Genomic DNA, 62672 nt, shown 5'->3' with positions numbered 1-62672 from the left:
GTTTGTCTCATTGTTGCTGCTCTAGTGCCCCTGTTGTTCATTTCCATCCTTTGCCTGTCCATATTTGTATAGATTTCTAACTTTTTTTTCACATTGAAATATGATGTGTTCCCTTAATTTTTTGAGCAGTATAATATCATCAACTCTCAGTGGAGTCTCTCAGAGATCTCAATTATTATTATTAATATATTATTAGTATTGAAGAAAACTGAGGTACCCAATAGCAGTCACATGCTGTCGGGCCCAGCAGTTTTTTTGTTTATTGTTTTTTTTTTTTTTTTTTTTTTTTTTTTTTTAAACCAAAATAACAATAGATCACGTCTGAATCTTATGTGTTTCACAAATTAAGAAAATAAGGCTGGAGAAGGACATGTGTCACAGTGGACCTGGACCCGTGGAAGTGAAAACAGGATAGACTGGAGCAATGAGTCAGGAGAATAAAGACGACTCACACATCACTCTACATATATCGGAGGGTAAGGCTCTAAAATGTTGATTTTGCAGAATAGGCCTGACCTCATCTCTGCTGTAAGAATGTTTATTTATGTTTTGTCCAATTAAAGGTGCACTGTGTAACTTTCTGATTGGGAGTCTGTCACCTTCTTGTTTCTATGGATATGTCATTGTTCTGCCAGGTATGTTCCACAATGTGACATTAAACATTATTGGAGCGACAGTGGCTCAGTGGTTAAAGCAACGATCCCCTGACCCGAAGGTCACAGGATTCCTGCTCAGACCAAGTTCTGTTGTTGTGTGCTTAGGCAAGACACTTCCCCTGCATTATTATTATTATTATTATTATTATTATGGCAGCCAAGACAGCCCCACAACACCCAGATACTCAGGACAGATCTTATCCACCTCTGGAGCCTCAGAGGAGCTTTAACCACCTGAGAGACTTCAGCCAGAGTGACGGACGAGTCTTTCTCTGAGCCCCCATCCTCTGAACCCCCATCCTCTAAGCCCTCAGTCTCTGAACCCCCAGTCTCTGCTACTACAGTCCCTGACAAAAGTCTTGTCACTTATCCATTTTGTAGAAACAAAAGCTTATAACCTGACTTTAAATGAATTGATTGGTTTTAGAAATGTCTCATATGAAAGCTAAAACCCTCCCAAATTATGCTCAATATACTAAAATAAATTTGCTTCACTGAAGAAAGATTGATCATTTAATGAAGACAGAAAGGTCAGATTTTGGCAAGACAAAAGTTTTGTTGCCTACAGAAAATTGAACAAATAATTTACTTCAAATACAAAAATATGTTGCATAACGTCAGTGAATGAAGTAGTGGTGCTGTGAGATCCATATTTAATATCTTGTATGACTTCCAGGAGCTTGAAGGACGCATCCATGCGGTTCAACAATGATTCATACAATTTGTTGATGAAGTCATCAGGAATAGCAAAGAAAGCGTCTTACATGCCTCCCAGAGTTCATCAAGATTCTTTGGTTTTGCCTTCCATGCTTCCTCTTTCATTCTACCCCAGACATGCTCAATGATGTTCATGTCTGGTGACTGGGCTGGCCAGTCCTGGAGCACCTTCATCTTCTTCGCCTTGAGAAACTTTGATGTAGAGATAGAAGTATGCGATGGAGCACCATCCTGCTGCAAAATTTGACCCCTTTTATGGTTGGGAATGTAAGAGGAGCTAATACTTCTTGATATTTTAGGCTATTGATATTTGCCTTCCACCCTGCAAATGTCTCGCACACTCCCATACTGGATGGAACCCCAGACCAGGATTTTTCCACCACCAAACTTAACTGTTTTCTGGGTGAATCTTGGATCCATGCGGGCTCCAGTAGGTCTCCTGCAATATTTGCGGCGGCTGTGATGTAATTCAACCGAGGATTCATCTGAGAAATCCACCTTCTGCCACTTTTCCAGTGTCCATCCTTTTAGCAGGCTGTGGGCCTTGGCAAATGCCACACAGTTTTTTTTATTGCCTTTTGTTTAGTGCTGGTTTCTGTGCACTGATTCGACCATGGAGGCCATTTTGAGACAGAATTCTACAAACTGTTGTGGTTGACACAGGGACTTGAGGTGACCAGGTCTGGTGGAGTCTGCTGCAGTGGAAAAGGGGCTGGCCTTGGATTTTCGAATCAACAAACGGTCCTCCCGAGCAGTTGTCTTGCGGGGTCTGCCAGACCTGGGCTTGTCAAAAACATCTCATTTCAGATCTTTTTCTTATTCTTTGTACTTGACGCTGAGACACATTGAAGGTGTCACCACCTCAGCAGTGGATCTGGTCTTCAGCCTCTTGATAATTAACGCTTTGGTCTCAGGGTGGATCTTAGGCATGTTGTCAGAGGTCAAGTTGCAGTTGATGTGAAGGTCTGGTGTGCTGGGGTTCTTTTTATACACACCCACTAATTGATTGATCAGTAACTGATCACAGGTGAGGCTGTAATCTAGGATTGGGTGCATCATATGACAAGGCGACAAGACTTTTGTCTTGCCAAAATCTGACCTTTCTGTGTTCATTAAATGATCAATCTTTCTTCAGTGAAGCAAATTTCTTTTAGTATATTGAGCATAATTTGGGAGGGTTTTAGCTTTCATATGAGACATTTCTAAAACCAATCGATTAATTTAAAGTCAGGTTATAAGCTTTTGTTTCTACAAAATGGATAAGCGACAAGACCTTTGTCAGGGACTGTACATTCTAGAGTTTACACTGTAACAGTTTTGGTGAATCTCTGCTCCTCCCTCCTGAGGCGTTGGACAGTTTACCAGAGCTGGAAAACAAGCGGTCCAGTTTGTGTATGGGTGCTTTTAGACATGAGGCAGAGTAAGCTCTGCGCTTCGGAAGAACTGAAGTTTGTGTTCTGTCTGGATGTAAATTTTTTGTAAGACTCCCACAAACAGTGTCATAGATGAAGTTACAGAGCTCAGACTGAACTCTGAAATTATAGTTGTTTGACGAGGACACTGAACCTGCCCCATCCTGTCTGTGTCACTGTGTATCGAAAACTATGTGAGTAATGCTGAGCGTCAGGCTGTGCAGGAGCATCCACATTTACACCTGTGTCAGATCAGACCACACCCAGCAGAGGGAGGAGCCACACTGTAGCACTGTGACTCAAGGAGCAGGCCTAAAGGAGCCATCTATACAGAGCCACCTCCAGCCTAACAGGTGATAGCACTTTACCTGGCCCGTTTCACTGTATGGCTATGTGGCATTTATTCGATTACAAAACATGTGTGCGTAGTCACCTTTCCACAGACCTGATCTATAACTTGGAGACACTTGCTGTCACCATGGAGACACATTGCCAAAGTTAGAGATGGTGAACAGATGGTAGACCAGAAAAGTGACAGGGCCTATAACAGCCTACAATTTAAGATATAGTTGTAAGTATATAAGTGTGGAAGTATAATTATGTAGCTCTTCTTTTCCACACTACACACGCTCTATTTCCCTTCAGTAGGTTAACAGTAGGCTATACAGTCGTATATTTGGTAGAAGTGATGTGGAGGTGTACACAGCTCTAGTCTCTATAAGGGGGATTTATTATGTATGCCTAAGGTGTGACCAGACACTCACACTCACAGAGCACAAGTCCCTCCAGCCCAACACCCCAGCCCCCCTCCAGCCCACACTCCGCTCCTCCAGCCCACCCTGTGTCTGCTGCTATCTGCTGGAGGAAGAGGGAGCGACACGGGAGGAAGAGGAGCGGTATAGAGTAAGTCAAAAGTTTTGACACTGACGCGCGGGGAACTATGAACCTACATGCCCCTGCTTCTGTAGTACTTGTACTAATAGTAGTAGACTTGTACTAATAGTAGTAGTGTAGCCTACTACTACCGGACGGGACTCCTACTGTACGTCTTCTGTAACGTCAGGTCGGGCACTAGGACCTGATCCGTGCGCTCCGCCCCGTGTACAGTATGGAGTGTACAGCTGTGGGCCGTGGGCAGGGCGCGGGGCAGGCGCGGGGCAGGGCGGGGCAGGAGAGCTGAGGTGTAGGGAGCCGTGGCCCAACTCAGTGCGCAGTCCGGGCACTCTTCACTTGTCCCTCCGCTCTGTCTGTCCTCCGTGTCCCCGCTGCTGCAGGTAAGTCCCGCTGCTCTGTGGAAATGTGAGCTCTGGTTTTGTTGACACGGATTCGTGTGCGCAGCGTCACCAGCCACGCTCTGGACACTTTCCGTGAGGCCTCGGTGTTTAGTTTGTCTGGTTTCTGGCTGTGTAGCCCGTATTGAACTAACTATGTGTGAAATGATTGTGTCATAAACTTCTTTTGTAGAAAATCCACCAAAATGTATCTTGGCAGACAGCTCCTGGGAGGCATCATATCCGCCATCAGGTGAGTGCCTCTCCTGTTCCTGACCGAGAAAAAGTGCGAGAGGTAAACAAACACAGATCCATGACAAACAAGCATTTACCGGAGAATTTCCTGTTTCTGCAACCAAAGCTGAACATGGGCTCTCCACAGGGCGCAGCAGTGAGGATGAGGATCTAGGTTATTAGAAAATAGAAACCAGCACAAAGTTTGAACAAGGCTTATATAAAACAGCACGTCAGAGGAGAAGTGTACTGCGCTGTGGCTGCTGTTTCTTTGTCTGCATTGACCGGCTCATAATATGACATTTGATTGATCTGTTTGTTTAATGACCAGGTCAAGTACAAACTTTTTTATTGTAACGATTCTAAATATGTTTTTATTATGAAGAATTGATAATAAACTTTTTGAACTTGAACTTGAACCTACTGTGAGCAGAGTCACCCCTCCACAGATCTGATCTATAACTTGACTTGGTGGCCAAACCTGCTCTCCATGGAGATAGATATGTATAATGCCATACTGTGGAACATCTCCATGGAGACTTGCAAGTGCCGTTCACAAAGTCTGCTTAAATAAAGCTGCAAATGCATCTGCCCCTGGGAGTAACGCAGAGTACAGGACTTCTGTTGTTGCCATGGTGACAATAATCAAGAATCATGTAAAACTGGTGCTTCTTCTCACTGCACTGGACCCTAGACATGACACACTGTAGATGTGGTCTACTGTGAAACTGCAGTACCATCACACACCTACATGGACATTACTAATGTGAATACAGCCTTCTGTAGTAGTATGGTAGTACTGTGAGTGCAGTAGTACTGTGTAGTGACTCACTGTTGTTTCTTTGTAGTAACTTCGACCCTGCAGACTTCAGACCCTCAGACCCTGTGAGTATCACACAGGACACTTCACTGGATTCTGTGTACACATGTCTCTGGTCCCCTCTGTCCTCTGGGCCCCTGGTTCCCATGTCTCTGGTCCCCTGTCCCCTTTCCTCTGGTCCCCATGTCTCTGGTCCCCTGTCCCTTGTCCTCTGGTCCCCATGTCTCTGGTCCCCTGTCCCCTGTCTCCTGTCCTCTGGTCCCCATGTCTCTGATCCACTGTGTCCTCTGGGCCCATGGTCCCCATGTCTCTGGTCCCCTGTCCCCTGTCTCCTGTCCTCTGGTCCCCATGTCTCTGGTCCCCTGTCCCCTGTCTCCTGTCCTCTGGTCCCCATGTCTCTGGTCCACTGTGTCATCTGTGCCCCTGGTCCCCATGTCTCTGGTCCCCTGTCCTCTGTCCTCATGTCCCCTCTCTGTAGACATCCTCATGTGTGACACATGTCCCTGTTGGGTGCAGCCTCCTCCACGCAGACCCCTCAACTTTGCTGAGACCCATGAGAGCGATGAGGAGAAGAAGTTCAGACTGACCTTCCAGCAGCTCGCTGGAGATGTGAGTACAACACAGTACACACTGTAGTACACACTGTAGTACACACTGTAGTATACACTGTAGTACACACTGTAGTATACACTGTAGTACACACTGTAGTACACACTGTAGTATACACTGTAGTACACACTGTAGTACACACTGTAGTATACACTGTAGTACACACTGTAGTATACACTGTAGTACACACTGTAGTACACACTGTAGTACATATTGTAGTACATACTGTAGTATACACTGTAGTACATACTGTAGTACATACTGTAGTACATACTGTAGTACACACTGTAGTATACACTGTAGTACATACTGTACTACACACTGTAGTACATACTGTAGTACATACTGTAGTATACACTGTAGTATACACTGTAGTACATACTGTAGTACACACTGTAGTACATACTGTAGTATACACTGTAGTACACACTGTAGTATACACTGTAGTACACACTGTAGTACACACTGTAGTATACACTGTAGTACACACTGTAGTACACACTGTAGTACACACTGTAGTACACACTGTAGTATACACTGTAGTACACACTGTAGTACACACTGTAGTACACACTGTAGTACACACTGTAGTACATACTGTAGTACATATTGTAGTACATACTGTAGTATACACTGTAGTACACACTGTAGTACATACTGTAGTACATACTGTAGTACACACTGTAGTATACACTGTAGTACACACTGTAGTACATACTGTACTACACACTGTAGTACATACTGTAGTACATACTGTAGTATACACTGTAGTATACACTGTAGTACATACTGTAGTACACACTGTAGTACATACTGTAGTACACACTGTAGTACACACTGTAGTACACACTGTAGTATACACTGTAGTACACACTGTAGTACACACTGTAGTACACACTGTAGTACACACTGTAGTACACACTGTAGTATACACTGTAGTACACACTGTAGTACACACTGTAGTATACACTGTAGTACACACTGTAGTACACACTGTAGTACACACTGTAGTACATATTGTAGTACATACTGTAGTATACACTGTAGTACACACTGTAGTACATACTGTAGTACATACTGTAGTACATACTGTAGTACACACTGTAGTACACACTGTAGTATACACTGTAGTACATACTGTACTACACACTGTAGTACATACTGTAGTACATACTGTAGTATACACTGTAGTATACACTGTAGTACATACTGTAGTACACACTGTAGTACACACTGTAGTATACACTGTAGTACACACTGTAGTGCACACTGTAGTACATATTGTAGTACACACTGTAGTATACACTGTAGTACACACTGTAGTATACACTGTAGTACACACTGTAGTACACACTGTAGTATACACTGTAGTACACACTGTAGTACACACTGTAGTACACACTGTAGTATACACTGTAGTACACACTGTAGTACACACTGTAGTACACACTGTAGTATACACTGTAGTACACACTGTAGTACACACTGTAGTATACACTGTAGTACACACTGTAGTACACACTGTAGTACATATTGTAGTACATACTGTAGTATACACTGTAGTACACACTGTAGTACATACTGTAGTACATACTGTAGTACACACTGTAGTATACACTGTAGTACACACTGTAGTACATACTGTACTACACACTGTAGTACATACTGTAGTACATACTGTAGTATACACTGTAGTATACACTGTAGTACATACTGTAGTACACACTGTAGTACATACTGTAGTATACACTGTAGTACACACTGTAGTACACACTGTAGTACATACTGTAGTACATACTGTAGTATACACTGTAGTACATACTGTAGTACATACTGTAGTACATACTGTAGTATACACTGTAGTACATACTGTAGTACATACTGTAGTACACTAGGGCTAGGTATCATTAAGGAGTTGCCGATACGATACATACCTCGATACACAGGCCACGATACGATACATACCTCGATACAGTGCAGTTTCTATTCGATGATATATTTCAAATCGATTCAATACGGTTCAATAAAAAATAAAGACTAAATCATGGCTGTGATACTAAAAGTCTTTGTTAAACCACTTCTTGTGCAAAGTTCATATGAAACACAAACATTTTAATCCTCAAAACAGTAAAAATGTCAAATTTGTTGCATAAATGAGTTTCCTTTCACTCCACAAGCAACAAAACTGTACCTGAAACAAAATAATTTAGTAAAACACACCTAAAAATACTCTTGGTGATATATCGATACAATAGCCCACGATATCAATACTGTATCATCACATTAAATGATACGATATATCGATATTCTGATATTTTTGCACACCCCAATAGTACACACTGTAGTACACACTGTAGTACATACTGTAGTACACACTCTAGTACACACTCTAGTACACACTATAGTACACACTGTAGTGCATACTGTAGTACATACTGTAGTACATACTGTAGTACATACTGTAGTACACAATGTAGTACACATCTTTGGAATATTGGGACAGTGAAAGTAATTATTATTAGGCCTTGAACAGTATTGCTGTTTCTTACATTTTGAATCTGCTCTTTCTGTAACATTTAAATTATTATAATTACTATGACCAGTATTCCAACAGTCTCTCATTATAATTGATTTGTGTAGTAGTAGTAGTAGTAGTAATAGTATTAGTAGTAAATCATTATGCAGATAATCATTATACACACACCGACACCACTAAAGCCCCTGCTTAGTGAGCTAGAGCCAGTACTTCAGGATCTGTTGGGGCTGGGCTTAGTACACGCACTCACACATGTACACACACACATGCACACACACACCCACACACACACACACACCCACACCCACACACACACACACACACACACACACACACACACACACACACACACACACACACACACACACACACACACACACACACACACACACACACACACACACACACACACACACACACATTCCTGTCATTGCCAGGCGGGGCGGCTCTGACTCATCCTGGGCGATGGTTGTTGGACTGGCCCGGCCTGTCTGAACCCTGGTCCACACACCGCTCAGGCACTCTCCACGGGACACACCCACTTTCTTCACTATTGGCATTTGAATAGATACTATTGTTACACAATGTGGACAAACATTTTACCCACAATGCATACTTCTCAGTAGTGTTCATGACACAGTTTCAGCAATTCAAGTGGAACTGTGTTTGACAGTCACACCAGATTAACCCAGACCTTTACGCTCTCCTCTAGTAAAACCTATGAAGAAAAAAATAACCTCTACATTAAAGCCATAGCATTTAATTTTTTTTTTGCCAAAAAAATAGACAAAATTATAAGCATGTTTTTCACTATGGATGTAGCACTGAAAAACATCAAAAAACATGCCTCCTTACTGCATGTGCTTGCATCTCCACAAACCTGACTCCTAATTGGCCAGGAGGAGTCAACTACTATCACTTTTACATTTTAATAGTGACATTCTTAAGGTTACAGTAAGCAGAGGACAGACTGTTTCAAACAGTGACTGTACAGTGTACTGCTCTAATAATAAAAAGAGTAGATTTGAGATCATGCATTTTGTAAAGTGTTTTGTTTGGTTTGCTCAAGATAAACACTGACCTATGCTGGAATGCTGAGGATCATTAGCTGATGCCCTAAAAGTGCAAATATCGACCAAATATATCATATATATAATATATATATCCCACATCTCAGTCTGACTTTATGGGAGAGTCACTATTTATGAAAAAAATAACTTTATTTAAAATCCTTAAACTAAACTGTTATTTGTCTTTAGTGATTTTGTCCAGAAATGATCCATAATGTACTGTGCGTCTGCAGTAGATCTGCGCGTCTGCAGTAGATCTGCGCGTCTGCAGTAGATCTGCGCGTCTGCAGTAGATCTGCGCGTCTGCAGTAGATCTGCGCGTCTGCAGTAGAGCTGCGCGTCTGCAGTATTGCAATAGGCCTGTTGTCATAAAATGGATTAATCAGTGGATTTGGAGTCGCAAACTCTGTATTAGTCAACTAAACATTTTATGTACATGATCAGGATTCAAATGGGACAAGAACAGAAAGGACTGAGTTAAACATTTTACATATAAATACACTTTTTTCTGCATGAGCTCTGCCTGCAGGTGTAGTGTTGTGAGTGCAGTTTGGCTCAGATACACAGAGATATGTGAGTGTTGAGAGCTTTTTAGTGGACTAATGGATGGGCAGCACATGTCTTTAGTCAACCACAGGCCTAATGTGTAACCAGAGAAGACACTGATGCACCAGTTTTAGTTTCATGTGGATAGGCCCAGTAAGTCCAGAGTTGTTAAACTAGGAACAAACAGCTCCATTACTCTGCTGTCTCCTAAAGCTGCAGGTGATTGAGCATGTGGTACTGAGACCTGTATGTTCACAGGACATGGAGATCAGCCCTGAGGAGCTCAAGAAGATCCTGGACAACATCTGCAGAAAGCGTGAGTCACCAAAACATAACATTGTTACTTCAAAAATAACTCCCAAGTACAACATATTTGAATAAACTACTACACATGTAACTGTCTGATTTATAATTTGAATTTAAAGGCCCATAGTACACTATTTTCTGATCTATGTTATTATGTAGTTTCCTCATCACAAACATATGTGGAGTTATGTTTTGTGATGATACAGGAAGTGCTCCACTGTGTTTTTAAACTCCATACACCTTCACTAGAATTGTTTTGATCAAATCAGCCCTGGAATTTCCTCTCTGCAGAACTAAAGGTAAGAGGAGCTGTTAACATGAAAACTACAGGATGTCACATGGTGGAACAGAGCAATTTGAGCTTTGGAGATGTAGAGAGATTAATAATAATTACTCAAACATGTGACTGAAACAAAACACAACTCAAGGTTTGTTTTTGAGGAGGGAACAGCATTAGAACATGACTTAAAGCTCACAATTTTGTCAAGTCAGTTTTGCATAATACAGGGCAAAATTTAAACAATGCACAAAATCAGGTATTTTTAATGAATAGACACAAAAATTTAGCAAACTAAATTATACTTGAAGGAGCGGTGGAAGAAACACAAATGTTCAACAGCTTTTTAGACTTAGTCACTGTGGGAAGAGTAACCACAACTTTTACTCAAGTAAGAATACTGTTACACTTTGCAGTATATTTGTCAAATAGAATATCCATAGTCAGTAGTCATATCTGAAAGTACTTGAGTAAATGCAGCTGAGCACTTCCCACCTCTGGATTTGAGTAGCAGTGGTGCAGTCAGTCAGTGTTGGCTCTTTGATCAGAGGGTGTCTGGTTCAAATCTATATTGAACAGTATTCCAGGAGAATTCTCCTTTGTGATGATGCTGTGTGTGTTGTAGGTGGTCTGGACATCGGTAATGACGGCTTCAGTATTGAGACGTGCCGCAGTATGGTGGCTGTCATGGATGTATCCTTCCACATGGGACCCTGGGGCCCCTGATGCCACCTACATGAGATCGTTGGTGTAATTTTGAGGACTTGATTCTTGGACTTGATTCTTGGACTTGAGTTGGACTTGACACTGCTCTGTTCTCTGTGCTGGTGTTGTGTTCTTTGACTTTCTCTCAGAGCGACAGCACAGGCAAACTGGGCTTCCATGAGTTCAAGTTTCTTTGGAACAACATCAAAAAATGGCAGGTGAGTTTTTACATAAGTTATCAGAGGGGTCAGAGGGGTCAGAGGAGGAGGCCAGGCCTGGTTAGGAGTTGGATGGAAGACATCTGGGAATTCCAGGTGCCCCAGTGGAGCAGCAGTGACTCTAGTAGAAACTGTTGTTCAACACAGACACTCCTTTAAGTGTGGGGTGTGTGTGTATTGGTGGTGGTGAGATGATGTGGCTACAGTAGTAGTTTACCACCACCAGATGTGGAGTGAATGAATAATGCTGTAAATGACCTTAATACTTAATAATGATATTGGCTTACACTTGTAATGTTCTTTAGGCTGGATGCAGCCCCTTGAGAGAGTGGAGAGAGCTACACTGTCTATTATATATACCTCTCATGTGCCCTTCATTTTTGAAACGTGTGTGTGTGTATGCAGAGCATCTTCGTGCAGTACGACAGGGACAGGTCCGGTCGCATCTCGTCTCGGGAGCTGCCCGGGGCCTTGGCGGAGGCAGGTGAGTGCAGCCAAAGGACACAACCACTGAAACAGAGCTGTCCAGTTACTCCAACTCTAACCATGGCTGTAATTACTGCTCTTATCAGAGAAGCTACAAATGCTCATTTCAAACTTAATGATATTTTGTTTTGAACATTACCCACATTATTAGTGTTTAAGTAATCAAGTGAAGTACTTTGAGCTGTTAGAGTGGTATTCTGTTTGAGGAATCCTGGATTGTCCTGCATGCAATGGTTGAGTGCTCAGAAGCGTTACCTCCCCCCCGTCTCCACTCACAGGACAGTACAACGGCAGATCTTTAAAAAATCTGACAACGCGTTAATTAAATGTTTTCTGGTGGACAGTGCTTATCTCCATGGAAATTATTGTTTTGGCCAGAATATTCCACATTATTGCATTAAATGTGCCTAGTATTTGTTCAGTTGCATGTGTTTTCATTGCTCCAAAGTAGCGTGTAAAACAATGATACTGATATATTCCCTCGTTTGGTTTCAAAGGACCTTCATTGTCATGGACATGGCCTCTGGATGCAGCTCAAATGTCTCATTTCAACAATTTCAAACATTTGAGGCCTTTGTCATTTGTAAACATTTGTCTTTAAAAAAAAAAAAAAAAGCCTTTACCAGCACACCCTAAAACACACTCTCACTGTGGCTCATCTCTCCAGAGATCTGACCTGTAAGCTGGCACGCACAGCACTGGAATAACTGAATGAACCTTTACTTGTAATAAGAAGTACAGGCCACATGTGGCGTCTCGTTCTTGTCTTAATGGTGATATATGAACATAAAGAGGGACTGTTTTACTTATTTATGGTATTACCTGTAACACAATCACCATCTTTCATTTTTGACACTCAAAAGTCAAAAGTTACTCCCCCTTCAGAGCACTATCACAACAAAATCAGCATGCATCACATCAATTTGTGAAGCTGTAGTTTGAGTGTGAATAGGGCCTGGGAGAGATCGCTGTGGATGACATCTAAAACCTCTTCATTCCTGTTTTAGTTGAGGGAACAATGTGATAGAAAGGTAAACGTTGATACCTCCTGTTTAATGCTCTACTGAGTCTGAGTAGCCGTAAATAAAAAAAATAATCATTGTGCTACTTTATAATAACTACACCTAATTAGCCTTAATATGTCACACAGAAAGACTTTATTCACAATGAACAATTAGTTTATTATGAATAATTCAAGATTAATAACTGTTTAATTAATACCTCTTTAAATAAAGAGCTCATACGACACTATTTCTGTCTGTGTTAAAAGGCAGTTTCCTCATCACAAATAAATATTACATAACTATTAATAAACTATTCATCACTGTGATTTAATTAAGGTGTTATTATAAAGTGTAACCCTTTTAGTGTTTAGTATTCCTCCTTTGAAGTAGCAGTACTTTTACATGAGTATCCCTCCTTAGCAGTGGTACTACTTTGACCTGACTATGCTTGATTTGCAGTAGCAGTACTTTTATGCGAGTACTTTCTCTGTGCACAGGTTTCCGTCTGAACGACCCGAGGAAGAAGACGGATGACTTATACAATCTGATCTTGCGTCGCTATGCCGACCAGAACGGAGAAATGGACTTCGACAGCTACGTGGGCTGCCTGGTGCGCCTGGACTCTATGTGCAGTGAGTCACCTGCCAAGAACTACCGTGGACCTGCTCCTGTCTTGCACCTGTTTTGCACCTGTCTTGCATCTGTTCTGCTCCTTTTTAAAAATTTTATTTGACATTTGACGCTGAGATTAAATTCTCTTTGTCAGGGGAGTCCTGGCCCCACAGAATGTTCTTGACTCTCCACTAGACATGGATCACTTTCACTTGCTTTCCCCTGGTTAGTTTTGGAGTGGATTGGTATGGCTCCAGCTGTGGTTAAAATCACCAACTGAGACGATTAGATGAGAGAGAAGGCAGACTCAGGTGAAAACAAGACAACAAAAATAAATTAAATTATAATCTGTCACCAAACACTGACTTGATCCTGTGATAAACCACCATAAATTGAGTCGACATGATCTACAAAACAAAGCCTAGCTGGAGTTGTATCCTGACTGGACTCTTTACTTTCCTGATGCAGGCTCAGAACGTCTCATGATGTTTGAACTTGAATTCATGCAAAGCTGTTCAGCAGTTCCTCACAGGATATGTAAGAGTTGTAGGGGCAGTGGTTCCCTATGCCACACAAGTAACTAGGATTCAAATTTTAAAAGGTAGTTCTGACACGTGTTTCCATATAAATGAGCCCAAAAGTCCAGTAAAAGCTCAAATATTCCTTTATTTTAGCATGAGCTTTGAACACTGTCAAAAGACTGTTCCTCATCAATTTGTAACACCTGGCATTGCTAATTAATGGTCTTAAATAGGCAGCAACCCACAGAAAACAAAGACATAGTGCCACACAGTGGCCAGAGGTGCATTTTGGCCGTTACACACCGGCCCCTTTGTTTTCTGCCGGGATCAAAACAATTACAAAATGAATGTAGCAAAAGGCCACAATGCAATAAGAAAATAATTCTAACTTCTCAAATTCATTGTACAATCCAGATAACATGATTTACTGTCCAAAATTTGCATTTTAGCAATCATTTAAGCAATTACACAAACTCCATATTTTATCTTGGCAAATTTAATCATTAATCATTCAAAACAGAATCATTAGTCCTATGCTTTCCACAGTTTTCTCTTGAAAGCTCTTGGGTGTTTTAGGTGGAAGAGAGCTCTTGCTTTATCCAAGCCCTTTGGAGGCCATGAGGGCGACAAACAGCAGTCACCTCTTGAGTCCATGTGTGGAAGTGAAAACAGTCCGACAGTTGTCTCCAATTTGTTCTTTGTCAACGAAAACTACATCCAAATCACCAGTCCTGCCCTGTCCTGTCATTTCCTCAGAGGGCCTCCTGTACCCTTTACCAATAGGGTTACAACAGCGTCCGGCCCTATGCCTTGACTGTTGGCCACATCGGAGGAATCAAAGATTTCAGAGGGTTGGATTTCACCTTTGGAGATTGAAGTGTCTGTTTCCCTTCACATGGAGATGATACATCAGATAAGTGGGTGGAATAAAGTCCACGACAGGAGAGGGCTCACCTGTCCTGGCCCCTGTGTGTTTGCCAGACACAGGAGAAGTGACCGGAGGAGTTCGTGCAGTTACTTTGTGTGGCAGTGGTTTCTCCGAATGTGGGCTTTTTAATTTATGGGACTCCAATCTAGGCTTAGACCTTTTAGACTTTAACAAATCAATTCAGCCTTCATTTCTAAAATTTCCATTTCCATATCCAGTTGTTCCTTTTTCCTTCTGATTATTGCCATTTGCTCTTCTATGGCATGTTTCTCCTTCAATAAAGACAGTCTGACCAGAAGCACTGCCTTTTCAGCCTCAAGTTGTAAATGAGCAGCAGCAATAGAAGAATTTAAACCTTTCATGACTAAATAACTGCTTTTTACAAAGTGAAATAAGTTCAGTGAAAGTTCAATAAAGCTGAACAAGTATTTTGTAAGCAAATTTTACTGTACACTGATTGAAGACAATTGTCCTCCTTTGCTTGATTCCCTTACATTAGTGTCCAGTTCAATCAGCTTAAGTCCGTTGCATAGATCTGTGTCCAAACTTTCTACACGGTCAGTCTGTGCAGTGTTCTTCACCACAGTCACCTCTGCACAAACTCCCATCTCTGTCCTTGTCCAAACCAATGCTGCTTCGCTGCCTTTCCTGTAGCAACCAAACGCAGCTCTCAGAGCCAGACTGCAGGTGTGGTGAGTGGTGCCAATCAATCCACTTCAGCTTGTTGTCTTCTGAGGAGTCTTTTGACTAATGTAGGGGCAGTGGCCCTATGCCACACAAGCCACTAGGATGCAAATTTTAAAAGGTAGTTCTGACACGTGTTTCCATATAAATGAGCCCAAAAGTCCAGTAAAAGCTCAAATATTCCTTTATTTTAACATGAGCTTTGAACACGGTCAAAAGACTGTTCCTCATCAATTTGTAACACCTGGCATTGCTAATTAATGGTCTTAAATAGGCAGCAACCCACAGAAAACAAAGACATAGTGCCACACAGTGGCTGGAGGTGCATTTTGGCCGCTACAACAGTTACAGAACACAATCAGATCTATTTTCTAACAAGTAAACTGTATTTTGAGAGGAAAAATGCAATTTTCAATCCTGGTTAAGATAAGATATTAGCAGATACTTCAACATATAGTATTGATATTGGTATAGGAACTGAAAAACATGTATTGGTGCATCCCTAAGAATGTACTACCATTTCACGTTGAAAATCACACTGAGTATTGAGTTTGAAATGTCCAGTACCCTGTCTTCCTTCCACTTCTGCTCCTGTCCTGCCTGCTCTAGATGTTTTAGCAATGCATTAATAATAATAACAACAACAGTAGTAGTAGTAGTAGTAGTTTTAATAATAATAATAATAATAATAATAATAATAATAATTATTATTATTAGTATTATTAGTATTATTATTATTATAACAGCAGCAGCAACAACAACATTTTATAGTGGGTTTTATAGTGATTTTGATGTCAACTTGAAGACGCTTCACAATAGTTTAACATAAAACATCATAGGACAAACAAAACCAAGTAGTGAGGAGGGAGCCAATAGTGCGGGTTAGAGGGAGGGAGGGGTAAAAGTGGTGTCGTTATGGCAATAGAACAGAGCAGTGTTGGTCTCGTGACAGATGTGTGGGCTGGAGGAAAAGGTGGTGCCTCTGTGGTCAGGGTGAAATGGTGCGCACAGGGGATGACGGACTTGGGACCGATGATGAGTTGTTGCAGTTGAGTTTGAAGAAGTTGGTGATGATCCAGGATTTTATGACAGCCTAAAACTAGTATCCGAACTAGAAATGAAGCTTTCCTGAATAACTTTGTTCCACCTTGTGATGTCATGTGGTGATACAGAAATTCACTGTTTCTAAACTCCAGAGACCTTATCATTACTGAACAAAAGGTAAAAGGAATGTAAAAAACTACCACATGACATCAGATGGTGGAACAGTACACAGCTCCGAGTATTCTGAGCTTTGGAGATGTAGACAGACTAATAATGAAGTGTTACTCGAACATTTGTGAATGAAACAAAACACCTCCAGGTCTGTGTTTGAGGAGGGAACAACATTAGAACATGGCCTAGAGCTCACAGGAGTTAATTTTGTGTGATACAGGACCTTTAATGTTGAAAATCACATTCTAAGGTTTAAATGTTTTTGGTATAATCACTGATTTGTATTAGTCTATTTCTTAGTATGGAAATGGTGTTTGAAAAGTTAGTATTGTGTCAGCTCTAGTGTGAACATAGGAGGAGGTTCTAATTTAATGTCTGTTTTTTCTCTGCAGGAGCATTTAAGACTCTGGATAAAGACAACAATGGAACCATCGACCTGGGCATAGAGGAGGTAAGACTCTGCTCAGCATTATAACGGCTTAAAGCTCTCAAGAGTCAATTTTATATAATATAGGACCTTTAAGTAAAAGTATTTGAGATAATGTTCTTCAGGTTTTTCAGATACAGTAACATCTGGTTATTATTGTAATGCTGATTTATTCTTTATTACAAAAAACATTGGACATAGTGTAAATTCTTTATGTCATAATTTGTTTTTTTGGTTCAAGATGATTATCCAATCAAAAAGCAGAATGAGCCTCACCTCTAGTTTGGGTTGCAAGTTTCAATGCTGAAATCCAGTGTGTTTAAACCTAAAAGGTCTCTCTCTGATATGAATGGTCTCTCCCTAAACCCCAGCACCTGCACCTGTCCTGAGTCAGTGCTAGTGCAGCCTCTGCAGCTCAGAGAGGGAATTCTGGAGGTTCTGAGCTTCACATAAGACCTGGTCTGTCCATAAACTGAGAATGAGACAAACTTGGCTGTGTCTCTATCTGCAGGTGAAGACTCTGGGGGCAGTTTAGATGTGATTGTAATAGGCAAGTTTCAGCTGACGTCATTGTTATTAAAAGCCCACGTTGCATGCTGGGAAATATTTTGGTCGGAGGCAAGAAACACGATAGCGGTCAAACACAGTGCATAACCTCGCATATTTCTCCCCGATAATGGTAAATTCCTGTTGCATTATCGGAGGCACAAATAGAAGCACGGAAGAAAGAAAATGTCTTTTTCGTATTCTGAGTGAAAAGAACCACTAACGGTGAATTAAACGGCTTTCAAACATCCGAGCAAACGTAGAAGATCCTAACAAACCGTGGACTCCAACAAGTTCAACAACACATCGAGACTCTTGGAGGTTTTCATCTTTTCTGCTGTGAATGACCCAGGAGTTTCCACCAAGTCATTGTGGATATCGCCCAAGTGAATGGTTGTCCAGGGAGTTGGCAATTCTGACCAGAAATTTGGTTTGGTCCAGGCTTTGTGAGGGTGATTTGTCGTCCGTCGATGCTTATGACCAATTTCTGGTCAAATGGTCTTGGGTCCTCTGCCGTTATAGTGGATAAATAACCGAATTAGTGTTTCTGCATGGCCGAGCACCAAAGTACATCTGTGACATGTTAGTGTCATATGAACCATCTCGCACTCTGAGGACTCAGGGACCGGCCTCCTTGGTGCCCAGAGTCAGTAGCGTTTAGGTTCATGCTTAAATAGTCTTCCGGGATCAATCCAGGTTTAACTGTGCATATACGTTTTCATTGCTTCTCTCGTCCGTCATTCTGTAAAGCACTTTGAAACTTTGTTGATTGTGTATTAAATTGCCTTGCCTTGCCTTTCTTGCCGCCGACCAAAACAATTCCCAGCACGCGCGCTTTTGTCAACAATGAAACTCGCATATACCATTTTTAAACTTTAAGAGACAAGCAGGTGACAGACCCTGGACTAGAAAAATGACAAAGTTACACAGTGCACCTTTAAGTACAGATTGTTAATAATTGTATTTTACTTTGGACTGGGTTATGTTTCAGCACTGCCTATTTGTATGTAGAATTGTCACTATATTACTTTTGCTCTCATACCCACCCCTCCTGAATCTGCTCATGTGTTTGTGTGGACAGTGGCTGGAGCTGACCATGTACTCCTGAGCTTGGAGCTACGGCGACCATCTTTGGGACCACACCCCCGCATTCCACTTGGGACCAAATTCTTGCTTTTTTTTTGGTGTGTGAGATAAATCCATAATAAATCATGTCATTTTACCACTCATGAGTCATCTGGTCATTTGTGAATGTGACTTCATTTCTCCTTTGTTTGGGATCAGGTCCACAAACTTGTCAAATTAATCTTAATGTCCTTTCAGCTGACAACAGGTACGTTTTTGGAGCTGAATTACGGCACCACTTTCTGAAGCTATTGTGAATAAATAATTTCACTTTAGTTTATTTATATTGACAGTTCACTGACCGTTTCATGTGGATAGGCCCAAGAGCGACAGAGATATAAACCATAAACCAAATCAACACAACTGCATCTGACAGGTCCACGGCAAACTCCGCTTGAGAATTCTGCCCTGTGCTCCAGCTCAGGTTAAACTGTAGACCTTTCTTCTTTTTATGGTACCAAACATATGTATTTTATGAAGCTCCTTCAATTTTTTGAACATTCACACGAGTAAACAGTGACCATGTACTATGTTTTATTCCAGCAGCTAAGGTCACTAAACATTTAAAGACTGAATCAAATGGTTTGATAATAATTTTGATCTAACAAGGTGACAAGTTATCTGACATCCAAGAAAACAGCTGCAGATTATTCTCATGTTAAAAAAACAATTAAGTCATGTTCAACACAATGATATTGTCTTCTGTTAGTTGTGGACGGCACATCGATGTTCAAGACTATGCAAAATGTTACAGTACATTTTGGTGCACAAGGAACTCAAACATCCGGAAGCAGCCCAGAAGTGAGGAAACAGTTCCCTATCATGTTTGGATCGGCTGAGCAGGTAAAGAAAGTCTTATAGAGCCTTAAATGGAAAGTGTTAAGGTTGTCCATTGAAGGGAAATTTCAGGATTTGTGGGAATTTATCACATATAAAAAATCATATTCATCTTTATTCTGGGGTGGACCTATATAGTTCCAAATGCACATTTGTTTTGAAGCTTTTTTTGTTTTTGTTTTAAGAGAGCCAGTACATGTTTGGATCACAATGGGACCAAGAGCCGACTCCCAAAAAATTTATGAAGTGCACAGATGAGGAAGTGCCACACCCCAGTCAACATGGTCAACTGAACCATCTAAAACCAGTCCACCAGGATGAAAAAGCCTCCACAGGTTGAGGAGAATTCTGGTGGTCAAGCTTGTGAGAACTGTCCATGCTGCCGTGACCTCGGCCAGAAAATCCAAAAGCTCCAGGACCGACTGCGGGTTTATGAAGATGTGCCTACTGATACTGATGATGAATAAGACATGTTCTGTGTTCTGGGTTTTTAGATATCTTCTAACACATCCTGTTGATTCATTCTTGTTCATTCTTCATGTTTGGGAGCTTTAGCTGCTGGAATAAAACATAGTACATGGTCACTGTATACTCGTGCCATTGTGTCAAATGTGAATGTTCAAGATACAATAAAAAATTGAAGGAGCTTCATAAAATACATATGTTTGGTACCATATGAAAGGTCTTTTTCTGGTCTTTCAAACAAAAAATATTCAAAAATTTGTGTCACTACCCACATGCCATAAATTGCATATGAAAATTGGACCATGTTGCGTTTTCTTGTTATTAACAGGACCCTCACACATAACCTATTTCATATTTTCAACATTTGGTGATTTCTTTTAACAGTCCTAGTAGATATCTTAATTCTCAAAAAAAATAAAAAAATAAATAAAAATAAAAAATAAGGGTCTACTACACCTACAAGTAGGTTTAAAAAGGGGCTAAAAATGGTACGCCACAGAAATGAACAAGTTTTTTTTTTTTTTTCATTTTTAAGTTCATATAAAATGACAATGAGTTGAGATACTAAACTTTTGATAGATGTTATTTGAAAAGTGGAGGAGCACAAGCCTACAAAATTTCAGCCCTCTGTGTGTGATACTTATGGAGATATCAACCTGTGAAAACGGCCGAGAAAAAATTACGCGATTTTGGGCCCATACGTTGACGCCATAGACTGTATATATGATGGGTCATTCCACGCCATTTCATCAAATTTCCAGAAAATCTCACACATCATGTTTTTTTTTAGATTTAGAAAAAATTACCATCATGTACCAACCCTATGAAATTTTAATCATTTTCGACTAACTTTTAAAGTTACAGCTCATTTAGTGAGGTGGTCAGTTTACTATATTTTTGAAAGCTTTCTTACTCTATACCAACGGCCATGGAGCCCAGCGCACAGCGTATGTAAAAGAAAGAGTTTTTGATCATGGATCTATGGTTTTGACACAAGAAGACAACCCAGACGTGCTCTACCACCTGTGGACAGATGGAGGCGCTGCGCTACAGCGGAAAGAGCGAGAGAAAGAGGAGTCTGCGCACTGCAGTGCCTTCACTCGTCGTTCGGAAGTTTGGAAAAAACCACAAAGGAGCAGCGGGAGCGGAGTGCGGTGAGTATCCGGACACAGACCCGTTAGTCCCGGTGCTCTGCCCTCTGCAGCGCGGCTGTCTGCTGGACCATCCGCGGAGCGCATCAACCCGCGGAGCGCAGCAAACCAGGGAGAAGCGAGAGGCAGCAACAGAACGCCCCCGGAGCCGCAAAGCATTGTGGGTACTATAAAGGCTCGTTACCAACAACATCCGACTGTGTGCGTCCCCGGTGTCTTTATCCACGACCGAGCCGCGGTGTTCGCTCTGCTGCGGCTGTGAGCAGCGACAAGGACCGGGAGCAGTGTGAGGACTGGTGCACGGTCGGATACAGGCACTGGCCACTCTCTGGTCACTCTGTGGTCACTCGGTCAGTACTGTGCAGGGTGGGCGGGGCTTGAGCGGGTCATGATGCATCTGTGGATGTAAAATGTGCCTGATGCCCTGGACGATGGATGCTCTGTTTTCCACTGGGACCAGACTTTCCAGTATTGTAATGGAACACACTGAGACCCAAAAAAAACTGTTTGGAAAACCAGACACAACCAGAGTGAACCCTAGAGCCTAGAAATGGCAAAAAGCAGTATAAGCAGAGGTAGTGGAAAAAAAAAAAAAAAAAAAGAAAAGAAAAAATTACCCAAATCTTCAAAATAATATTATGTAGAATAATTATGTAGAAGTACAAAGTATGTATATATATATATATATATATATATATATATATATATATTATATATATATATATATATATATATATATATATTACAGTGGGAAGAGTCTAGGTGTGAGACGATATAGAAATTTGGTGTCAAGATGTTAATTGCGATTAACATCATGATAATTATGAACATTGTTGACAATTAAAGAATGTTATGGATATGAATAATGATCATTTGAATATTATTTAATTATTTATAGGTTCCATATTTAAACAACTACTAGTGTTGTACTCTGTTGTAGTGAACTGCACAAAGCAGCACAGTTCTGATGTAGCATTTTGTTGTGTCAGACTCAGTGTGAGGATCATCACGAACATGAACAGGGCGGACTACGTCTTCCCTTCTGATGAGGACTTCATCAGAGTGGACCCGGCACTCATTGGGAACAGGTCCAAACCGCGCTTCACACATGGAGAGGTCAAGGTTCTGCTGGAGGCCATCAAGAAGAACCGCTATGTCCTGCTCCGTGAGTGAACGCAGGCTTGAACTGAACTCATAACGCTAAGAGCACTGGAGTGAAGTATAGAAAATAATAATGAGTGATGTTGTGATGTTGTACAGGGAAGTTTAACCAGGGCGTCTCCGCTGAGGCCAAGAAGAAGATGTGGTGTAGGATCACAGACCAGATCAACAGTCTGGGGGAGAACCAGAGGGAGGTGGGTTCTGGAGCCTGTGCAGCTCCCATCTTGTTCTTGTGCATCTTCACACATGTTTCTTCATTCAAATGCAGACACAGTTAAAGTTTGTGTGACTGTCCCCCTACCCTCCTCTCCTCCCTCTGTCCCCAACCCTCCTCCTTAGACCCTCCTGTATACTCTCCTTAGACCCTTCTGTATACCCTCCTCCTGTAGATCCTCCTCCTGTAGACTTTCCACCTGTAGCCACTCCTGTAGACCCTCCTCCAGTAAACTGTCCTCTAGACCCTTCTATAGATCCTCCTCCTTTAGATCCCTCCTCTGTAAACTCTCCACCTGTAGACTCTCCTATAGATGCTCCTTCTGTAGCCAAACCTGTAGACCCTCCTCCTGTTGACTGTCCTCTAGACACTGCTGTAGATCCTCCTCCTGTAGACCTTCCTGTAGATCCTCCTACTTAGAGCTTACTGAAGACCTCGTCCTGAAGACCCTTCTTAAACCCTCTTGTAGACCCTCCTCCTATTGACCCTCCTCCTGTAGACCGACCACTAGACCCTCCTGTAGACCCTCCTGTAGACTCTCTTCCTGTAGACCAGGGGTGCTCAGTACATCGATCGCGATCTACCAGTCGATCACCAAGTTCGTGTCTCGTCTCAGACTCGCATTTGGACTCGGTCTTGTCTCTCACTCAAGGTCTGACACTCAACAAGTGCAATCATATTTCATTATGGCCGCTGCTGTTGGCAATAAACTTGTAGCGGGTCCAGGAGCGTGTGGGGTGTCTCAGTGCAGCCTGTGCCCTCATTTGAAACCCGCAGAGACTCTACGGCACATCACAAACACACACGCTCCCTATGCATGGCTCGTCTGCGACAGCGTGTGCCCTCGTGTACCAGCGTGCATCACAGGGCAGGTTCAACTTTCTAAACATCCTACCTGTCCATCTGCCTCACGTCAGCACACCGCCCCTCGCCTTTTCACGCTCTCACAAGCCCCTCCCACAGTGCGGCTGATTAGAAGAGCAAGACCAAACGTGAAGCAAAAACGAGTCTAAATTTGTGTTCCAGTGTTGGCACAAAGCAGGTCTACAGCATAGAGCGGATCTACAGAACAGACCTTTGACTTTGACTAACAAAAGTGCTTCTGTGTTTGTCACGATGTGCGTTTGGTTTGGTAAACGTGCAGAGGCTGGTAAATATCATTGCAAACCAGAAAAGAATGCAACTCCAGTTTGGAACAGTTTGGTTTAAAAATCTTCCTACACTTTTTTCAGTTTTGTGTAAAGTGCCAGAGGAAGTTCTCTTAAAGAAGAGGTTCTCAAACTGTGGGTGAGGGTCCAAAAAAGGAACACAGAGTGTTTCAGTGCTGTTTGCTTGGCTTTGTATTAGGTAGATCATTTTGACTTGGTCATTTTGTAAGTAGCTCACATGCTGAAAAAGTGTGAGCACCCCTGCTGTAGACCCTCTTCCTGTAGACCCTCCTGTAGATTCTAAAGCTACTTGTCTCTTGAAGGTTCGTCAGATCATGAAGAAGTGGGCCGACCTGAAGTTTGATGCAAAGCGCCGCATGCTGGGCTCTAGGAAGCGCTTCAGGAGGAGGAACCTGGGCCCCATCGAGAAGGCCGTCCACAAGATTCTCACCATGAGCCCCAAGGGAGGTGAGGCCTGCTTTTCTCACAGCATACCTCCACTGCCAACAACTTCTAAGAATAACTTCAGTTGTAAATGTGTGTCTTGTTTTGAGTAGTTTGGACTAGTTTAGGCTCATAGTTAATTCCATGGTTGTCATGATTGTTGTTGGCTGCTCGTGGCTAACAGGCTGGCACACTGAGCAGCTGTTTATATTTTAATAATCTGAAGTGCAGCTTGTGTAGTTCAAAGGACGAAAGTTAAGAACTATTGGATTGTGTGATTTGAGCAGTTTGTTTTTCCTGTATCCATGGTGACCCTGCTTTGAGCCTGAAAACTCTGAAACTACTTTTTACAACAATGCACCAAATACGGCAGAAGCCATTCTAGAGGAAACATGGCCCCTCATCACCAACTGAAACAACAGAGCAGAGAGCGAGACAGTCTTAAAAGAGGCTTTCCTGTTGTGCCTCCAGAGTCCACCTGGCTCTTCCTGAACACTGCTGTAATGCTGCAGGACACAGAGGAGGGACACTGTTGTTCTGAGGGCTATTACACTCCTCAAAGTGCCCTGACACTGGATCTGATGATTTGAGCTGTTGAGCTGAGCTGAGACTTTAGTTTGAGCTTTCCTTTTATTATTCTATTTACTGCTCAATATGCTTAAACTGTCTCTTGGGGACAAACAAATTAATATTCATTGATAGTTATCCCACAAGCCACAACATTTATACTGGATTTTGACCCATTAGTCAGGAAAATGGTTTAGTATGACTTGTTAACCGCACCCACTCAGTCCATCCTGCCACTCTGACCCAGAAACAACTGTCTGGATATTCTCATGAAGTTGTTTCCACATGTTTCCCATTGATTTATGCTCACTTTGTTCTTTTGTAATTACCCTTGATAATGCACCATGACTGGGAATCAGCTGCCTGGGATAGTGCCAGTGCTGTTTTTTAGTCCAGCATCAAGTTCTTTTCATTTGAGTGGAGGTAACATGGTCCAAACCTGAATCACTCCAGCTTCTGTGGCTCCTACTCAGGCTCCAGGTGTGTCATGTTCATAGAAACTATTAACTAGGTCCATAAACAATAGACTCATGCAGGTATTTTTATGCCAAGCCTGAGCTGTTCCCAGAAGAACTTAAGATCATTCATGGCCTTAAAAAAACTGAACATCATTTCTGGTAAAACAGTAAAACATGTTATTACCTTTAGAACCATGTAACCTGTGCATGTGTCTGTGTTCAGATGGGGAGAGTGACGTAGACCTGGATGAGGACCGCTCCTTCGCCAGCATCTCTCTGCCTGAGAATAGTCTGTCTGAGAACACTACCTTCAGCCTGCCTGACAGCTCCTACAGCGAGACCTTCAGCTCCGAGCTGTCCCTCGCCGACAGGACAGGGGACGGTAAGGACACATGCCCTGAAAGGACAGGGGACAATATGGACACATGCCCTGAAAGGACAGGGGACGGTAAGGACACATGCTCTGAAAGGACAGGGGACAATATGGACACATGCCCTGAAAGGACAGGGGACAATATGGACACATGCTCTGAAAGGACAGGGGATATAAGGACACATGCTCTGAAAGGACAGGGGACAATATGGACACATGCTCTGAAAGGACAGGGGATGTAAGGACACATGCTCTGAAAGGACAGGGGACAATATGGATATATGCTCTGAAAGGACAGGGGACGGTAAGGACACCGGCTCAGAGTAAAATACTTGGTGCAGCTGAGGCACAGCCCTGCAGTGCTCACAAGCTGTAGAACGACCTCATTCACTACAACAGCTGTGAGGAATCAGCCCCTAAGGACACATGCTCACCAGCCGTGGGTCATTCTGTCCTGGGTCTGTCTTCCCCAGGTGGGTTTGGCGGGGGTGGGTTCCTTTGGTTCCCTCCTCTTGCATGTAGAGCAGAAGACAGGCTAACAGTGCAGTGACTCCACAAAGCTGTGTGTGCTGTTTAGATGATCATTGATTTTGGTTCCTGCTTTCTCCTTCCCCAGACCTGAACTATGAGTCTCCAGACTACAGCCTGGACTTTGATGAGGAGGATGATGAAGACCAGAGCTCGCTGATGGAGTCAGAGGAGTTCTTCAGATCCAAACCCACATACACATACTCTCGACAGGAGGGCAGCCCACTCTACCCCCAGGGCCTCGCCCCATCAACCCAGGGCCAGAATCTCCAGCATCAGGGGGCTGGCCAGATACTGCAGAGCCCCACCCCCTCGCCTCTGGCCCAGTGCCTGCAGCAGCAGAGGGTGGGCCGGATGCTGCTGGCGTCGGTGGCCCGATCTGTGGAGACCCTGGCTCGCTCTCTGCAGCTGATGAAGCAGAGGCAGCAGGACTTTGTGCAGGAGTCTCTGCAGCTCCAGAGGCAGAGCGTGGACACACTCAGGGACTTCTCCAGTACAGCCCTCGCCATGCTGTGTACATCACCCCGCCATACACCCCCCGCCGCACACACACACAAGTGATACACCCCCTACCGTATATACACACAAGTACAAATACGCAAGTACAAATACACACATAAACACAACTGCCACGAGCTCTCAATATACTGGGGCCGTTGCGGTGCTGGGGCCCTTGTCGCAGCCTCGTATGTGGATATACAATATACACAAAAATATAGAGGACAGTAGGACCAAGATACTACTAAGTGACAAGAAATGTGTGCTGTATGTTTTTATGTTCCCTTTAACCTGTAAATGTCAGTAACACTGTAGCTCATTCATATTTCAAATGTAAATAGACTTGCACGAGACTTTACTCGAGGGCTGCACAATATGTTGGCAAAATATGGATATCGTAATATTGGCTGATGCAATAATCGTTACTGTGAGAAAATAAATGTAACACAAGAACACCAAGTTAATTTAGAGAAAGCTACTGTTTTTGGAAGGTAAAATATACAAAAAGTTGAGGTTTATTTATGATTTTCATTATTAAGGAGGTGGTATTGTGTAAAATCTACTTTTTGGAGCTTTCTACCATATTCTAAATGTTGTTCCCATGTCCAGAACATATCAGGTTTTTTATATCCATGCATGTTTGGGTATTTTAGCGATCTCTCCTGGCCCTGTTTAATAGCACCTTACAGTCAGCAAAAGGATCCTGTACAAGGCTCCACCTATGCTCCTGCACCACAGTTATCAATAAATATACAAAAACATGATACAAAATTGTACATAACAACTTGACTAACCTGATGTAGTTTCATTAGCGGGACGCATGCTGATTGTGTTGTGATGTCATCATGAAGGGAGCCGTGACTCAAAATCGCAAAATGGAAGCATGGTGACCTAAATATTTCATTAGACTTGGGCTTGTCTCAGTTCTGTCTTTATTAAGTTTTTATTTTGACCCACTTTGACGAGTAAAAGAAGGCATGTACATGTATTTTATTTAATTTATCGCAGTACAAAACTAGTTATTTGAGTCTTTTTGTCATCTTTTTGTCACTGTGCAGCCCTACTTCACTCGTGTTACTAAGGCAACCTGCTGTACTTCACATGTGACCCACCGATCACGACTATTCTTCTGCATGTCTCTGTGACCCCCTTTTTACATTAAGAAGGATTTTATACTTGAATCTACAGCATTATTAAAGAGGTGGTATTACACTTCTGTAGGGTATTAACTGCTAACACGCATCATATTTATATATTATATTTGCCAGCAAACAACATACTGTATTAACATGTTTTATACAATGGGAGAGATTGCTAGATTAACATACATGGATGACAAAAAAGTCTAAATAATACAGGCTGTTCGTCCAAACATGTTCCTGCTGCCTGTTCTTATTAAAACAGTATCGCCTCCTCCCTTCCTCCTCCTCCTCCTCCTCCTCCTTGCCTTCACTCTCCTTGAACCCAACTTTCAAAAAAACAACAACAAAAAAAAACTAACAAAAAAAAAAAAAAAACACTCACAAGTGGCAGAAAAATATCTTTGTTTATTAGAAATCCACATTTGTTACTATGAAATCATAAAATCCGGCTGGACAGGTGTGGTGTTATTGGACCATAGAAGGACAGGGGGAGGGGGACAGGGCGGGACAACAGCAGCATTCAGGCCACGCCCCTCACATAGTGCACACTCACCACATACTATTGCTTAGAAAACCCAGAGGACGCGGAGACAGGGGGGACGCAGGGTTAAAGTGCCTGGGAAACTGTGCTCTTGGTGGGACAGGGACAGGCGGCGTGTCCCTGTTGTGTCCCCGTGTGCTTGGACAGTCCTCAGAGCGAGTACACATCGCCTGGTAAGTGTTCATCCTTTGGCATATGACTCGAAGCTGGAGACGGAGAAGCAGTCCAAAAGTGTCCCAACATGTCCAAGTTTGTCCCCTCGTGAGTTCTGTACCAAGACATTTTAAGAGAGGAAGTCCCGCCCCCTGCACGTGCACGCTGGTACAACTGGAAGCCCGGGCAGAGCGCACGTTTATGTCCATAAATGTCCACATATGTCCAAACATGTCCAGGGCATGTCCAGAGTGTGCCCACTGTCCAACACCGCTTCTGGTCTGACATGGCTCACAGGGGAAACGCTGACACCTACAGGACAGAGAGAGGACTGCACTGTGACAAGGCATATGTATAAAACAAAGATACAGTATATTAAACAGACATGTTGAATAGAAAAGAGCTGTAACTGATTTCAATCTTGATCAAATAAAACATGTGAAATTTGCACTTAAATAGATTCATCAAGGTTTGAGCCATCCTGTATTGTCACGTATTTGAGTGGCGTGGCTGAAAAGTTCTGAAAAGGGTCTACCAAACTGCTGCTCTTAATGTGGAGGAGCAGCGACTCTACTCCCAGCTCCAGAACAAATATAAAAGAACATTTGTGAATGTTTACATGCGAAATAGCACCCAATAGAACCCAGGACCAGTGAGGAACTGTTGCATGGAATGAATCATCTATATTCATAAATGTCATCCGTCTATCTTCCATATCGACCCCATTGTGAACTCAGAATTAGCTCTGATGCAAAGTTGGCAGGCTATAGTAGGTGTTAGGATGGTGCTCAAACTCCGTTCTGGTCTCCAAAAGTTGTGAACTGTGCTCATAAGTGTGACGAGTGTGTTCAGACCATGCTGATGTGACAATGGTGAAAATAGTTGAAGGTCTCATTAAAGTGGCTGTACTTATGCACATGTAGTTGAGCATAACTGGTCTTGTTCCAGATATCTGCTGTTTGCATCCAATTAAAGTGTTTTATCGTCCAAGAACCAGAAAGTGCTTTGTTAGCATGATAGCTGAAAAGTGCTTACATGCATTGCAGTGAATAATTAAGATGTTCAGAATGTGTTAGGAAAGTGAGGCTGCAAACTGTTTAAAAAGATTTTGGAGACACCAGAAGTGAGGTACAGCAGCTTGATATAACAATATATTGGGGTGTGCTTCTGAGCTGTTAGGCTATCTGAGCGAATACTGACCAGGCCAGCTGAGTTCAGACGCAGGGCAGCAGTCAGAACAGAGGTGGGGGCGGAGTCAGACCAGAGGCGGTGGTCAGGGGCGGAGTCAGACCAGAGGCAGTGGTCAGGGACGAAGTCAGTCCAGAAGCAGGCCTTCGGGGACGGTAGAGCTCATTGGGACAGGGGGTCTTGCTCCTGCCCGGGGTTCAGGTCCACCACAGTGGTCCCCCGCACAGAGCTGTCCGGCCCCTCTGCTCCTGACGAACTCCTGTTCGGGCCCCCACCTGTCAAAAGCACACAACACTTCTAAAAGGGGGTAGTAAAATCAGTTCTGAATTTTAGGGGATGGGGCTTTATCTGAGCCTCAGGAGGGGGCGGGGCATGTATCTGACCCTAAGGAGGAGGCGGAGCCTTATCTGAGCCTGAGGAGGGGGCGGGGCATGTATCTGAGCCTAAAGAGGAGGCGGAGCCTTATCTGAGCCTGAGGAGGGGGCGGGGCATGTATCTGAGCCTAAAGAGGAGGCGGGGGTTATGCCTCAGCTTGAGGCAGGGGCAGGTCTTATACCTAATAATAAGAAGGGGGCGGGGCCTGTAGAGGAGGGTCTTACCCTGCATTCAATTATCCTTACAAAATGGTTTTCCAAGGATATTGCCTAGCAACATGCATGACACGCCCCTTTTCCTAGGACGGCATAACTCTGACCTCGGTGGCATAAAGAGTAGACTGAGCCAGGATTCCAAGTCAGAATCCAAGATGGCTACGCTCACTGTGATGTCTTAATATGAACTGTTTTCATTGTGTTCACACTTTGGTGGTTTAAATGACAATTTCAGTCACTTGTATTACTGCAGTCGCATACTGTGTCCGTGTCACTGCCTAAGAGTGTGGTAATCGATGTTAAGGTGAGGCTCTCCAAGTCTGACACGCAGAACATAATAATGAGCTTCAAGCTTGGATGTGACATCAAATCCAAGGTCCAAGTGGGAGACCTGAGGGTCTTATACCTGATCTGGAGGGGCGGGGCCTGTGGAGGAGGGCGGGTCTTATACCTGAGGGTCTTATACCTGATCCAGAGGAGGTGGGCGGTGGCACGGGCAGCACTCCCCCTCCCCCTCCGTTGGTCTGGGAGCACACGTTGGCGTGGTGGGCCGCTGCCTTCTGCTTGTAGTGCTGACTGTGGAGCTTGTACTTCATGAGGAGGATGAAGATGAAGACCAGCACCGAGGCCACGATGATGCCGCCGATGATGATGATCATGGTGCCCCCCAGGAACTGCAGGCAGATGGGCACAGAGAGGAAGGGTTAGAGAGAGCGGGCTGAAGAGGGCTTAACTCACACGTTTGACTAGAATCATTTTAACACATTTATTTTTACACTCAGTGTTGGGGGGGTCTGTTTTGGGATATTTCTGGCACTTTTTCAAAAGAGAATTGCACATTTCAAGGTAAAATCATGTGCCAATGAAAGTATGAGCAGAGCAAATCTGCACTTCACAAAATGACTAATGCAGTCACAGATTTGAAGTACTTTGACTCATCCAAGTAGCTTCTACTTTTTTTAATCAATTTTTAAACCATGTCTGTCTCACATCTGTCTCTGCTCCTTTCTAAACCTACAACACACACCACATCATCACCTGCTCTGACTGGACAGAGCTCACACAATCTGCAGATCATCTTTTAAAATGACTCAATTCAGCTTTAAACTAACGAGTAATCTGAGTAGCATTTTTCACATGTACTTTTTGCTGTTACTTAAATACAGTTTGGGAGCAGTATTTGTACTTGTAATTCAGTGCATTATATGTCACTGTACTTTTACTTGAAAAAAGCAGTATGTCCCAGGTAGTGTATCATCTGTTCTCATATGGAGCAGTGTATTACCTGGAGTGGTGTATTACCTGGTCTCGTATGGAGTGGCAGCGGCCGTACTCTGCCTCTGTAGTGAAGGACACACAGCCCACGAGCCTGGTGCCAGTCAGGGCGGTCAGGCCGTCGTCATACACGGCGAACACACACAGGTCGTAGTCCCGCGCAGACGCCAGATCCCCCAGAACCATGGACTTATGACTGGCTGGCAGCATCCTGCACAACAGACATAGTAATGAAACATAAAAAAAAAAGAAATGCAAAAATAAAGACATACAGTTATTAAAGATGAAAACCAAAATGGTGTGTTTTTTGCCTGTAAATCCAGAAGGACATCTCTGTATTTGTCAGCCGCTGGTACAGAGTTGAGTCTGAATATTTCCAGTCAAGTGGTTGTATTTGTTTTTTAACCTTTTTTGTCTATTTTATTTGTCTAGCCAAGTTCTGTGTCTGTGGACTGAGTTGTTGAGGAAAAACTGGGAAAAACTGGGATGAGTTTGGAGAAGTCATGGAGCAGGACTATCATTCGACCTCAAAGAAATTCCTCAGGAGGGAGCAGGAAAATGATGGCACCTTCTCCAGGTGGATGGAGAGTCCCTGTCTCAAGTGGAGAAGTTCAAACATCTCAGGGTCTTGCTCATGAGTGAGGAAAGAATGTGGAGCATGAGACTGGACATCCTGGGGGACGTCTCCTACCAGGAGGAGGCCCTGGGGAAGACCCAGGGTTAGGGTTAGGGTTAGGCTATCCACCTGAAAGAGCTGAACCAAACATAAATAAAGGCAGCAGTAAAAACATGTTTAGTTCATCCTGAGTTGATAGTTAATTTACTTGTCTTCTTTTTAGTTTTTCTTTAGACCAAATCACTGCCCAGTGGGGCAGTGATTTCCTCTCCTCCCAGCTCTGAATACCAATACCACCAATACCAAAGCCCTGATAACTCACTCCACAACCCTCTCACCAAATGGTTCAACTGGACTTTGGTTGCTGCAGTTTCATTTGTTCATTTATTTGAAGACACGACCTGGAGTCAGTGATCACTGGATAATATAACAGTCTCATAATATGTTTCAAGTGTTCTGCCCAAAGACACAAGAACAGAATGCACTGGTCTGAGCAGAGTTCATACACTTTACCAATGAGCCGCAGTCGAAACTCTTTGTGTTTACATGCACACCCCAAATCTGATCATAATCTGGTTACTGGAGTTATCACATTATTGAAATGTCATAAACACTTCCATCTCGTGAGTAATCTGATTTCTCTCTGACTGTTCACATCTGTGCAGGATTTGACAAGGGCACAAAACTAAGACAACGGGGCGGCAGTAGCTCAGTTGGTAGAGCATTCGCCCACTGATCTGAAGGTTGGAGGTTTGAAGCCAGCTCTTCACATAAAACATCACAGGTTGAGCGGTCAGATCCACTGACCCACAGGTTGGCTGGTGTGATTCCAGCTCCCACAGATGAATGCTGTCGTTGTGTCCTTGGGCAAGACACTTAACCTACCTTGCCCCTAGTGTCTGCGTGCACTGGTGTGTGAATGTATGTGTGAATGGGTGAGTGGTTCCTTGTTGTAAAGCCACCCTGAAGGTGGAAAAGCGCTATAGAAAAATGTGACCATTTACAACCATGAAAGAAAACAATGTTAAACATTGAACAATCAGTAAAAGCAACAACAAGGGACATTTTCAGAAGATTGTCTGCTGCTTTTCTGTCCCTAAGTCTAACACACGTGAGTTTGGATTAGACGCTGTGCAGCCAGCAGGCAGCGCTGGAGTGCCGTGTTCTGTGGAAAATCACTGCTGTTGTTGTCTTGTGCTCCTGTCTGCTCCTGTCTGTGCTGCGTCTGTCTATGTTCCTCCCTGCACCTGTCTGTGCTGCTCCCTGCTCCTGTCTACATTCCTCCCTGCACCTGTCTGTGCTGCTCCCTGCTCCTGTCTGGTCACTGTTGTGTAAAATGCTCTGCTCATAGTCTCATTTAATGTTCATCAACCTTTGGCCCGATGAGCATGAAACATCATTTGAAACTTTAAAATTTACACTATTACATATTACACTCCAACATATTACACTACTTCATATTACACTATTACATATTACACTACATATTACACTCCTACATATTACACTATATCACACTACACAAAATACAACTGCAGGTGTGTTTTTTGAGGAGGTAGCAACATTCTAACATGACTAACACTCACAAGAGTCAGGTCCTATGACAAGAGTCATACAGGACGTTTAAGAGCTTTTCTAGCAGCTCTATTCTGTCTGCTCCACTCTTCAGCATCTGGAGGTGGATGGAGCCTGGAGGAGATGGAGCTGTGATGGAGGTCTGGACCCTCCTGTGAGCTCTTGATTCTGATAAACATGAGGGAAAGTGCTCTGTTCACTGTTTGCTCTGGGTTTATGTCTCCAGCACACTTCATACAGTAAACACAGAGCCAATGTTCCAGTGCAATAAAAGAACAAAGAGTTTACAGAGACACAGAAGAAGATCATGATGGTAAATATGGAACAGTTCCAAACAGACTGACAATCAGCCTAAACCTTGTGAGAAGAAACAGGTTTGAGTGAGCTCCCAGGTTCTTCCTCTCTTTGTCCTGGTTACTGAGTTGGCTTAGTTTTACTGTGATTTTTGTTCTGTTGGCACAATCAGCACGTGCCTCTCTCACAATTATGTACCAATCATAAGAATCTTTGTACTTTTCAGCTAAAGCACTAAACATGTCCTCTCATTATGATGATTTTACATTAGTTCTGCGTTTTATTAAGACAGATGTCTTAAGATTCTCAAAAAGGCCCAAGATTTTTTTTGTAAGATCGGTGGTGTGAATGCAGCCAGTATAAGCCTCAGTATTTAAGAGCCGTGCACAGCTTGCACATGTACATACAGAAGTCTGTACTGCACAAATCACCTGACAACGACATGTCAGTGGATCTTTTATGGATTACAAAAATATCAAAATAAAGATATTATGTCTGTCATTCTCTTGACAGATATATGATTAAAGAGGGAGTATTTTACACACAATCGATGTCCATCCCACTAATGAAACCACTGCACATCACATCAAGTTTGTCAAGTTACACAGGATTGTTTGTATCATGTTTTGGTATATTTCTGGAGAATTGCCTTGTGGGATGATGGGTGATGTGGATGGAGCTTTATACTGAATCTTACAGTTAACCGTAAGAAATATTCAAATAGGGCCCAAGAGAGATCCCTTTAATTACTTTCACTTTTGATGCGGGAACAACGTGAAATGACAGACAGCTAAAAAAAACCGACATGTATTTTGCATAATATCCTGCTTTAACCCTTCTTTAAGTCCACGTGCTTGGGTTGCGTGTTCACATGTTTCATAACACATGTGATGCTCCGCTCTATCAGGCGTACTCTGATTCCTCACAGGGACGACTAGCATGTAAATCACAGGAACACCATAACCAGAGCATAGCCATGGACGGGATGTGGTTAATCGCTGGAGCTCTCATCTGCACGGCAACTAGGGCTGTAAGATTTCTGTGATATGCAAATGTGGGTGGACGCAATTAGCAAATCACAAAGGCTGCAGTTTTTGAAGTACCATACTTTCCTTCAAAAACAAACAAAATCTCCTTCTGACCGTGTAGATTAGATCTGTACAATTGTTTTAGATCTGTGTGTTAGACGTCCTCCCCGTGTCTCCATGGGCTCCTATTCTGTTTAAAAACAGGTCATGTGTTCTCAATAGTGATTCTTGCATTAGTTTGTCACTTTTAAAATGTGTGAACTTTGAACAAGGTTGTCAAAAGTATCAGAAACCACATTTGAATCGTAACTAAGCCTAGTATAGAAAAAATGGACCAGTATGGAACCTGCCTGGACCACTGAGGAATCACACAGATATAAGACACATGGGAACCGAAAAGGAAATACTGCGATTTAAGGTGCAAAATCACATTCTATTGTCTAAAGAAGGGCATTTTTATTATTATTATTATTATTATCATGGTGGTATCAGAATCAGTATTCAGTGACTACATGTGTGGGGATGTATGTAAAAGTATGCAGCGTGGGCAGTACATCCTTGTGACTGTGGCTCATGTTTGCCAAACAGGGGACTACATTATCATTGGGAGGTGTCTGTGAGTGCATGGGGCTGTTCCAGAGCAGAGCACAGAGCACAAAGTACAAAGTACAAAGTACAAAGTACAGAGTACAGAGCACAAAGTACAAAGTACAGATTACAGAGTACAGAGCACAAAACAAGGGCCTAAGCTCGGGTGACCAGACGTCCCTATTTACCTGGAACAGTCCCAGGTTTGAGCCCTGTGTCCCCTGTCCCAGCAGATTTATACAAAACCACTGATTTGTCCCAGTATTATACAAGAAATGTCCCAGCTGTCCCGAAATGGAATACCTGCCAACAGTAAAGAGAGACATACATTGTCATTTGTTGAGGTTAATACAGAAAAGCTGCTTAAAAATGAAAAGAAAATGTGACCATATTGAAACACGTTAGTGTTGAGTGGAGAACAATTTTCCTTAATTCCACACTCGTTTCACAATTTTATTACAACCACCACAAACCAGGGATCTCGCAGTTTTTTTTATTTTGAAAATCTGGTCACCCTAGCCTAAGCAGATGTGACAGCAGACAGATGAAGAGCACGCCGTCGTTCATTAAGAGCTGACAGGTACAAGTGTGAGGAGATGAGCGGGTTCCAGAGGCACTCATGGGGAGCAGGGACCATCACACCAGGACAGACTCCACAACCACAGAAGGATCTCATTTCAATATCCACTTAAATGTGCTGTACTGGATTTTTCCTGTGCTAAAGCGTCCAAAAACAGAACTACTTCATTTTAAACGGTTTGCAGTGGTCCAAAGAGAGAGAGAGAGAAAGAAAGAGAGATACTTTATTGATCTTGAGGCAAATTGAGTTTTGTTGCTGCAACATTTCCACTGCGCGTCTCACCTGTGTGTCTCAGTCAAAGGTGTGAGGCAGTTTAACAGGAGGACTGGTCAGGGAGGTCAGCAGATCTGTGTCAGGGCAGTTTGAGGAGAGAAAGAGACAAAAGTGTCCTCCTGTGTCCTGCAGAATCACAGCAGTGTTCAGGGGGAACCAGATCAACACAACAGGACAGGCCTCACTCTCACTCCCTTACTCAGTGATGAAATGGGCCATTTCCTTCAAGTATTTCCTCTGGAAGGTTTTCTGCCACATTTGCTGCCACATATGGCATAAAAAGCCTGTAGCATCTCAAATGTCCATAGCTCCCGAACTTGCCTCCATGGATATGAGAAAAACAAACAGATCCTTTTACACAAACCAACAGTCCTTGTGTTCATTCTCTTAAAGTATTTCTTCTTTTGCCACATTTGCTGCCACATTTGGTGTAAAAAAGCTTCTCAACTCATCTCAAATGACAATAGCTAGCTCCTCTTAGCTCCTTAGCCAGCCTCTTGCTCTAGTTTTTTCTAGTGAATCTGCCACCGACTTGTCTTTTGGTGGTTTTCAGATTCTAGAAGCTGATGATGTGATTCTCTCAGTCGGGGCAAGTGTCAGGTTTTGTATCATAACACAAATGTCTTTAACCAATATTCATCTGTCCTATAGTCACACTCAAACACAGCAATATCATCTCATCTGTATCTTTATGGTGGTAAGCAGGTGACAACACCAGGCCAAGTTACAAGTCAACTCTGTGGAGATGTGACATGAAAAGTTCCATAGACCACCTTTAATGTGTGTTTGCTGTTTTGTATTGTACATTTCAGCACAGCAGTGATATTGTGGATAGCAACTTTGAATCCCACAACAAGGTTCCTGCACCTTGTTCCTTGGTTACCGATAGTGACATCAACCGCACCTTCTGTCTAGAACATTCTCTGCTTTATTTGGTGCTGCTGTGTTTACATGCTTACAGGATGTATTTGAGGCCTGGGACGAGGTGGAGGTCCCACAAGACCAGACAAGATGAGACAAGAGTGGAGGAATAATACTCTGTAAAGGGTCTGTGAGTGTCCAAAAAAACACAATGTATAAAACTGATCCATTATCATAATTATCAGTAAAAACAGGGTTAGCAGTTTTTATGCACAATAAAACATGAGAACTGGTACTTCAGAAACTGCAGCTCAAATCACCCCAAACTGTGAGGCCAAAATTGTGAACAGAACTAGACACTGTATTTATTCTAAGTTAAATCTGGTCTCGTTCTCGTGGACACAATCTCGTGTCTCATCTCGTCTTGTGAGAATTCTGTCTCCTCTTTGGTGTCCACACGTCCCTTTTGTTTGTCCTGCTCATTTAGGCTCTTGTCTCTAGTCCCACTTATTTAGAGCATTGATTTTCCCCCAGTGTGCAGGGACACTGTGCCCGGAGGGAGTGCCAGCTGTGCCAGGGACAAAAATCCATTTTCAGTTAAGTTAATTCACACATGCATCTAACTGAATAAATGAGCATTTTGGAGAGTCGTGAGAAACTTCTGAACGGATTGTGAAAGCAAAACAATCTTCATTGCCAAAAAGACAGAACCACACACAGAGCACTGACAGTATCTACAACATTCTAAAGAATGGAGTCATTTGGTCATGTTTTAGTCGGTGCTGTGGAATCTTTTTCACCAAAACAGTGCCATGACTCAAAGATGATTAAAAAAAACAGAACATTTAGAGAATGTCTTGTTTTGGGTTTTTTTTCTCACAAAAATGACAACATAATCAGCATGCATCCCACTAATCAAACTACTGCACGTCACATCAGATTTGTCAAGTTGCTGTGTACAGTTTTGTATCATGTTTTTGTATATTTATGGAGAATTGTCCTGTGGGAGCATGGGGGATGTAGGGTTGTGGGCGGAGCTTTGCACAGAATCTTACAGCTAACTGTAAGGAGGGCTCAAATCTCTTTAATGACTTTAAAAATGTGGGGTAAACTTCTCTGGAGGACACGTCAGAGTTTAGAAAGATGGCTTCTTTTTGTAATTTTGGGGCATGAAAATATTATAAGTATCTACTTTTAAGTCAGACCAATTCTGCAAAACTGACATTTCAGCACTTTAAACCATGTTATAATTGTTTCCCCTCACCATTTACTCACCAAAAGTAGTATTTGGAGTGATCGGTGCAAGCTTGAGCGTGCACGTCTTTATCTTTAATAACTTATTTTCAAGACGCAATTTTGCCGATGTACCGTGTTTTCACCTGTACATGTCCACTGCACTGTAAGTACAGTATTCTACAATGTAATTTTCTTATTCAGTGATACACAGAGGATTTGACACATTGTGTAGTCATTTTGGTACAAAAGAAAAGATGTGCAGCTATCCACACGAGGGGCCCACAGCATGCGGCGCTGCGGTGCTGTGATGACGTTTACGGTGACGTCAGCCACATTTTTTAAGATGCTGAAGTCAGAAAACTGTTTCTTTGTTTCTTTTATGAAGACATTTTAGATGAATATGGTGATTTAAAATAATAACATAATGATCCACAGGGGTCATAAATTATAATTACAGGACAGACCAAAGCACAGTAGGTCTGCTTTAAATGGAACACTTTGAGTTATATTGCATGTCTGAAGAAAAGTAAACATTAGCTGTGTACAGAGCCTATTGCTCCACTGCTAGTAAATACATTTTTGTTTGTGTGTGGCGTTCCTATAGTAACCTAGTGTGCACAGAGACTGGTGCAGAGGCACACACCTGTATATGAGGATGTCATCTCTGGAGCTGTTGTATTGGACCTGGTACATCCGAACCCCGGGGATGTGGCTCTGGTCGGGCCAAGTGACGGTGGCGGAGGAGGAGCCCAGGTGAGACACGGTGACCCTCTGTGTGTCCGCCCGCACCTGCCCGCCGCTCCAGTTGGACTTGATGGAGGTGGGCATGTCTGAGGGGCCCGGCTCGGGGTCCAGTTTGGGCTCGTAGTGAGGGGATGGGTTCACCACCAGCTCCACCGGGGCTGTGGCCTCTCCTGCTGCATTGGAGGCGATGCATGTGAACTTCCCCGAGTCCTGCAGGCAAACACAATCGTACACTTTTATAAAAACACGGAAAAAGTAAGTGCTTCACGGGATAGTATCTTATTTCAAAGTCCAAAACAGGTGCTCCTCAAGAACAAGGCTCAAAAACTACAGACAGTGAAGATGACCTTGCTTGTAGTATTAAAATTTACTGTGATAATGTAAAAAGAGGTGAAAAAATCAGAGACAATCTTTTGGAATTATAACAAAAGTCCTTTAATAGTTATATGGAAATTTAAAACAACAGTTAAAGGAATAGTAAAGAACATTTTGATTTTAAATTCATAACATGACCCAAGTCACCCATCATTGAATCTTTGAGACTCCTAGCTAAGGTGGCTTGCTAAAGAACTCACTATGGACATTTGAGAAGCTTTGAGAACCTTTTTTTTTTTTTTTTACAACATATGTGGCAAAAGACTGTCCAGAGGAAATACTATAAGACCTTATAGAAGAAATACTTTAAGGACACAGAGGAGAGACACTTTTGTCTTTTCCTCTCCTCAAAATGCCCTGCACTGACACTGACCCCCCCCCTCTCTCTCTCAGTGACATACCGTAAACAGACAGTTTTCTACAAGAAGGGCCTTTAACATTAAAGAGCTCAGAACTACCAAGGATGCAGATAGAACTTTATGATTCCAGGGGGACGACCTCATCCACACAAAGAGGCACATTACTGAAGCAGACAGCACCTCCAAAAGCAGCACAACACAGATGAGTCCAACATGCAGGACTCACTCTAAATGTGACACATGTGAGTTGATGTGGAAGGAAAACCATATACCATGTTTAAAAGCTCATGAAAGTCAATGTCTCCTCAGCACACTATAATACACAACAGTATAAATGATGTAAAAGCTGTAGGCGTGTTACCTTGACAGAAGCCTTGAGGATGTCCAGGGAGCCGTTGTCGTAGCAGATGGTGCGGCTGGTGTTGGCCATGAGTTTACCGTCAGGGCTCACCCAGTGGGTGATGGGCTCCGGGTCCCCAATGGACTTACAGCGCAGGCTCACCTCCTGACCCTCCATCACAAACATCTTAGACGTGTGACGCGTGATCATGGGAGGCTCACACACAAACTCCTCCTGAAGAACACAACACAGGAGCTATGCTCAATGTGCACTAGAGTATTGTCACAATATTAACATTCCAAACTCAATTTCCATAACATGAGAGTAGGAATAGAATCAATACTCTATTCTGATATATAATAATACTTTTTTTGTACTGATATCTCCTCAAATTATGTCGTTTTGACATTAGTTTGAGTATTGATTCGTATCAGATTTTCCATGCTTCTCATACACAGTGTGGCTATGAGGCTGTGACAGACTGAGATGAATTCTGATGGCAAAGAAAGACACACCAATCACAGAGACATTTGGCTTATTTTAAGGAATTCTCGGTGATCTGCTGCTAAATAATCAATTAATCTACTCCAGCACACAGATAATTTAATCAAAAACACAAATCTATCCATTCACCATCTCCATGTCCCCTGAAACTCTCCTCTCAGCTTATGGCATGTGCAGTCTGTGCATACACCATGTGCAGTCTGTGCATGCATCACTTATACACATAGTATACACCTTGATCTGATCACTAAAGTTGATGATTAGTGGTGATGAATCCATTCATTTATAGCAGCCCTAAAAGAACCTCTTTCGTTACCTCAAGTGGAATAAAGCACCAAGTCCACTGTTGGTGCTTCTAAACTGTCTGTGGTGTTTCACTGTATTATCTACTGTTCCAGACTTTCTTTAGCAACTCCAGGGCAAACTGAACTCTGGAATGGCTGAACCTACTGTGAGGGACTGTGTACAGTAACAGTTAGAAAGTGGCACAGTCTGGTCTCAAACCAGCAACCTCAGGTTTCCCAGATGTGTGATGCTTTTTGCTTGGTGTAAATTTCTCCCTGTAGTCCTCCAGACCCCGCCCTTCTATTCCCCTCACTCTCCCATTTAGTCCTCCAGACCCCGCCCCTTCTCTTCCCCTCACTCTCCCCTTTAGTCCTCCAGACCCCACCCCTTCTATTCCCCTCACTCTCCCCTTTAGTCCTCCAGACCCCACCCCTTCTCTTCCCCTCACTCTCCCCTTTAGTCCTCCAGACCCCGCCCCTTCTCTTCTCCTCACTCTCCCCTTTAGCTCTGTTTGAAATGTGGTTTTGGGTGGAGTTTAGAGTTTCGTCCCAGTGGAGATGTACAGATCAGATGCAGTACAGATGCACAGGCAAACATCCCAGTCTGAGTAAATACCAATTTCAAATCTTCTGTAGATAACAAGTTTGAGCAGTGCAGGAGCCAAAGGTTTTTCACTCCCGCAAACTTTAGTCCACTTGACAGAATTCAATTTTCTTTCCCGATAAACCTGATGCCCTTTCAGGCGTTTATGAGAGGCCGGACTTGCGCATACACACATTTCCTAGTCTTTATGCTTAATACGCAAAATCTGAACAGAATGTCAAATCTCAAACAATAACAACAGAAACACTGGATTCGTCTTTGTTCTGAATATTAAACCCACGTTTGGGAAATGTCTGCTAATGTATGACAAGCACACAGCTGTGAATACATCAGACATGCTCTGAATGTGGTCGCAGACAGGAGGACAGGAGGAGAGGAGGACAGGGGGAGAGGAGGACAGGGGCAGAGGAGGACAGGAGGAGAGGAGGACAGGAGGAGAGGAGGACAGGAGAAGAGGAGGACAGGAGGAGAGGAGGACAGGAGAGGGAGACAGGGAGAGGAGGACAGGAGGAGAGGAGGACAGGGGGAGAGGAGGACAGGGGGAGAGGAGGACAGGAGGAGAGGAGGACAGGGGGAGAGGAGGACAGGGGGAGAGGAGTACAGGAGGAGAGGAGGAGTGGAGGACAGGGGGAGAGGAGGAGAGGAGGACAGGAGGAGAGGAGGAGAGGATGAGAGAAGGAGAGGAGGAGAAGAGGAGGCCGATCCAACAGAAAACACTGTTTGTTTTGGTGTGATTATCAAATCTTAAAAGCTGCAATTATTTGCATAATAGAAAGTCCTCTGTAAAGAACACAATGCAACACAAACACAAAAAAATCCTGTCCATCGTCGAGATCTCTTTCAGATGTTCTGAAATGCCGTCCCTGCATGTCAGATGACCTCCATGGGGTGTTGTTGTGTGTAAAAGGTTAATTCTATTGCAAAATGTTATTGGACTTTCCAAAACAGTGCATCCTTAACATTAAGGTCCACTTTATTAAGAGAAATGTGTCCTCTGCATTTGACCCATCCTTCTGTCAATCACCCTCCTTCCCTTCCCTCCCTCCCTCCCTCCCTCCCATTTATCCTCTCATTCCTCTCGTTCATCTCGTTCCTCTCGTTCCTCTGCCTCCCTTCTACCCATCCTCTCCCTTCTCTCCTCCTCTCTCCCTCCTCTGGGCATGTGGTCCTTTGTGTTGGGCCTCACCTCCCTGATGGTCCAGAAGTACTTCCCAGCCAGGTCTGTGGGGGAGGCGCATGTCTCCAGGTCGTCCTCTCTGGTGAGTCTCCGGAGCCACACCAGCTCACAGTTACAGTGCAGAGGGTTTCCCCCGAAGCTGAGCACCAATGCGCTGAGGGGGGAGCCTTTAGTCTTGGCGTAGACCGGGATGCGCAGGAACAGAGGGTCAGGAGGGATCTTCTTCAGCTTGTTGGAGGTCATGTCCAGACTGTACACACACACACATACACACACACACACACACACGCACACGCACACACACACACACACACACACACACACACACACACACACACACACACACACACACACACACACACACACACAAGCCTTTCACTGTATATACTGTACATTTTTTGATATTTTGGTTCACTGTTCTCAAAATATATACACATATAAGAGGAAGCTGAAACCCATAAACCCAGATTTAATGGTGCACAATGTAACTTTTCTTATAAAGCGTTATTGCTCTGCTCAGATCTGTGCAAGCCTCAGTAAGAATGCAGGTCTCTGCTTTTCTGATATCAGTATCAGAAAAGCAGGTGGCAGATGCCCCACCAGTAAAGTTAGCTAGTCACCCATTTATTGATCTTATAATTTACTGTTTTATTTATCCAGTCAGCAAGCAGAAAGACTCTTATACGACTCTCTTATTTGTGTTCCCAGTTTCAAAGCTGAAATCCAGTGTGTCTAAACTAAAATGTCTCTCTCTGAACTGAATGGTCTCTCTCTAAACCCCAGGCCCTGCACCAGTCATGAGTCAGTGCTAGTGCAGCCTCTGCAGCTCAGGGAGGGAATTCTGGAAGTTCTGAGCTTCATCTGAGACATGTTCTGTCCATAAACTGAGACTGAGACAGTTGGATGTGTCTCTGTGGCATGTGGGTGTAGGCCTGCGGGTGTAGGTCTGTGGGTGGAGGCCTGCGGGTGTAGGTCTGCTGGTGTAGGTCTGTGAGTGTAGGTCTGCTGGTGTAGGCACGTGGGTGTAGGTCTGCTGTTGTAGGCCTGTGGGTGTAGGCCTGTGGGTGTAGGTCTGTGGGTGTAGGTCTGCTGGTGTAGGTCTGTGGGTGTAGGTCTGCTGGTGTAGGTCTGCTGTTGTAGGTCTGTGGGTGTAGGCCTGTGGGTGTAGGTCTGTGGGTGTAGGCCTGTGGGTGTAGGTCTGTGGGTGTAGGCATGTGGGTGTAGGCATGTGGGTGTAGGTCTGATGGTGTAGGTCTCTGGGTGTAGGTGCGTGGATGTAGGTCTGCGGGTGTAGGTGTGTGGGTGTAGGTCTGCGGGTGTAGGTGTGTGGGTGTAGGTGTGTGGGGTGTAGGTGTGAGGGTGTAGGTGTGTGGGTGTAGGTCTGCGGGTGTAGGTGTGTGGGTGTAGGTCTGCGGGTGTAGGTCTGTGGGTGTAGGTGTGTGGGTGTAGATCTGCGGGTGTAGGTGTGTGGGTGTAGGTGTGTGGGTGTAGGTCTGCGGGTGTAGGTGTGTGGGGTGTAGGTCTGCGGGTGTAGGTGTGGGATGTAGGTCTGCGGGTGTAGGTGTGTGGATGTAGGTCTGCGGGTGTAGGTCTGTGGGTGTAGGTCTGCGGGTGTAGGTCTGTGGGTGTAGGTGTGTGGGTGTAGGTGTGTGTGGGTGTAGGTCTGCGGGTGTAGGTGTGTGGGTGTAGGTGTGTGGATGTAGGTCTGTGGGTGTAGGTGTGTGGATGTAGGTCTGCGGGTGTAGGTGTGTGGGTGTAGGTGTGTGGGTGTAGGTCTGCGGGTGTAGGTGTGTGGGTGTAGGTCTGCGGGTGTAGGTGTGTGGGTGTAGGTCTGTGGGTGTAGGGTGTGTGGGTGTAGGTCTGCGGGTGTAGGTGTGTGGATGTAGGTCTGCGGGTGTAGGTGTGTGGATGTAGGTGTGTGGGTGTAGGTGTGTGGGTGTAGGTGTGTGGTGTGTGGGTGTAGGTGTGTGGGTGTGTAGGTCTGTGGGTGTAGGTCTGTGGGTGTAGGTGTGTGGATGTAGGTCTGTGGGTGTAGGTGTGTGGGTGTAGGTGTGTGGGTGTAGGTGTGTAGGTGTAGGTGTGTGGATGTAGGTCTGCGGGTGTAGGTCTGTGGGTGTAGGTCTGTGGGTGGAGGCCTGCGGGGGTAGGTCTGCTGGTGTAGGTGTGTGGATGTAGGTCTGTGGGTGTAGGTGTGTGAGTGTAGGTGTGTGGGTGTAGGTCTGTGGGTGTAGGTCTGCGGGTGTAGGTGTGTGGTGGGTGTAGGTGTGTGAGTGTAGGTGTGTGGGTGTAGGTCTGTGGGTGTAGGTCTGCGGGTGTAGGTGTGTGGGTGTAGGTCTGCGGGTGTAGGTGTGTGTGGGTGTAGGTCTGTGGGTGTAGGTCTGCGGGTGTAGGTGTTTGGGTGTAGGTCTGCGGGTGTAGGTGTGTGGGTGTAGGTCTGTGTGGGTGTAGGTCTGTGGGTGTAGGTCTGCGGGTGTAGGTGTGTGGGTGTAGGTCTGTGGGTGTAGGTCTGTGGGTGTAAGTGTGTGGGTGTAGGTCTGTGGGTGTAGGTCTGCGGGTGTAGGTGTGTGGGTGTAGGTCGTGTGCGGGGTGTAGGTCTGTGGTGTAGGCTGTGGGTGTTAGGTGTGTGTGGGTGTAGGTGTGTGGTGTAGGTGGTGTGGGTGTAGGTGTGTGGGTGTAGGTGGGTGTAGTGGTGTGTGTGGTGTAGGTCTGCGGGTGTAGGTCTGGGTGTAGGTCTGTGGGTGTAGGTGTGTGGGTGTAGGTGTGTGTGGGTGTAGGTCTGCGGGTGTAGGTCTGTGGGTGTAGGTGTGTGGGTGTAGGTGTGTGGGTGTAGGTGCGGGTGTAGGGTGGTGTAGGTGTGTGGGTGTAGGTCTGCGGGTGTAGGTCTGTGGGTGTAGGTGTGTAGGTGTGTGGGTGTAGGTGTGTGGTGTAGGTCTGCGGGTGTAGGTCTGTGGGTGTAGTGTAGGTCTGTGGGTGTAGTGTGTGTGGGTGTAGGTGTGTGGGTGTAGGTCTGCGGGTGTAGGTCTGTGGGTGTAGGTGTGTGGGTGTAGGTCTGTGTGGGTGTAGGTCTGCGGTGTAGGTGTGTGGGTGTAGGTCTGCGGGTGTAGGTGTGTGGGTGTAGGTCTGCGGGTGTAGGTCTGTGGGTGTAGGTGTGTGGGTGTAGGTCTGTGGGTGTAGGTGTGTGGGTGTAGGTCTGTGGGTGTAGGTCTGCGGGTGTAGGTGTGTGGGTGTAGGTCTGTGGGTGTAGGTCTGCGGGTGTAGGTGTGTGGGTGTAGGTCTGTGGGTGTAGGTCTGCGGGTTGTACCGTGCCAGCTTGTGCAGGTTGGAGAAGATGCCCTCAGGGACACTCTCGATGAGGTTGTGGTCCAGACTCAGGGTGTTGACGCTCACCAGCAGAGCGATGGTGTCCCATGGGACCTCCACCAGGTTATTGTAGCTCAGGTCCAGGTCCTCCAGGGTCTCCAAGAAGTCCTGAGCACCACACACACACAGTTTAGTTCTTTGTTCTTAGAGAAAGAATCTGCAGAGAGGAAGACTAGTGTGAGCAGAGCTTTTAGAGGATTTTTCTCAGAATTCCTCCCAACTGTGATACAAGCTAAGAGAAAGAAACCTCTGACCCCCTCACCCCCGTCTCACCCTCTGACCCCTCACCCCTGTCTCACCTCTGACCCCTTCACCCCATCTCACCCTCTGACCCCTTCACCTCGTCTCACCCTCTGACCCCTCACCCCTATCTCACCCTCTGACCCCCTCACTTTTGTCTCACTCTCTGACCCCTTCACCTGCGTCTCATCTCTGACCCCTTCACCTCGTCTCACCCTCTGACCCCCTCACCCCCATCTCACTCTCTGACCCCCTCACCCCCATCTCACTCTCTGACCCCCTCACCCCCGTCTCACTCTCTGACCCCCTCACCCCGTCTCACCCTTTGACCCCCTCACCCCAGTCTCACCCTTTGACCCCCTCACCCCCGTCTCACTCTCTGACCCCCTCACCCCCGTCTCACCCTTTGACCCCCTCACTCCCGTCTCACCCTTTGACCCCCTCACCCCCATCTCACCCTCTGACCCCCTCACCCCCATCTCACTCTCTGACCCCCTCACCCCATCTCACTCTCTGACCCCCTCACCCCCGTCTCACTCTCTGACCCCCTCACCCCCGTCTCACCCTTTGACCTCCTCACCCCCGTCTCACTCTCTGACCCCCTCACCCCCGTCTCACTCTCTGACCCCCTCACCCCCGTCTCACCCTTTGACCCCCTCACTCCCGTCTCACCCTTTGACCCCCTCACCCCCATCTCACTCTCTGACCCCCTCACCCCCGTCTCACCCTTTAACCCCCTCACCCCCATCTCACTCTCTGACCCCCTCACCCCTGTCTCACCCTTTGACCCCCTCACCCCCATCTCACTCTCTGACCCCCTCACCCCCGTCTCACTCTCTGACCCCCACACCCCCATCTCACCCTTTGACCCCCTCATCCCCGTCTCACTCTCTGACCCCCACACTGACTTTTGTTTCCCCCTCCCTCACCTCTTCCTGTTACCCCCCTCCCTGTGAAGCTAAATGATCTCAGATGTAGCCAGGAACAACAGGAGCATATGTGAGCCAACTGAATAAAAGCTCATTTCCATGTATCATGTTCTTACAAGAGAAATGATGGTTTTAATAAGATAATTTAATTAGTGTGAAATCACATTTTAGTGTGTTAAAATATTATTATGAAACTACAAGTGACTACAACAAGAATGTGAACACTTTTTCGACTTTGATAAGTACAATATTAGATTGTGAACACAAATGAAAGGAAATTGAGAGTGTTATTGGCACTGTCAGCACACTGCACAGAGAGCTGCAGGTTCAATCCTCGGTCACCATGGTCCTTCTAGTTGTAAAAGTCAGAGCTGCTTCTTTCAGTCTTACAGATTCTTTTTTATTTCTGAACCTTTATTTTACACATTCTTGGTGTTCAGGAGGCCTGTACATGTGAAAATTTACTAAACATTTTGTACTAAATGTACTAAACTAAACATGAAATCCACTTTTTTGCTGCCAATCTGTGCATATGCTGTTTTAACATCATCATCTATTGTCCTTTTGCTATTTTAATGCCAACTATGCAAATGTGCAGCTTTGTGTCAAGAAGTGTGTCCTGCCTCCAGCGGACTTTACGATTTCAAGTACTACGTGACATCACAGAGGACTCATTCTCCCCTTAATCCTCCAGATCCCTGCTCCCCCTCACTCCCCCTTCAGTCCTCCAGGTACAGCCCAGTTTGTCAGCTCTATTTGAAATGAAGTTGTGGGAAATGTGGCTGGGGGAGCCCTGCTCACACCCCAGAGGCCTGCTCACCTGGAAGGCCCCCTCGGAGATGCTCTGGAGCTGGTTGTTGGCCAGGATAAGGTGGCGCAGGTTGACTAGTCCCTGAAAGTGTGAGTCATCCAGGCTGGTGAGGCGGTTGGCGTCCAGGTGCAGCGCGTGGAGCTCCTGGAGGTCAGCAAACGTGTAGGGCCAGATCTGACTGATGGTGTTCCTGCTCAGGGTCAGGTGGATCTGCACAGACACCACACACACCGTGAACAAGCACAGGAGACAGAGAAGGAAGCAAGCAAGCAAGAGGGCGAGAGAGATTGAAATGAAACACGGAAATTGTCCTCGAACCTAAACTGTCTGTGGCAACAGTTTAATCACTGTTTGCGTTACATCTCAGGAGCTAGGTACCACAGTGGACCAGCAGTGGTTCTGGCACTCTAATATTATCCCAAAGGTTGGTGGTTTGAACCCTGCTCAGACCAGAGCGTTCTGTCCATGGGCAAGACACCTTGCCTCCACTTTTGTACACTAGGCTATGAATAAAGATAGATTTGTGGAATCTCATGGAGCTTGTGCACTTGTGGACAGAATTATCAGCTTTTTAATGCACTTTTCACATAAAGTTATAGATGTTTCATAATTCTGTGAATACTAAAATGAATAATATTTTGACAACAGGAAAAAAAAAAAAGTATTCCCACATTTTTCCCCAATTGTCACTTGCCCTCATTCCTTTCAGATGCTCTGCCCTATGTAAGAGCAATACTTTCATTAGAGATAGACCGATATATCGGCCGATAGTTCGTTTTTTCAGCGCATCTGCCACACAGGCTGCTATTTGTGGCTGAAGCTTTTAAGTACAAAGAGATAACTGCTGTAAATGTGACACACATCTCTGGTAAGGCTTGTGGTTAACAGGGCAGTTTGTAGTAAACGTAAACAACACAACTGGGGGAAAATTATCAAAATTGGTCGTACATATCAGCTCCTCTGGTTTCTAAGCAGTCGGTGTCAGGATCAGTCTTGAACAAGCCATATCGGTCTATCTCTAATTTTCATATGTTTAATTCACAAAGATCCTTGTTGGCCTGTGGACCTGAGCACAGACCAAGAAGCCTGTGGTCAAAGGGTTAGTGGTACGATCCCCACACATGTCTGCATACTAGACTTGTAGTCTATCATATCATGTGTACACTGTGTACACGTGAGCCAGGAGGTGGCAGAGGGCAGGACTGACCAGGCTGGACATGTTGGCGAAGTCGCGGTGGCGCAGTGTGGTGATGAAGTTGTCCATGAGGCGTAGTTCAGCCGTCTGCCGGTCCACGTTGGGCGGCACAAACAGGAGGCCCGTGTTGGCGCAGAGCACGGTGTAGGAGGGCATCAGGTTCTGGCAGGTGCAGCGCTTGGGGCACAGCGCCGTGGGGCCAGCAGGGGGCAGCAGCAGCAGGAGTCCGCACACGAGCAGCCGCAGCAACATGGCTTCTGTGAGAAGAAGGGCAGATGGGCTCAGTGTGGAGATGGACACGTATCAAAGGCTAACGCTAAGGCTAAGCTAACGTGGCTAAGCTACGTGCCTTGGGTGGGGTCCAGGCCATTGTTTACCCAGAGCTAGCTGCAGTGCTAGCACAGAGCGGCTCTCATCAGGAGGCTCCACACACTCACACAGCCAACGTCTGCTCAAGTCACATTAAAGGGAATGTATTAAAGCAAAATCAGGTTTGATTTGACAGCTTTGAACCAGACACTTTGTGTTTAGTAGTCTACAGTACACCTCCGAATCATTTATGTAGACGAGATGTGCAGCCACGTCACAATGGAACAATAAAAGATGAAAATGTAAGTAGTAAGTTGAGAGAAATACCAAATACTAAGCTTTATGTGCTCATTAAAGTAAGCATATTATCTTGACTATTCCTGTCTAGTATTTAAAAATTCTTTTGGTCTCTTAGCATATCCACACTTCTCCAACAGGCTCTGTTCACGCCTATGTCACAAACCAGGAAGACGTTTGGAAACATGTGATGACAACTTCCGGTGTTGTTCCCAAAACTGGGCTCACTGACCAACTGTGATCAAACCCACTGAAGTCAGTGGTCAGTGGTCAAATGAAGACTGCAGACCTATGTGCTGTTTGGAATCATCTGGAATTTGGCCTCGTCTCTTCTAATCACATGTACCAGTGCACTTGGAGTTGTGTGTCAGTGGGAAATGATGAAAACTGAGGTGTGGTTGGACTTGCTGATTCACCAAACATAACAGATACAATACAATAACATGGAGATGAAAAAAAACTGGGACATTTTCTCATTTTTCTTCCCTCCGGAAGTTGTCATTGCATGTTTCCAAACGTCCTGTGCCAACATGTGAGCCTGGCCACCGGTGAATGAGTATGATTGACAGGTGGATTAGCCAATCAACCATTGGTATCACAAATAATATCACAGGGGACAGAAAAACGTGGGGTTTCTGGAGAATCAATGAAGCATTAAACCAATGAGTTCCTTCACTTCACACGTGTCACTGAAATCTGATTTCTCTTTCTCTCTTCATTTTTATTTCACATTTTTCCACTTTAAAGGTCCACTGTGTTTGTGTGTGTGTGTGTTTTCTGGGGTATGCCATCTCCATAGAACCTGCACTCACTGTAGGAATGCATGTTCTCTGTGCATTTCCCTATATGTCCCCTACAAACGCTACTGACACATGATCAGAATGTGTGCTGAAGTTGTCTGGATTTTAAAAACACAGAGGAGCCACAGGGGACGCTTTAAGCTGAGAAGAGGGAGACATGAAAAAGTCTAATATGATACAGTAATAATAATAATAGTACTGATGAGTTTAACAGTATGTGCATGTGTGTCTGGAGGAGTCCTGATCGAAGAGGGACTCCAAGGGCCCAGAGGGACACACTCGGAGGAGATTATTAGTGAAATGTGTGAAGAAAACACTGCACAGCTCCAGGTGTCTGGTGGGAAATAACACTACGCAGTAGTACAAGTCAAAAGTCTATTTCAGCCTTGTTCATTTACACCTGGACATTTTAGACTTAGACAGACTTTATTAATCCACAAGAGAAATAATTTGAGCACAAGACTCACACATCACAATATAATAGAATAACAAACAGAAAAAATATAAATGCTAATAATGAATTCTAAATAAAAAGCAAAAAAAGAGCAAGAGGCAAGTGTGAAATAAGACATCATTATATAAATGTAAATATACAAGTCAAAATAAAATAGAAAAATAAGTAATAAAATAAAATCTCTGCTTTATACAAGAGGTCACAGGAAGAACAAGCAACAATGATGTGATGATTGTTCCATAAGGGTGAGTTGTTGTACAGTTGTAGGGAGTATTATCTGTCCCTCTATAGCAGGCATGTCCAAACTATGACCCAGGGGCCAAATGTGGCTCTCAGAGAAATTTTTCTTGGCCCTCAGACTTCCAGGTGAATTGGCCCAAATTACCTTGCTTCAATTAAAAAATCATTTTTATAACTGCAATTTTTTTGAAAATCTACCTCGATAAAACTAATATTTAATATTTACTTTGTGGTTTTAAGGATATAGAGAATAAAGAATAATAAAGTTCATTCTAATGTGTTAAACCAGCACATATTTCAATTATTCACTGTATTGAGCACCAGTCTTCAGCCCTCCATCAGCCCTCTGCTTCGTCTGTGTTTAGATATGTGACCCTTGATGAAAAAAGTTTGGACACCCCTGCTCTATAGTTTGGTGCAGGGGTGAATTGTTGCACAGTTGTAGGGAGTATTATTTGTCCCTCTATAGTCTGGGAAGTTTGTCCAGTGTCCTCATGTCCCTCACTGTCACAAATGTCTCTAAATGTTTTGGGGCTCGCGCTGATCCAATGTAAACAGCCAGACTGGGTTTGAGGGGAGGGTGTGTGTGCTCAGTGTGTATCATACTGTTACATCAGTTCATTGGCAGTGTGTGGAGAAAACTGAAAAGTACAAAAATACAGAAGTAGTGCGGAGTTGTAAAACAGGACCCTGCCTCGGTCATCAACACTGAAACTCCATCCAAAATGCAGCCAGTATTTACACACAAGAAAGGACTTTATCTGTTCAGACACAAAAGAAAAGTCTTTCCTGTTACTTGAAATATGGTGTAACTGTGGTTAAAAGCCCAGTACCCAATTTTGTCCCATGTGTTTGAGGAAAATGAGTCTTGCCCCAGTACAGATGTGTTGTATAAACAGCTCCAGAGGTCCAAATAAATCTTCTGTGTACTTCTCTGCATCAGATTATAAAGTGTGTGTTTGCATGCTAGTTGCTGTTCCCTCAACCTTCACAACGTAACTCCACCTATAATTCAGATGCTCAGAATGCATAAAGTAAGTGAGTGTGTATACATGCACATCGGTATCCCAGTTGTGATCGGGTTTTTAGAGTATCCCTGTTTCTTCATGGTGCATGTAAACGCAGTACAGTATCCCGGTTTCAGTATCCCGGTTATTAGTAGCTGGTATATTCCGATAGTAACCGGGATATTGTGGCTTGTACATGCAGTATCCCGGATACTGCAACATAAAGTTGAGTCACATGTGTCCAAAAGACAAACACAGTAGTGACATAAATAAAGGGACCAACATAAATAAAGTGGCCGACATAAATAAAGTGATCATACATGAGTGAAAGGACTGTAAAATAAAGAGCTGCGCTAAACCTGCACACGTACAATCTGCACTCGTATGACCTGCACACGTATGATCGCTGAAAAGCTAAAACATGAACTATCTCCAACATGATATATGTACAGAACAGACTCACCATCATTAGCACCTCTTCTGTCATAAAAAGAACACACATAATCCACTGAGTCGTGTCCTTTAGTCCAAAAGAAGCTGAACCGCATCAGAGGCACAAGGAGCAGCTGTTTTTATCACTGCTAACAGTTTATGCAAATTAGCCATGTGGTTTTAAGTTTCGTTTCTATAAAACATAAACAAATGTGATCAAAGCTGAATTATCTGATCAAACCTGCTGATGTGTCTAAAGTGGTTCTGGTTTATATGTTGTAAAGCTGAGTTTATTTATGCAGAAGATTTAATGAAGAATCTGTTGGGTTTTTTCAGTGGATTGTGGGAGATCTCATAGCTCCTCACGCTGGTTAAACCTCCCGAGCTTCCGACGCTAAAATGGTTTGCTCATAGTTTGTGTTTTTCCTGGTTTATTAAATTGATTTAAGTAAATTTTTGTGTTTGCACATTTGTAAGATTATGTCAAGAAACCTGGATACTCCACATGTCACAGGGACATGAGTGTCTCGGTTTCTCAGTGCACATGTACACGCAGTAACCCCAGTACTGACAGAACCGGGATATGGCTAATAACCGAGATACTGGAGTGCATGTAAACGCATTCAGTAGTGAGGAAGAACTTTGGAACACTGCAAACTGTACAATGAAGACGTTCTGTTTTATTGAAGACTCTAAAAATGGGGCACAGTGTCTTGAGCACAGAGAGCTCCAGGAGCTGCTGGTGCGTGGAAACGTTCACTCATCATTTTAATGTGATCTCTGAGTCTGGAAGCAGAACTTGAGCTGTTGTATTATGGGAAGTCCGGGCTGTATCATGGGTCTGGCTCTATTAATGAGTCTGTTTCCAAACACTAACTACATGCACACTGTCAGCGTTTCCATGGGAGAGGAAGATTAAAGCAAGTGAACCAGATGCCCCGTCAGCACAGAACAACACTCACGGCTCACATGACACAACTGTAGGCTGCAGCTAACAGGTAGGACTAACACTGCAACATCTAAACCTGGAGAATCTGTGTGTCATTCATTCGTTCATTTTTCAAAATAAAACCAAAAATAAGAAAATGATGAAATAACTGTTTTCTTCATTATTTGTCTCCAAAACCAAAATGAAAAAAAAAAAAAACAGATAATGATTTGTTTTTTTCAGTTTTTAATTTGAAAATGAAAAATGGAAAAAGTCTTAGTCCTGGTCTCTGTCCTGGTCTGGTCCCGATCTGGTCCTGTTCTCGGTCCTGTCTCAGTTCCGGTCTGGTCCCGGCCTGGTCCTGATCTGGTCCTGGCCTGGTCCCGGTCTCAGTCCCGCTCTGGTCCCGGTCTGGTCTCAGTCTCAGTCCCGATCTGGTCCTGCTCTGGTCCTGGTCTCAGTCTCGGCCTGGTTCCGATCTGGTCCCGGACTCAGTCCCACTCTGGTCCCACTCTGGTCCCGGTCTGGTCCCGGTCTGGTCCCGGACCTGGATCAGTCCTGGTTCAGTCTGTATGCGGTGCAAAAGTCCGGCATCTCAGTCATGGAAGTCACGTAAACGGCCCTTATCCGTTTTTTTTTTTTCATTTTGGTTTTGGAGACAAATAATGAAGAAAACAGTTGTTTTTTTGTTTTCTTATTTTTGGTTTTATACTGAAAAACGAATGAACGAATGATACACAGATTGTGTAAGACTATTATCTAATTGATATTAGACTAGTATTGAAACTAGATACTCATTTGTGCAGGTATTGGTGCTAAAAAGTCACATAAATGAACCTGAATGTCTTTAGAACAGGGCTCTCCAACCTTTTTCCTCCTGTGTTTAGCAGTCACCAGAAATGTTGTAAATATAAGAGCCATGGTGTGCCGAAAATGAGGGACAGTTAGATGTCTATAAAAGATAACCCATTATCCAGTTATCAGTGCACAAAATCAGGCATCAAAATTATACAAAGGAACTAGGCATTTAATCAATCAAATCTGAGTTATTTAGTGCAATACGTATGATTCAGAAATCCCTTGGTGAGCTACTTGGAAGGGAGTGGAGAGTTACTAGTAATTCTCGAGCTACAGGCTGGAGACCCCAGCTTTAGAATGAGCTGTGTCAGAACAAGTGTCAGAGCACATAGACTAGTATACACCCATGAACAACTATGAACCTACTGCACCACTGACGGATTACACACATACAAGAGCACGAGCGAAGAAAAAAGTCAAGTTTTTTTCAATAGTGACAATATGAAGGTCTACTTGTGTAAAGCTGCACTGTGTCATTCTCCAAAGAATGGCATTACACGTATATATATATCTGACTTTTATTCAGTAGGTGCTTTTATGTGACCTTGAAAATCTCTCTGGAAAATCTGTACTTGCTTGTATCCATGGGACTTTTGTTAAGGAAAAAAAAAACAAAACAACAGCCTCTCCTCACCAGCAGTATGTCCCTCCCACATTAGACCTTCTCTCCACCTCCCCTGAGCATCTCCCAGAGCATCTCCTCCCCAAGTATCCCCACTTTTATCCACCCGGAGCATCTGAGCTCAGAGTAATTATACAGAAATACAAGTTACATACAGAAGAAAGCAGAACAAATTTAGTTTCACACAATTGTGCTAATCAACTAATCAACTAACTTAACTAACTCAACTAACATTAAGTAACATTTGAGGACAGTGTCTGCATCGACCAACCTGCACCTCTGAAATGTTCTACCTACACATTGAAACAACGCAGACAGCAGGAGGAAGCAACACAGACAATAAGGGCGATGTGATCCTCTCTGCGTCCGCTCTACATACATTTCTGACTCTCCACTTTCCCGCCTTTTTAAAATCCTAGCATCCTCATGTTGTGACGGGGAATTACTTCAAGGCACATAGACCTCGACGCAGATCCATAAATCAAAAACGATGCAGAAGTAAAATTTGCCCATTACAAAATGAAGCGGGAAAGTGAAGTAACAGAAATGTTTGTAGTGCAGATGTAGAGAGGACCAATCACAGCCCTTATTGTCTGTGTCGCTTCTCTCAAATGTCTGCGTTGTTTCGATGTGTAGTTAGAAAGTTTCGGAGGTGCACATTGGTCAGCGCAGACGCTCTGTGGAGCGGGTTCACTGTGATGCAGACAATCTGACAGTTGTGTCTGCTGAGCCTTTACACATGTTAGTGATGCTCTGGGTCTCAGGTAGAAATCACATTCATTTCAGCTCAGGGCTGCAGAGAACGTTCATGTTTTTAAGAGCAGGCTCAAGACCCACCTTTCTAGCATAGCTTTTAATTAAAATCTTATACTTTTACCTGTTTCTATTGTACACATTTTATTATATTTATTTATTTTAGGCATATTTTTTTTAGGATTTCCAGTGTTTCCTCTGTAGGAGCCTCTGCATCAGGAGCGGAGGTCGGCTGTGGCTGTTGGGTCTGTCCCGTGGGCTCCTGGTGGAGAGTTGGTGTTTGGGCTTCATCTCTCCCCAGGGCCCTGTGGTGGTTCCTGGTGGTGGTGGACGGTTCTCTGCTCCTCTGATGCTGCTTTCTCAACTGGTTCACCTGTATTCAGGCTCACATTTTACTATAGGTAGTTTTATGTATTTTAGCATGTTAGGGTGTGTGTGTGTGTGTGTGTGTGTGTGTGTGTGTGTGTGTGTTTGGGTTGTTTGGTTGTGTGGGGTCGGGCAGCTGTGGGGGTTAGGTAAGTGGGTGGGTAGATGGAAATGTGGGATTGTTTTTAATCGCTGTAAAGCACTTTGTGTTACATTTTTGTATGAAAAGCATTTTATAAATAAAGTTTGATTTGATTTACACAAAGACACATTGAGAGAAATCTTTCCACAATATACATTTCCCTCACAAGACTAGATCACCTTATTGCCACACTGGAAGATTCTACGCAAGGTAATAACATCTCCATGGAGACAAGATGAAAATGTTACACAGTGCACCTTACATACACCAAGGCTTTAGCTGCAAACAGCAATGCCACATTTCTGCTGTACAATAAGTTAAAGCTCTAGTGAGGAACATTACACACACAGTAAAAACACTTCGACGGAGACTTGCAGTCATCTCTGTGTTACAAGTCAGACCAGTGGAGAGGCAAGCCCATTCATAATAAGGATGGATGTTTTTATGCATTTTATTTTAGGAGCAGTAATAAGATGCATCAGGATAGTTTGTTGTTCATTGGCTGCTGCAATGTTACGCAGTGGGGCTTTAAAGAGGGGGTACTACACTTCTGTGGGGTATTACATCGAACAAAGAACATATTTAGATCACCGTGTTACCTTTTGTTCTTTTGACAAATGTAATATTCACCCCAAAACAACAAATTAACTTTCACTTTGTTTTGGAGCTGTGAGTCTCCCCTTGCTAAGTCACTCTCCCTTCAGAGCACTATCACAACACATCCAGTGTGCATCCCACTAATGAAACTACTGCACATTGCATCAGATTTGTGAAGATGATACAGTTTTGTATCATGGTGAACATTATAACATAGTAGAAAGCTCCAAGTCCGTGTTGCCTCAGAGCCCCTCTTTAAACTGTCTCTGTTATTGAGCTCTCTATTAGCAAGTGCAAAAGCTGGGGTCATTCCACATCACAGCTATTCTAACTCGCAGTAGTCATTATGTAATTTCATGTATTTTCCTTTCACAACCTAAAATCAATGAGTCCATATTAATAATGGAGCCCAGCAGTGTGTGGGTCCTCTGCTGCCTCTTTCAAAGCTCCACATTCACACTGTAGCGTCTCTAAACACGTCTAATTGAAAATGCAGACTTAATCCTCCTGACTTCTGCAGCAGCAACAGAGAGCATTCATGAGCTGTGTTACCATGGAAACCTCAAGGCCGCCTCCCATTGGACACACTCACACACACACTCACTCACACACACACACACACACACACACACACGATGTGTTTCCATGCTTGTGGGGACATTACACTGACTTAAATTCATTTCCTGGAGACTGATCCTGACCTTATAAAAAGTACATGTCCTACCAGTCTCTTTACAGTGCACTTCTGATTTCAGGGCTCAGTACAACTCTTGATTTAATAAACAAAAAAACAAACACTGAAACACACAAGGGACTAAACCAGGACTAAACCAGGACTAAACCAGGACTAAACTAGGACTAAACCAGGACTAAACCAGGACTAAACCAGGACTAAACCAGGACTAAACTAGGACTAAACCAGGACTAAACCAGGACTAAACCAGGACTGAAACAGGATGAGCAGGCTGTAGATGTGTCTAGCACATGGAAGTATAATGAGATCTGAAGATGAACAAAATATGGTGTGGTGCAGTTGGCAGTGGCCTGTGCTCACTGCATTTGGAAATAAATGTTTTTTTTCTTCAGCATTACTCCCTGAATACTGCCCTAGCCCCTCCCACCACATGATTCTGACCAATCAGAGCAACGACGTCTACAGCAGCACTAGCATCAGGTCAGAGAGAGGTTTGAAAATGATTTGGACAGCCTAAACTCTTCATCTAGAGTCTAGATGAAGAGTTTAGGCTGTCCAAATCATCTAGATTCTAGACTCTTCACCTTAAGCAGCTTGTTCACTGAATCAGATCAAAAGTGAATCCTTTGACATTGCCATAGCAGGACACAGAATAAATAAATAAATAAATAAATAGTGTCTGTGTTGTTCTGAATGGAATCTCTAGAACAATGAGGACAGTTCACAGGTCAATAGTCTGTGTTCTCCTCCTTTTGCTTCCTTCAGTGTTTGTGGAGAGGCTGCCTCACCAGAGGAACACATGCTGGACTCAATAAATATTTAAACATGAGTCAGGTCTTCACTCACACGTGGGGCAATAGAAGCACAGACCCCGCCCCCCACCCCCTCTGTCTGTGTGTGAAAGTGAAACTAAACAGAGCACATGCTCATGTGCACAACAACAATATTTACATGTTTCATTAGAAATACCTAAAAGCAAGTCACTCCATGTCAAAAGTCTCCAGTCAAGTCTCACATTGAGTCAGTGAGTCTCACACAGGCTTGTCCTGCAGGTCAGAGTCACAAAGACTGTGACTCGAGTCTGACTCAAGTCAGGTCACATGACTGGAGTCTCCCGCCTGTAGACTGCAGATGTGTGGACCTGGTTTATGTTTAATAGGTGTAATTTTTGGGCCTATTCACATGAGACACATCATAAAGACAAACATCTTCTGTGTCAGTGTAAATAAACAAAAATGATGGATTTTTCACAATCGCTTCAGAAAGTGGTGTCATTATTCAACCTGGACGTGAGTGTTGTCAGCTTTAAGATGAATATTTGTGGAGCTAATCTCTGACAAATAATACATTTCAACATTCTTTAAAAAACAGTGAATATAGAGCCCTGCCATCTGAACTATTTATATTACACTTCAGAGTTTGGCTTTAGGTTATTCTTTGGGTGTCTTCACATGTATGTGGATGCCTGTTTTCTGTGGTTTCGGTCTCCCATTTGGGCTCTTGTTTACTGCACAGAGCGGTGCTAATTCTTCCGTCTGACCGCTGAGGCTCGGGGCTGATCTCCTCTGTCACAGCGTGTCCAGATGGTCCTTTTTCCAGCTCCACTCCTCCATTGTCCCAATCTCTAACCAAATCTGTCCCTCTCTGCCTGGCTTCAGAGTAGAGGAGGAGGGTGGGGCCAGGCTGTGTCTGTGGTGTGTTTGGTTTAAAGAAGGTAAAAGCTGTGAGCAGTAGAAGAGAGGAGTGAGGAATGAGGCGGTGTGTGCAGCTGAACACTCTCACAGAGCTGGAGAGCATTCAGAAGCCTGGCCTCGTGTGGAAAGACTGTAAACCTCCTGCTGTGAGTATAAGGCTCTGGTACACACACATGAACCACCTCTGGAATACCAACTCAACCAGGAAGTGTTTCATCCGCTTTCTACTTCCTGTCACCTCTCATCACATGTCAAAACATTGCTATTCTGGTGGGCTATACTATGGAGCTGTAATGTTCCACAATAGAGCATTAAAGAGGGGGTATTATGCTAAATCATATTTGTTTTGAGCTTTCACAATGTGATAACTTTATTCCTTCATCAAAAACATGCCTGTTGAGGTTTGACATGTCATCCATTCATGTCTTAGGAACAAAAGGATGCCGCCTCTTTAATAGAAACAAACAAACAGGTGCACTAGAGCAGCAACGATGAGACAAACCCTACAACAGGATTGGTTTTGCATGTGAAGGGCATTTCAAGTTTCTCTGTCAGACTCTGTGCTGGTGCAGTAGGTCCTGGGTTCCTTCTGATGCACGACAATAACCTGCCTCATTTGGCAAGAGTCTGCAGGCAGAACCTGGAGGATGAAGGGATTGATAAAACTGAATGGGCGTCATAATCACCTGACTTAAACCCGATAGAACACCTCTGGGACATTATGCCCCTACAAGAGCTCAGTGATGCTCTTCCACTGATCTGGGAGGACATCCCACAAGACTTCATCCATCGTCTCATCAAACATGCAGACAAGCACATGAGGGCCACACAAGAGACTGAGAAGCATTTTGAGTTGCAGAAATTCAATTTTGGTAAAGTGGACTGACCTGCCACAGCTTTATTTCACTTTGATTTTCAGGGTGTCATAAACTGAAGCCCTCTGTGGCTGAACATTTCATTTCCATTAAAAGAGGTGGCATCTTTTTGATCCAAAAACTTTGCCCTGTCCATATTTGTATAGATATACAACATGTTTTTTCACATGGAGATCCGATGTGTTTTCAAAGTGTTTCTTTAATTTTAAGACATATATGTGTTACAGTGAAGAAGTTAAATACCCCTCTTTAATCATATCATATCATATATTCACTTCTGTTTTTGAAGTTAAAATACCTTGACCACATGTGTTCTTATTATGAACATGGTCACTTCTCTCCACAGATATGACCAGTAACTTGGCCTCGTGCTTCCATAGATAAATTTACTGTGATACTGTGGAACATTCTAGGCAAAGCAATAAGATGGGGACAGGCAGGTTGCATTACATAGCGTTACATAGTGTAGTGTTACATAGTGTAGTGTTACATAGTGTAGTGTTACATATTGTAGTGTTACATATTGTAGTGTTCCATAGTGTAGTGTTACATATTGTAGTGTTACATAGTGTTATAGTGCACATTTAAACACTATGGCTTCTCTGTGTGCAGCAGAAGCAGCACACCTCCTCAGCCTCTCCATCTTCTCCTAACCAGATACATATTATCTTAAGATGAAGCATTATATACTCTATCACTCTATATCACTCTGTATACCATTTTGGGTGACAGATTTTTCACCCAGAATGTTCCACAGTATGACATTAGACTTAGACATCTCCACAGAGACAAGCTGATAAAGACACCAGTCCAAGTTACAAGTCAGATCAGTGGAGAGACGAGCTCTCCTGGATGTTTTTCAGGGTTTAATACTGTGGCTTTTCAGGTGAACAGTCTGACACCTTCCTGTCTCCATGGGGATCTTTTTGCTTTTCATAAAATGTTCCACAGTATGGCATTTAATAAATGTGTCTATGTGTAAACAAGCTGGTCTGGTGGCCATGAGGAAGTACCGGTCCAGACTCCACCGACACTACAGTCTCACCACACAGCCATGCCCTGCTCCCCTGACGCTCATCCAGCCTGCAGTCTGTCTCATAAGATCTGAGTTTAATGCTCTACTGTGGTCAATCCATCCAAAGCAATAACATCTCTGTGGACACAAACATGGAGCCAGTGCCAGAAAATGTATGGAAGATTTTAATTCTAAATTTCATAAACATGACCTGTCTGTGTCCCCAGATATGAAGTAAACATCTTCAAATACAGTTTTTAACTGAGAACTGTTCAAACACTGGACATGTTGTTTATGTTCAAAACTGATGTTCTAGTTCAAGACGATTATCCAATCAGAAAGCAAAATGAGCCTCATATCAGTCTCTCGTTTGAGGTGCTAGTTTCAAAGCTGAAATCCAGTGTGTTTAAATTTAAAATGTCTCTCTCTGATCTGAACGATCTCTCCCTAAACCCCAGCACCTGCACCAGTCATGAGTCAGTGCTAGTGCAGCCTCTGCAGCTCAGAGAGGGAATTCTGAAGGTTCTGAGCTTCACATAAGACCTGGTTTGTCCATAAACTGAAAATGAGACACACTTGGATGTGTCTCAGTCTGCAGGTGAAAGCTCTGTGGACACAGGTCCACATGTGAGCACATGTTTTTAAACAGAGCACAGGATACAGACGCTTCCTTTAACTGCAGCTTTAAGTCATGTTAGAAAGTTGTTTAATAAAATAAAAAATAAAAACAGACCTGGAGTTGTGTTTGTTATATTCACACATGTTTGACCCTAACCCTAACCCTAACTCTGTATTATTAGTCTGTCTACATCTCCAAAGCTCAGAATACTCTGTTTCTCTGTTTCACCTTGTGATGTCATGAACCAGCAATGAAATGGTCCATATGATTTTAGAGAAGGAGTATGGAGTTTAAAACATAGTGGAGCACTTCCTGTATCACCAAATGACATCACAATGT

The 62672-nt window shown here is 43.8% G+C and overlaps 3 protein-coding genes across 4 annotated transcripts; 2 read left to right on the top strand and 1 right to left on the bottom strand.

Moving 5' to 3' along the window:
- The first annotated feature begins 3938 nt into the window (after positions 1-3938).
- Positions 3939-19025, top strand: LOC110172711 (calpain small subunit 1-like). The gene is made up of 11 exons (XM_020938643.2): positions 3939-4059; positions 4250-4309; positions 5139-5175; positions 5627-5719; positions 10130-10187; positions 11080-11147; positions 11309-11377; positions 11783-11861; positions 13365-13499; positions 17220-17278; positions 18882-19025. Exons 2-11 carry the CDS (start codon positions 4263-4265, stop codon positions 18906-18908), a joined length of 672 nt encoding a protein of 223 aa, XP_020794302.1. The 5' UTR covers positions 3939-4059; positions 4250-4262; the 3' UTR covers positions 18909-19025.
- A 2278-nt stretch (positions 19026-21303) lies between these two features.
- Positions 21304-27913, top strand: LOC129412640 (uncharacterized). 2 transcript variants are annotated; one of them, XM_055166768.1, is made up of 6 exons: positions 21304-21381; positions 22368-22543; positions 22639-22733; positions 24225-24369; positions 25594-25752; positions 26360-27913. In XM_055166768.1, exons 2-6 carry the CDS (start codon positions 22393-22395, stop codon positions 26830-26832), a joined length of 1023 nt encoding a protein of 340 aa, XP_055022743.1. In that variant the 5' UTR covers positions 21304-21381; positions 22368-22392; the 3' UTR covers positions 26833-27913. The 2 variants fall into 2 exon arrangements, with proteins under 2 accessions (XP_055022743.1, XP_055022744.1); XM_055166769.1 differs by lacking the exon at positions 21304-21381 and adding an exon at positions 21621-21728.
- A 2042-nt stretch (positions 27914-29955) lies between these two features.
- Positions 29956-50001, bottom strand: si:cabz01090165.1 (uncharacterized protein LOC100333421 homolog). The gene is made up of 10 exons (XM_055147816.1): positions 49964-50001; positions 49644-49911; positions 48446-48646; positions 46398-46564; positions 43106-43346; positions 40549-40761; positions 39353-39663; positions 31686-31869; positions 30850-31057; positions 29956-30068 (listed from the first exon to the last, which is right to left on the bottom strand). The coding sequence occupies exons 1-10, from the start codon at positions 49999-50001 to the stop codon at positions 29956-29958; spliced, it is 1944 nt and encodes a 647-aa protein (XP_055003791.1).
- Positions 50002-62672: the final 12671 nt, after the last annotated feature.

The sequence above is a fragment of the Boleophthalmus pectinirostris genome, unplaced genomic scaffold, assembly GCF_026225935.1.
Source record: "Boleophthalmus pectinirostris isolate CB_2022bp ecotype Guang Dong unplaced genomic scaffold, ASM2622593v1 HiC_scaffold_9, whole genome shotgun sequence".
NCBI lineage: Eukaryota > Metazoa > Chordata > Actinopteri > Gobiiformes > Gobiidae > Boleophthalmus > Boleophthalmus pectinirostris.
The sequence above is the reverse complement of the archived record's forward strand: the minus strand, read 5'-3'. Positions and strand labels throughout refer to the sequence as shown.

Bases quoted from the DNA above. Each gene is read 5' to 3' on its own strand.
- LOC110172711 (XM_020938643.2), top strand. From the start codon at position 4,263: ATGTATCTTGGCAGACAGCTCCTGGGAGGCATCATATCCGCCATCAG. The intron at 5,176-5,626 runs GTGAGTATCACA...TGTTGGGTGCAG, and splicing joins ACTTCAGACCCTCAGACCCT to CCTCCTCCACGCAGACCCCT. The intron at 11,378-11,782 runs GTGAGTTTTTAC...GTGTGTATGCAG, and splicing joins ACAACATCAAAAAATGGCAG to AGCATCTTCGTGCAGTACGA.
- si:cabz01090165.1 (XM_055147816.1), bottom strand. From the start codon at position 50,001: ATGGCCTGGACCCCACCCAAGGCACGTAGCTTAGCCAC. The intron at 40,762-43,105 runs GTGAGGCCCAAC...TGTGTTCTTCAG, and splicing joins ACTTCTGGACCATCAGGGAG to GAGGAGTTTGTGTGTGAGCC. The intron at 31,870-39,352 runs GTGTGTGCCTCT...TCTGTTGTGCAG, and splicing joins GATGACATCCTCATATACAG to GATGCTGCCAGCCAGTCATA.
- LOC129412640 (XM_055166768.1), top strand. From the start codon at position 22,393: ATGAACAGGGCGGACTACGTCTTCCCTTCTGATGAGGACTTCATCAGA. The intron at 24,370-25,593 runs GTGAGGCCTGCT...GTCTGTGTTCAG, and splicing joins CACCATGAGCCCCAAGGGAG to ATGGGGAGAGTGACGTAGAC. The intron at 25,753-26,359 runs GTAAGGACACAT...CTCCTTCCCCAG, and splicing joins CGCCGACAGGACAGGGGACG to ACCTGAACTATGAGTCTCCA.